Raw genomic sequence first — 72,089 nt, forward strand, 5'->3', positions numbered from 1 at the left:
GGGTGTCAGTGTATTTATAGTGGAGAACCAATAACCACTGTTGGAGTAGTTTCACCTTTTTAGGTGGATAACCGTCCCTTTATCTTAGGGAAGTTGAGATATGGCTCCTGGAAGTGGGTTGAAAGATTTTAGGAGCAGTTACTTAAGGGTTATCTGCCAGCTAATCTTCGATCCGACTTTCTTAGAGCAAGTTGGTGTAGGATCCGACTTCTTGCGAAAAGGTCGGTGTCGAGTGAAAGCTAATCTTTGAATTGAGCCTTTTATTTAGACTTGGACCTTAGTGTTGGGTCAAAGTATGAACAATATATATATATATATATATATATATATATATATATATATATATATATATATATATATATATATATATATATATCACAGAGATACGTGATGACATCATTTTCATAACAAATTTCATCATGAGTCACTCATTGAGATTGACTAGCTTTATTGCATTTGTTCCTGCAAAGCATTCTTTTCCATTATTAAAACAAGATTCGCATCAATAATTGTAGTATTAAAATGATTCAAACTCACTAAGCAAGCATTGCAGGAAATGGTGATCAGTCAAGAGTAAAACACTTATAAAAACGTTAATCAGAAAAAAAGGATACTACTGAAAAGATTTCGTATTAGATATGTGGTGGAATAAAATAATCAATTTTGCGTATGTAACATATGAGGTCTTTTGAATTTTGTGATACAGATTCTCTAACTCTTCACTTAGTATATGATATGTGGGAGTGAAATATTCTAATAGAGAAGGTGAAAGAAATTATCTATAAGTATAAAAAAAAAAAAAAAAAGAGATGAATATTCCCATTTTATGAAGTGATTTATTCTATACTCATTGCCAGATAGATAAAAAAACAATACCTACCTTTATTGTATTTCCCATTCTTAGAATTCAAATTTTATTAGGTAATTATATTATTATATTGTTATACAAAAGGTATTTATTTTATTTTATATAAGTATTATAGTCCACATTAACTTAGAGAGTTCCAAATAAAATTTCTCATCACCAAAATGAAGATATTTCTGTGTAAGTAAACAAGTGTTTAAGAACATATTTTCCTAAAGATAAAAAGTTACTCTTTTGTTCTCTAAATTTTTTATTTTGTACCTTTAAATTCTCTCTTTTGTACAAAAAATGTAAAAAAAAAAAAAAAAGAAAAAAACCTCTCCCTCTCAAAATAGTAGTAAAATACTAATCCTGTTCTAGAACAATAGCAGAAGCTTCTTGAACAGTTGATTAAACCCCACACACTAATTCACAACTCCTCGCTAAAACTCCGATCTGTCCGAGGGGCCGCCAAACAGCCCTTAACAGGGAATAACATTTCACGTGGATATATTCCAATATTTTAAATGAGTTTAAGAGAAAAAGGGAATGAAAAAAACAGAAATTACTAAGACTACAGTACACCTGTCAGGTTTCACCCGCAGACATCGCCAAATAAAAAAGTAGCAGGTAAAAAATCAAAATGTTGAAAGAAAACTGCAGTTAACAGAGCTCAGATTATTGATTATTGAACAAATATAGCGAGAGATATTGCACGTACTATTTAAATGCATAATAGTATTTTGATTTTTGTACCTAAAAACAAATGGAGAGTTTCATCAATAAACATTATTCGTTACGAATTCCTACACTTAATAAAATAAGACGATCATCCGCTATATAACATGTATGTGTTGTTCATCAATATCTGAGACTACCTATTCCACAGTCCCCTAAGTGTAAATTATATAATACTTGCTTGGGGATTTAATATTCTACTAATCTATCATAACATAAAAATACATAAATAACAAAGAAAAGAACAAGACAGCGGTCAAGAAAATCATTTCCTCTCAAGGATACATGTAAGCCTTCACCGTCAGTGCCCCAAAATTCCGCGAAGGCCGCAAAAGTATGGTTCATCCTAATTCTAGAATTTAACATATCAAACAATACGGATGCCAGAATCAAGACAGATGAACAACCAAAAACAATCACCAGACATCTCTAAGATAACGTCCATCCATCTGGAGTTTTTTCACTATAGCTTCTGCCTTTGATGGATCCACATTTTCCTGAAATTAAATAAAGAAATATGGTTATATTTTATACAACAGTGTCGTCCAATCAGTCCGTCAGTTAGTTAAACAGATATCCCATAATTTGATTACGCCAGAAGGAAAACACAGCATTCTAAATTTGCAAAAAGAATTGAAATATATATATATATATATATATATATATATATATATATATATATATATATATAATTCAAAGGTCAAAATTAGCTTCGGGTAAGAGTTCCTAGTGAAGACACTGAAACAATTATTTGCAGATGAGGTCGTAGAATTATAATTTGCTTCAAAGGAATTCAAGAAAAATCTTTTTTCCCCCCCCCATCTCCCAACATAGTAGCTTTTTAAAACAAAAATAGGAGCACTTGTTCATTTTGATTTTTCCTGACCACTCCTGATTTAAGCTCTACACCGCTAGATCAAGTGAACAAATTATTGTCATATTTGAATCACACACAAAATACATGTTTGGATGGGCACACGTATAAAAAGAATAAAAGAAATGCTGCCATATCTGAAATATGTACAGCCCCCAACAGCTGACAGAAAAGAAAAGAATATTGAACATAACATTTCTCAGCACAAAAGCTAAAAAGAGCCTTGCTCCTACTAGAAAATAGAAATATAAGGGGAAAAGAATAGTATAAAAGTTTTCACCAACAGATGGCAACTTCCATATCTTTAATCTATAAAAAAAGAAGCCTAACAATCAGTCAATTATGTACAATCCCATAAATCAATATTATTTGGAAGCATGTGCAAATAAATACTCTTTGTGCATGTAAAGATCAGGAGAAGTTAACACTATCAAGCATTTCACAAAGGGATGGATGATGAAAGACAATAAGCACCTGCTGCTGGACAATGGTATGAAGAGTGCGATGAACATCCCTGGCCATACCCTTGGCATCACCACAGACATAAAGGTAGCCTCCCTGAGAAATCAGACTCCACAGCTGTTCTGCCTGCACATCAGAAAATTAAAGCAATAAGTAATTTATCTGGCAACATTTATTCCCTACTAGGCTGTGCTATCCACACTCACTTTATCCATCATCTTGTGTTGAACATACTCCTTTTGAGGCCCCTCTCGAGAGAATGCAACTATTAACTCTGACATGGCACCTTGTTCAACAAAGTTCTTTAGCTCATCCTCATAAATAAAATCCTACACAACATAATTGAAAAGATCACACCTTGATCCAAGAATCCACTGAGATTGAAAGCGCAAGTGCAACTAGTTTACCATTTGACGGTTCCTACATCCAAAGAACAGCAATGCAGGACCAAGATGAACACCATCTTCTTTGAGAGCATATCTTTCCTGGGTGAATCAAAGACAAGAAAGAGTTAAGAACAAGCAGATACTTATAATCTTTTATTTCACCAAATTAATTGATGAAAGTGATTTATGTTACTGGCAAGTTTTTTGGGTGATAAGAAAATATTGAGGAAAGAAAATTGACGTTTCAGAATTTGGGAAACAAAATTACCCATTTAGGTAAGACAGGTTTTCCAATAAGCTAGCAGCTTGTATTCCAGTACTGTATAGCTTTTGCGTGAAAAACATTACTTCTATTAAAGAAACATTATCGAAAGACATGGGAATTGTGCTTCCACTTTGGTCACCATGGAGAGGCACCAAATCCATGTCTTTCAATGACACCTGATTCCTATGTATGTCGTCGCTTGGAAGGACTTTGTCTGGGGATAAAATCACTTGAAAGTCCTTAGACAAACATTGCACATATGTATCTAATTCCAATGTTCCTCTCCTATCCTATGTTGCAGATATGGTTAATGAGCAACACTACTGCTAGTGGCATGGGTACAGGGGATGAAGAGGCTTGAGAACTGATGGAATGAAAGAGTGGTTTGTTTTACTTAAATGATTTAATAGCAAGAGAAATGGTTTAGCTGTAAAAGTTGGATTGTTTCATTTAAATGATTCAATAGAAAGAAAAACATTTAGGGTTTAGGGTTTAGCTGTAAAAGTTGGTTTGTTTCATTTAAATGATTCAATAGAAAGAAAAACAGTTTAGTTGTGAAAGTTTATTTATATGGATGTATCTATGTGAGGCTCATTGCAATACCACAAGATGTCTCCTTTTTTTGGCCATTCCCCAAATTTTAAAACTAGAAAACTGTACATATCCAGATACCTGCAAAAATCCCCTGAAAGGTGCCAATCCAGTACCAGGTCCAACCATAATAATAGGAGTCGAATGATCAGCTGGAAGCTTGAAATTTGATGGCCTAATAAAAATAGGAGCCCAGCTACAGTCACGACTTTTCTCCAAGGGAATAGCATTCTGGTCATGTGAGATGTAAAGTTAATTATGACAGCATGATTGGGTATTGCATCCAATAGGGGAGGGACATCCAAAATACAAAAAGGGGATGCAGGATGTTGAGAGAGGGAGCATATGATTGCATGATAGTCAAATTGCTACCTTCATCCAGGTAGAACATACTCCTTTGTGAATTCTTCCAGTGGGAGTTGGACCATGCACCAAGGCACAAGTTACATGTACCCTTTGAGGGGCAAATCTGGCAATAGAAAATAATGCAACATCAGTTCTAGTTCTTGGTCCTCTATCTTGTGCATTTTTATTCTGGTGATGGCAAGATAACCCACCTAGGAGAGGACGAAATGGAATAATAGCGAGGCTGCAAGCGAGGTGCTATAGCAGCAAAAAACACACCAAGCGGAGGTTTTGCAGATGGAAATTCAGCCATCACCTCAAGGAGACTTCTCTGGCTTCCAACCACCCATTTGGAGTACTCATCCTAAAAGCCAAAAGTTGTAACATCATCAAGAGAAATGGGGAAGAGGTTATGCTAGAAAACAACAGAGAAAATCAGGGTTAGCAAATGTGTTCACCTTCCCTTCCGGAGATGTGAGGAACTTCAATCTCTCTGTTTCACTAGGTTCAGAAGCATGAGCGGCTAATGCAACTAAAGCGGACTGAAAGAGAAGCATAAGTAAATATTTCTTCTTTTCTTGAGAAAAAGTGGGATATCAAAAGAAAACACAAATATAGGAGAACAATAGATAACTTGAGAACAAGAGGCACATGAAAATAAGAACATGTAAAACCTTTCTCGGGGGGTTTAAGAGATCTGCATAACGTGCTAATGCAGCATGTAGTGTGCAAGGACCAGGGAAAGGAGGTTGCAGAGAACCTCCCAACGCAGTACCATCCTCACTATCAACATGAAGAGAAAACAGCAAATCTAAACTTTGACCCAACAGTTTCCCAGCTTCTACAACAGTGTCATCACAATTATCAGCATAAACACCCACATGATCTCCGGTTTCATAACTGAGAAAGATCAGACAGAAGATGACAACAGATTAATCATGAGTATACAACCAAATAATGAGGACAAGAAACACCTAGTCCAGCTTACTTTATGCTGGTCCCTGATATATCAAACTCCAAATGTATGCAGGAGCGGTCAGATGCAGGTTTGTGAAGCTCCCTTTGAACAGCAACATTAACCCTTCGAGAAAATAGCCAATGGATTTGTTTTGGTATGGTTTACAGAATGAAAAAAATTAGAAAAATGGTCATAAAATTAGAATGCACAACTCCAAGAACCTGCATGGATGATGAATGTCAAATACAGCACTCCCATTTGCCATATTCAGGTTATTATTATCATAAGCTGAAGTGATGGCAGGATCATGAATCACTACTCGGTATTCAGGAATAGCAGCTGTATAAGGAGTAGAAACAGTGTTAACATCATCCTCATCCCGTAGCAACTGATCCAACTCGGGCCATAGAGATTCTTTCCTATAAAGCAAAAGTAAATCATGGCATTTGACAAGCTTTAATGAATGACATAGTGCATATCAATCTTAATTTCAGCAACTATATATTTGAGCCATAGATCGGAGTATGTTTACCAGGCAGAAAAATCATCCTCTATAGATTGATCATCATCACCTAGCCCAAGTGGAACAAGACGCTTTGCACCTGTAGCAAAATAACGTGAGAAGATATCTAATCTGAACTACCTTGCATCATTAACTTGAGTCTAGCGTCAAATATTAGATGCATGCCGTTACTTGCTCAACCTCTAACTTCAGATCATTAAATCTCCATACATGTAAAGTTTAACATGAAAGTCAACATCCCGGGTTTTAAATAAAGTGGGATTATCAACGGCACGATGTGAGTACAGGGTATGTGTCAACCGTCATGTTTGAACAAGAATTCACTTATCTGATTACTCAACTAACAAATTACAATGAGGCAATAACCTTGTTCATCCCTAGCCAACCAAGGCATCCCTCACTACTACTATAAGAATTTTTAGCATTTTGACAATACAATCGGAAATTTCAATCTCTGTCTAGAATTTACTATATGAAAACAATTCTTTTAAGACAACTTGATCTTTTTCCATGGGCTTGTTCAAAAACTCCCTAAGCAAATGAAAAAATGAAGTTTCACAAGTACGTTAACTTTTCAGATGAAGCGCAAAAATGAACAAAAACAATGAGAATTGAGAGACCTATCTCTAAAATTTTAATCAACGATGATAATGATGGCATTGTGAAAATATCAATCGAGCAGATATTCCAATTTCAATACCGTTGAAATGTGGGTTACATACCTTGCTCAATAAGATCCTCATCAAGAACCTTTCCTATCTGTTTTGAAAGGAAAAAAAAATCAGATTATGCTCTTTTTTACTGTTCTTTTTCAAATATAAAAATAAAAACATCTGAGTTGTACCTTGTTAAAATGTTCATATTGCCTGTTACCTAGGCCAAAAACTCCATATGTAAGATGCTGAAGCCAGGTTCCTCTCTCCTCTTTCCCCTAAAATTTAGGCACCCCAAAACTTAGAAGTTAGAAAGTATAAGAGAGAATGGATCATGAGAAAGTATAAGAGAGAAATCATAAATCAAGGATTTCTTTAAAAATTTAAATGACTACCAACCTCGGTAAACCATTTGTAGAATCTTGCAGCATTGTCAGTTGGCTCTCCATCTCCATAACTGCCATATCAAGTCCAATACATCAAATCAAACCAAACACAGCAGCTGAACAGCATACACTTTTAAAAAAGCACTAGATGCATTTCATTGATTTTTACATGCGAACTTACGTTGCTACCATGAAAAATGCAAGAGTCTCTTTCTTTAGCTTCTCTTCATATTGATCATCATCAATTGCATAGTCATCCTGGTGCAAATTAAATACACTAGACAGCTAAGTCAAAGCTATCTTACAGATTGAAGTTTCATTAGAATAATAGCAGATGCTTCCAAAGCTTGCCCAAAGAAAATTCACAACATCTAAAAGATTACTATTAAGTCCCAAATATACAATCAAAACGGAGAAATTCCAGGCCTGTTCAACTTACCAGGTCAACAACTTTTACAGCTGCTTTTTCATATCTTGCCTTGACCTCTTCTGCTAGAGCCTATGATAACCAAAGAAAAAGGCACATTAGTTATATCAAATTGGCTGTGAATTAAAGACAAGATTTTTAGCTAAATTATATAAATTGGCTGTGAATTTCAAAGCACTAGAGTAATTAACTGTTTTGAATTAATTTCACATAATCATCAACTACTCAAGCATAACATTTGTAGTAAAAATAAAACATTAGAACTTTCAACATACAACACTGGATAAAGTACTCATTGTTATGAGCCCAAAGACCGATAACATTTTAACGTTCCAACCATTTACCCCATCCACTACCACAATTATCAAGTCAGATGACTGATTCCCCCCCCCCCCCCCGAAAGACACGGGAGATCCAACCTTACGGAAAAGGAACAGTCTCGACTGCCATTACCAAACCTCAGTGTGCAAGTCAAGCCTTATGACATCTTTGATTACAATGACTCATTTTTACATGACACCAATAGTCTGCATTCTTTGGTGTTTCCAAGATCCAAATAGGGGGTAGCATAAAAAGAAGAAGACATCAGTTTGCCATAAGTAATTAAGGGGCTAGACATTAAAGCGCTGTTATTACCTAATTCAGTTTGCCATAAATATTATTGTTGTAATCCAACAAAAGTAACAGCAAATGCTGAGCATAAAGACATTGCTGATCCATTTCTAGTGCAAAATCTATTTGTCATTTTCTTGTATTGGACCGTCTCTATTCTTCCCCTTTGTTTACGCCCCAAAAAATTTGAAGAACAAAAGAAGAAGAAGAATGAGAAGAATGCCAACAGATAAAAGTAACAGCTAAGCAACTCCTAAATTTCAGCGTAAGCACGCTGCACACATGCAGCTTCATCGTTCATCAATCTAAATTTCAGTCACCAAAAAGCATAGTACTATTTGGTACTACAAAAAGCACATATTCTCAAAAAAGGAGTTCATGTCCCCATCTCAATCGCAGTTTAGCATCACTGTCTAATCACAGCATTACTTTAGCACACAAAGGTGGTGTTCCATTAGCATTAACAAGGATCCAAAATCAACGAAAATGGAGCAAAGCTACAACCCGCGCTACAATAAAAACAGCATATTCTCAACCCAACGAACTGAAAATTACATCAAGTCACCAAAAAACACAGAATTCAGAAATTAAAAAAAATAAAAGAAAGAAAAAGAGGAATATACCTTCGCAAAGCCCTCAGCTGTACCAGTTTGAGTACCAAAGAAGATAGTGACCTTGGTCTTCCCTGAACCAACGTCGACGTCGTCATCCTCGTCCTTCACCAACGGCTTCGGCACGATCACCGGCCTCACCTCCCGGCTCCGATCCGACGATTTCTTCCAGAAGAAGATCAGCAGCCCAATTATCAGTGCCGCCGAGGTCGTCGCGATCAGGACCACCGAATCCGAGATAGAATCGCCGAGCGACACGCCTAGCACCGACTCAATTGTACGCACCAAATCGGAGCTTGAAGACATCGCGAACGAGTGCGAGTGAGTTGGATCGGAGAAGGACCGAGTCAACTACTGAGTCAAAATTGAGGAACACGCTCCGATTCGGTCTTCTGCACTTCCCTCTCGCCGAACCCTAGGTGGTGGCTGCGGTGAAGAGAGAGAAAGAGGGAAGTGAGAAGAAGAAGCAGAAGAAGCAGAAGAATATTCACGAGAGAAGTTAGACCAGAAAATTAGGGACACTTCCCCATTTGATTTGGATTTATATGAATATCATTTTCAGGGTATTAAGATTTTCATTTACGAGTATCTACCTTGCAAGTTGCAGCTTGTGAGCGAGAAAGACGAGGCAGCCCGATCGCCGTTGACAACTTTACCCCGAGATCTTTGTCCAAAAAGATAGCTTTTGTGTTTCCCATTGGTTATTATTACATCTTTTCCATCCCTACTTTTTTTTTTTAAATAATTAATTAAAGGAGTTAGCTAACATAGACACATGAAACGCTTATCATTACTCCATTAGTCAAAAATTTTAAATGTTTTCATTTATTTTATGAATGTAAAACAAATGTATTAGATATTTAAATTTTTTATATTTTTTAATAAAAATTTTTTTAATTTATAAATTTAATATGTACACTTAAAGTACAAAATAGATAAATCTTTTAACATGTATACTTCATTAAATTTTCGTATATATTTTAGACATAATATTTATCTTTAATTTGTAACAATATCTTAATAAAATATATAAATTACTTTTTAAGACACGTTTAAACATATTAAATATCATCGTATTTTACTTTTATTCTTAACATATATTTTTAAAATAAATTTAAAAATAATATATTATTATATTTATTAATAAAAAAATTATTTTAAATATTTTATATAATTAAAAATACATAAAAACAATTAAAATATTATTACAAATTATTTTTAAAATATTTTATAATTTACATATATATCGTATTTCCATATTCTATAAAAATGTTAAAATTTATGTATCTGTGTGTCTCAAATTCGTATTAGTATCTATATTTGGTAGAAAAAAATCATTGCCAAGTATAATTTAAATAAATAAATTATGGAACTAAGAAATGGCTTTGAAAGAAAATAAATAGAATTTTAGTCTTTTTAAATATGATTTAAATATGACAAAGTATACCATAAATGATAAACGTATAGGAAGAGTTTTAAATATATCAAAAATATCGGTATTCTAATTGTTTTAACTGTTAATCTAAATTATAAAAAATATATATAATATATATTAATTGAAATCAACTGTTAAAACAATATGAACACCGGTATTTCTGATGCACTTAAAATTTTTCCAAACGTATAATGCATTTGATTCTATTTTTGTGAAAATTTATTTATATAATTATTTAGAAGATACATATAAACAAAATTGAGCCAAAAAGATGTTATTTTTGGATTTTTTATTTTTTTAATTTTTGTCACTCACTTAAAAAAATTACTTAGGGCAAATTACCAAATTTAGAATATGAAAATATCTTTTCTTAAGTAAATATACAAATATTGTGTCGAAATTTAATTTTAAAATTATTTTAAATACAAAAATACCGGATATTTAAATCTTTTTACCAACTAAGTAGAATTAAGTTGTTAAAAATAAAAATCTACTCATGCGTCACTCTCTTTCTTTTATTACATTCATTCTTTCTCTTCTTTAACAAATAACAACTTACTCTCGGCCCCTTATTCTTTCTTCTCTTTCGATTTTTCACTGCATTGTGCTGAATTTTTTGTGCATTTTCTTTAGAATTTTATATTAGTTAGATGTTGTTTTAGAATTTTTCAATATACAACGCAGTATTTGTGAAATTAGATTTGACTTTTTGTTAAATACGCAAATTTTCGTTAACAATGAAAAATTATAGTTTAAATGAACTAAATCAGTGTGAATTGGATTTTTTTTTTATATTGAACGTAATTGAAAAGATACAAATGACTTTTGTAGTGATTCTGATAAATTACTTGTGTTATTGTTCTATGTTCGATATTTATGAGCTATTTGTGTGTGTATATATATATATATATATATATATATATATAGATTCTGATTATTTATGCTGATATTAGCTTTTGTTACTTGAGTTGTTCTATAACAAATTAGTGTTGTTCTATGATTCTGGTTTTTGTTCTATATATATAAATTTCTATGATATGCTAATTAAATATGTGCTACTTATAAATATTTTTGTACTGTAACAAATTAAAACTTATTTTTTATGTGATTTTTACTATGGCTATTTTAAGATCAATTTTTGTATGATGCTGATTATCAGTATATACCAACAGTTGGGATGATTTTTCACACTCTTGAAGAAGTTGAAAATTTATGTGAATATTATGCTAAATATGCAGTTTTTTCTACTAAAATAAAAAACTCAAATAGGAGAAAAAATGAAATAAAATCCAATTCATTACATGTAGTAGAGAGAAAAATAGCAAATATGGTATACCGCATGCTGTGAAGATAAATCCGACTTTGGATTGCAAGGTATCCTGCAAAATCTATATGAATATGGTGAAAGATACTAGTATTTGAGTTATTTCAAAGGTTATTCTGACCCATCCACATTCATGGTATCCTGATCAAGCTGAAATACTTAAACAACACAGGGAGCTTAGCCTACATGTTCACCGGATAATCGAGAATAATGATAAAACTTGTATCAGATCAAGTAAAGCATAACAAGCACTTGTTGCAGTGGTTGGTGATCATCGTGAATTAAATGTTATCGAAAATGATGTTAAAAATTATATTAGTAGGGAGATTTGTAATGTTTTTGAAGTAGATGATGCAAAAGAGTTGAAAAAATACATTTTGAGAGAGCAAAATCAGAATTTTTTTATGAGCTTGAACTTGATATTGATAAGTCAACTACAAATATATTTTAGGCTAATGTAAAAGCAAGACTGCATTTGAGTATTTTGGTAATGTAGTTTTATTTGATATTAAGCATAATTTCTGTGCTAAATATATGAATTTTTGTGTTATGTATATAAATTATTATGCTAAACTGAGATATAGTCTTATTTCTAAATTTTCGGGTAGGATTAGCCTTTTGCTTTCTTTGTTGGTGTGAATCACTATCGTCATTTTGTACTTTTTGGATGTGCTTTGATGAAGAATACGGACACTGGATAATTCAAGTATTTATTTGAATGTTAGTTTTATTGTATCAGTGAAAAAGTTCCAAAAGGTATTATTACTGATCAATATGCATCGATGCTAAGTGCTATTGAGATTTGCATGATAACTATAATTCATAGATAGTATAATTGGCACATTTTAAAAAAAGGTTTCACATAAATTAAATAGTTATAAGAGACATGTTGAAATTCAGCAAGAGATGAATTATATTGTTTAGGGCTCTCTTTCAAAAGAATAATTTAAAAACAGTTTGAGTAATTTTCTTATTAAGTATGATATAAGTAGAAATAAGTGGTTAATAGGTAATATTTTTGTACTACATGACTATATTTTTGTGTTTGAACATGTTATTTTTGTACTATTCTTAGATATTTCTTTACTTTGGTTTATTTAATTTGCTTACTTTTTACATTATTTTTTTATAGAACCGTTTGAAGATCGTGATCTATGGATTTCAGTACATCTTGATTGTTATGTTTAGGTTGAAATGAGAAGTATATAAATAAACGAGAACATACATGTTTTTCTTAACTAGTTTTTTACATAGAAGATCTAATTGATTTAATTTGTGAAATAATATGATAATTGTCTTAGCCGTAAAGAACAAAAAAAAAAATTTGATGCTACAGATTTTAATAGTGTTATACATTGTGCAACAAATTATCGGTAGAAGTTCAATTTCAACATATCTATACTCATGCAAAGTTTAAAGAAGTGTAAACATAATTTAGAGAAAAAGTAAATTGTACTACAAAATTAAAGCATCATCTTTTAAGCATTAAGGCATACAAAGTCTTAGAACAGGTTGTAAACTCCGTGGTTAATAGTTTTGAAGTTACATAGAATTAAGAGGTATATTATGTCGTTATTCTTTGTGTGTACTAAGTTTTAAACAAGTAAAATAAAGTGGATATATACTAAAATGTTGGAGTAAGAATTTAAAAAAAAAACATAAAGATATCAAGAGCAGTCATGATAAGCCATTATTAGAGGCTAGACGTAAGAAATTTGATGAACTAGTTTTTCATTCACATAATTTTTGTCAATTTGCATCAAAATGTCCAGAATTGACTACTATTTTATACTGTACATTTGACAATGTAATAGTTGAGATACAGGAATATAAATCTAAAGATAATAAAAGAACCATGTTATCATATGAGGATGATTATCTAAATGATGTTAATGAATTTCAAAATTCACCACATGTGAAAACAAGAGAACGTCCTAAAAAATAGTTGGGATCAAGTACCAAAAACATATTACAAATGCAAGAAAAAGAAAAAAAAAAAAAAAAAGCTCTACTTGAGGTAATTTTGATATGCCATTTTATATTATGATTTGTTTAACGTGTTTTTAATTCTCTTAATTTAATTTTTTTTAAGATTTGAATTTAGTAGATCATAAATTAATAATGGAGCAATATTCAAGTCTTTATTATGGATAAAGTATGAACTCTTAATTTAAAGATTGAATGGAATCAAACATAAATTTGTAAATAAAAAAATAAAGATATTTATAATTTTGTCATGGATGAAATATTTGGATTGCTTTTTCATTATTTTAATTAGATAGTACATGGATTTGGTACATGTTAAAATAAAACAGAAAATGAGTATGAGTTTAATATATATCATAATTGTTGTACTCAAAAGAAAAATTATTGGTTTATGTTTTAAATTTGGGTGTTAGCCATTACAATTTTTGTGCTATATAATAAAAGTAACAACCAAACAAGAGATTTAAGACAATCTTCATTTTTAGTGTTGACACAAATTTTGTGTGCTATGCTTCATAATTTTTATACTAGTCATAATAGTTTTTGTGCTATGTAATAAAGACAACAATAAAACGACAAATTTAAAGCAATTCTTATTTTTTGTGCCGAACAAAAATATTTTATGTGCTATGCTACACAATTTTTATGCTAGGGTATAAATTTTTTATTAAAAGGAGTAAATTTATACAATAAATTTTTAAATAAATTCCTAAAAAATTTTATAGTAAGCAAAAACAAATATTTGTGTTCTTGATAATAAAATAGAGAATTAATATTCTAAATATAAATTTACAGATAAAAATTTTATTTATTGACTAAATCAGTTGATGTTGGTTGATAAAATAGACTTTGCAACGCAGCAAAAGATTTAGGTATATTTATGTTTTCTTATTTTTCACTTGCTTCATCTGGATATTTATTTAACTCACTGAAGAAAACTATAGAAATATACTGCCTTCTAAATCTTTGAAGATCATTTTGCAATTGAGAAATAACATGTTAACATTTTATCAAATTAGATTTAGAAAATCAACTAGATTTAAGATATTTAATTTATTTCATTTTATTTTGGCATCATTATTATTTATTATTTTAAAACATAAAGTAAGTAATAAAAAGTCATACTTATTTTTTTGCTATGGAATGTTATATATTTTATTGGTTACTCAATTTATTTTTTTCTTCTTTTAATAATTTAAGATATGTTAACATTTCATTTATGATTATATTTTAAAAGTCATAAATTGAAAAATATATTAATATAGAATAAGAACAGGCACAACGTATAAAGATACAGATAAATAATAAAAAAATAAAAAATTTATAATAAATTTGTGTATGTTATCTCTTTCAGAGCTTGAAATTTTTTTGTGCAAAGAGTGGAGCACATAAAATTTATTATGCTCAATATGCAAAACATATAACCTAGGTGGTGGTTATTGCAGTGGGAGAGAGTACGTCAGAGAGGATTGATTGTGGGATCTAAATTCTTCCATATCACTACGAAAATTGATTCGTTCATTTTTTTTACGGACTAATTCATTCATCTCATTGCAGGAATTTATTGGACCAATTTACAACCCATGAATACTTGACGGTCATACGTGTGAATTAATGTTCTATGTCGGTAACTAAGGCCGCATTTATTTACAGGAATGAAATATTGAGATAGAGACACAAAATTGTATTTGACAGATGAGATATGAATAGAGACGTTGTATTCAGAAATATTAAATTAGTGTATTTTGTGTCCATCCTAACAGAAATAACACAGAAATACTAAAAAGTGACACAACTTATTTTTTATTTTTTTTATTATTCTTGTTAATTTTTTATAATTATATTTTTTATTGTTATATTTTTCTTTTCAAAATTTTTAGATGAAAAAAAGTGAATAAATTGAATTTTCATAGTTTGTTCTAATTTTTTACTAAACAAAATACAAAATGCAAAATTTTATATCTTATTAGTATCTTATCTTATTTTATTCTCAACAACAAACACAGCCTAATAAAATAACTCAGACAAAGACTGATTTGACTGGTTGAGTTAAGCCTTACAAATTACTTTATGTATATTTAAAATTTATAAAACTAAAATGTTTGTTTAAAAAATTTTAAAAAGTAATTTGAGTAATTACTTTAGTTTAAAATTGTAATTTTCAGTGTTACAATAATTAGAAAAGAAAACTGAATCTAAAACAAAAGTATTATAGCGAAATTGGTGGATAAATTTTTTCTTTTTTTTTAATGAGATCAAAATAAAAATATTCAAATTTTATAGGAATTAAAAATAATTTAGCAAATATGTATTTTAAGAATACAATTTATAAAATTTTAAAAGCTTTTTATAGAAAAATATAAAGTTGATGAATTTTTAGTGTATTCATTAAATACAAATTTAAAAATTTATATTAATAATAATTTTAACATATATTTTTAAAATATATTATAATTAAATTAAATATTTTATTTTTTTATTTTTTATTTTAAACAAGTGCTAACAGGTGGCATAATGTGTGAAGAAGTCGTGGACTCGTGGTTGAGTTACGATCATATATCAAAAGTCAAACGAGGAAAAAAGTCAATAATTAAATTCAATGGTTGAAAAATTATTTCTTGTGAAAGGTGCTTCGTATTAAAAAACCGTCGCATTAACTATGAATTAAATTGACGTTCGAATTAGATATAAACTATGCAAATAGTTGCCGATGAATAGTAATTTAAATGGCATAATTTTTTTATATTCATCTAAAAAATTATGGATTCGAGTTTTTTAATTTTTAATAAAAAAACACTATACAAATTGTTTTTAATTTTCTTTTCAGTTTTAGTTATTTTAGTTAAAATTTGTAATTTTTTAAATAAAATAAAACAGGTTTTGCTAACATATATTTTGAGAATATTATAAAAAAATATTTAAGTATAATATTTATGTTTTTTGAACATTGAAAATTTTGAATCATTATATATATATATATATATATATTTACCGTCTATTTTAGCTAAACTCGTAAAAGTTGCGGAAAATAAATGTTCAAACATAAATTTTAGGGTTAAGTACTTTTTTTATTCCTAAGGTCTTGAGTCAAAATCAAAATCTTTTCCGACTTTTTTTGTTATTAAAATCATCCTCAACATTACAAAACGTTATAAAATCATCATTTTATCCATAAACAATATTTTTTGATGATTTTACCCTTAAAAAAAACGATTCTCCTCACCACTAACCCCCACCCCCCCTTCTTCATCATCACCGAGTCTCTCTCTCTCTTTTTCTCCCAGACTTCTACTCTTCCTCATCACTAACCCTCCTTCATCATCATCACCGAAGCTCTTTCTCTTTCTCTTTGTCCCAAACTCTAACTCTTCCTCACTACTAACCCCACTCATATTTTCATCACCATCACCATCATCATCACCATTATCATAAAAACAAAGATTGAATCACACACAAATTAAAGAATCACAAAATAAAGGGACTTCATCCAATAGAAGCTTTTTCAAGAGCTTGAACCATAAGCGGTTATTGCTGCTGTCGGAGGAGGAGCCACAACAGATAGTGGCGGTGCTGCGAACGACGCGGTGGAGGAGGGAGACGTCAACGACGAAGCTGATGCAGTCTTCACTCTGCCCAAAGATGCAGTAGTCGTCGAAGAGAGTTCTACAGCGAAATTGAATGACAAATTGGAAGCGCTTCTTGAGAAGAAGGTTACGGGATTGAGAAATGAGGGAACGACGGGGAGGGGGCTGTTGTGAACAGAAAAGGGATGCCAACAAAAGAAAAAATAAAAGGATTTTGACTAAGGTATGGTGCTGTTCTGGATTTTAATTTGTTTTTCATTCTTTTATTTTTTCTAATTTTCTTTTTTGTATATTTTTTTATTTACTTTCTCTTTGTGTCTGTTGTTGTTGTTGATTTTGGGTAGAGTTAAGGTTAAACTTGTGATGGTTTTGTTGCAGTAAGAGAAGAAAGGGTCAAGGTAATGGTATGATGGAAGTGGGAGGAGTGTTGAAGGTAGGGAGTAAATGACAGAGGCAGAAATGGAAGGAACATACACTGCGATTTCAATTTTCTTCCCTTGCTCTCTTTCTCTGTTCTTTGTTCTTCCTTTTTTTTTCTTTTTGAAGAACATATAGTGAGTTCTTCCTTTTTAATTTTTTTAATTTATGATGTTGCTAATTTTGTGATTATTTCTATTGTGATTTTTGCTGAATTGTTGATTTATTTTGTTGTTATTGTTGCTGAATTGTTAATTTATTTTGTGGTTAGGGGTCAAAGAAGATTAAGAATCTGGAGAGAGAGAGGCTCAGTGATGATGAAAAAGGTGGGTTGAGGGTTAGTGGTGAGGGGAAGAGTTTTTTTAAGGGCAAAATCGTCAAAAAAATATTGTTTATGGACAAAAGAATGATTTTATAACGTTTTGTAACGTTAAGGATGATTTTAATAACAAAAAAAGTCAGGGACGATTTTGATTTTTGACCCAAGACCTTAGGGACGAAAAAAAGTACTTAACCCTAAATTTTAAATGGAATGCAAGTTGAATTTTCTTGTTAAATTAAATATAAATGTTAAACTTCCATTCGTACATGTCTATAGGACTGCGTTTGTTTATTGTAAATCCCGTTAAAATCGGTAAATAATTAGTTAATAAATTGAATTTTAATTAGGAAAGCTAAAAATGCAAAACTAATATCAAAAGAGGATAGAGCTCATCGAAATGAAAATTTTGATACCAATTTCGAAAATTTGGCCCAAAATCGACTCGGAATGACCGAACCGATTGAACCGGGACTCAAACCGGGCCCGTGGGTCCAACCGGACCCATAATATAAAAGAAGCATCAGCTTCTTCTCCTTCACTTTACACCAACGAAGCAAACAGAATTGGGAAAGAAGGAGAATCCCCAAACCCTCACCAATCTTTGTTCCACCGTAACTTCCTCGTTTGAGCTCCGATCGCCGCACCGTTTGCGGCCACGCATCCATCGCATCGAGCTCTACCTTCCTATAGGATCAATTTCACTGGTAAGTCTCATTTTTTATTCAGAATATCTATTCTCCTTTCTTTGGTGAAATTGAAATCCTATAGTGAAATCTTGTCCAATTTTGTGTTTTAGGTTCAAGTTAGCTTCCGGGGCTTAATGGGATCGAGCTATTGAGCATATGGGTACGGTAAGGACACCCTAACCCTAGCTCAATCTTGCATTTATAGAGGGAAAACTGAATTTGGAACATGTATATGAATTAGGTGTAGATTAAGTGGGTATATATGCATTAGAATTGAATTGGGAGTACTTAGAGGCTTATTGGTGAACAAGACTTGGTTTGTGGCTATTTTATTTGAGCTTGGAGGGGCTGTGTTTTGCTTTGTGAGGCTGCCTTGGGTGAAACAAAGTGATCGGCCAAGGTATGGTTTAAATTTTGCACGTTTAATATTTACGGTGTTGTGAAAACTTAGGTTAGAAGAACCATAGGATAAGTTGAATTAGTCGATTGCATTTAATGATTAGTCTTGTAATGTTGTTGGAATAAATTGTTGGTGAGTATGTATTGAAATTATGAGGTGTTGAAGTTATTAATTGTATGCTCTTGGATTTATTTATGATGGGTTGTGTTGATGTTGGTATATATTGATGGAATATGGTTGATGTTTGTTAAGAAAGAGTTGTTATATGAGTTGATGGATTAATATATAAAGGATTGATAAATGTGTTAATGGAATAATGTGCGTGAAAAGTTGATAATTGTATTAATGGAATGTTATATGTGAAGGGTTGTTCATATATGTATATATGATATATGCTAATGCAAAGTTGTGGTTATGGCTCTTTGGATTGGTTAAGGGTAGCTTGAAGTGGTTGTTGAATAGTTGGGATTGGATATGTTAGCAATATGCAGATTTTATAGGTAAAGATTTATGAATGTGGTGAAAATGAGGTTTGGAAGTGTTTTGGTAAAAAGTGATTTTTGTGAACTTTGAAGGTCCATAATTTACTCCACAAATTTCGGATTGAGTTGTGATTTGTTGCAACTGAAAGATGGTTTTATGAGCTTTTGATTGATATCAATTTTGTGAAAAACGAAATTTTGTAGAGAAAGTTATGGACGTTGAAAATTTGGTGTATAAATCTGTGTTGCAGGATGGCTAAAACTGGTTGCACCAAGCTTTCTGGGCATTCTGCCCATTTTTGAAAAAAAACGCCCATCCACGCGTACGCGTGGCGTGGAATTTTGGTGATGCATGCGTACGCGTGTGTGCGTATTTACGCGTACGCATGACTCACGCGTACGCATGACTTGTTGTATGCTCCACGCGTGCGCGTGGATACTGCCTGCTGCAAAAACTAGTTTTTGACTGTTGTAAACCAAATTTCCACTTCTACACCTCCTTTTTCTCCTCTTTAAGGCTTAAAGGATGGTACCAGGTCCAATAGATAAATGAAGCTAGGAAAATAAGATAACTTGAGGGTGAAGTAAGATGTAAGTGGTGGTTCTTATGAAGAAAATAAAAATGTTAACGAAGTTTAACGCTAAGGCTTAATAATTGATGATGTATTGATAATGAAATTGAAATGGCTTATGAATAATGATATCTGATATACGAGTTTTCCTGGGTAAAAACCGTGGCTCGCCACCACGTATTCCAAGTTGAATCTCGATACTCTGTTGACCCTACGTCGTAAGGGTGACCGGACACGTATAAATTCCCAGGTATAGATAGCCCCCATTGAGCGATTACTTGATGTTGAATGTGAAATATATGCATAGGCTCTTGGGGATGCGCGACGGGAGACAGTCTAAGGTTTTCGGACTTGTCGGGTTGGCTGGATAACCGACAGATGAGCCTCATCAGCCATAGGACAGGCATGCATCATATGCATTTGTTTGTTTTGATTGCTATGCATTTCTTGGGTTTGCCTAATTGATATATATCACCTGCTATCTGTTGTACTTGCTACTTGCACTATCTGCTCATTACTTGTGCGTGAACTTGTTTGGTTTTTGTTTTTGCTGCATTATGGATGATGGAGGGATGGAGGAAAGGGTGAAGTGGTTTGGTGTTGTATTAGGTTTGAAATTGAGTAAGTTAGACAGATTTAGAATACCTACCCCTTTTATGGCTTCTGTTTAGTAATTAAGTTGGATAACTGAATGACGGAGTTCTAGGATTGCCTATGGCATTCTCAGGACCTTATTTATTATACGCGTGGCACTTTTACCATGCTGAGAACCTCTGGTTCTCATTCTATATTGTGTTGCTATTTTTTTCAGATGCAGGTCGAGAGGCTCCTCGCTAGGCGTCTGGATCCTTGAAGCGAAGTAGTTCTTGGGTGTATTTTGGTTTTCTGTTTGTATATATGTATATATGTATTTAGCTTACTCTCCAAGTAACTTGGGTATGCTGCTCCTCTTAGAGGTTGAGGGAGAGTTAGGAGTTTATTTTGGTGATACTTATGTATGTTTATATGTATATATATATCCTCTGGCCAGCCTTAGCTTCGCAGGCTGAGTTAGGGGCTAGTTATGCTGATTTCTTGGCTTTCCTTTACTCTCTGGTTTACCTTTATCATTTTCCTATTAGGTTCCTTAGCACACAAGTAATCCTATTCCTTGAGCGTTGCCGTTTTTTATTTTTTGCAATTTTGTTTTAACCGTTTTTCAAGACTCTTAGAATATTGTCCTTTCCACTATTACATATATATTTTACTATTGAGAAGTCTGTAACACCACACTACTACTGTTCTACGACTTAAGCGTAAAACTATGTGTAGTAGGGTGTTACATTTATAGACATGGCACATCAAGATAGAGATACAAAGACACAAAATTGTATTTAACAAACAAGATATGAATAGAAATATTATGTTCAAAAACACTGAATTAGTATATTTTATGTCAATTCCAAAAAAAAAACATAAAAAAAAGACTAACAAGAAACACAATTTATTTTTTTATTATTTTATTATTTTTGTTAATTTCTTATAATTATATTTTTCTTCTCAAATTTTTTGAATAAAAAAATAAAAATAAATTAGATTTTTATACTTTGTTCTAATTTATCATCCAGCAAAATATAAAAATAATATTTTTATGTGTCTGTTCTTTGTGTCTTGTTCTCAATATCTTATCTTATCCTATTATCAGAACCAAACAAAGTCTAGATGTATATTACTAGAAACAGATTTATGTATTAGGGTGTGGAAGTCGTAAGTGTCTCCGCTACAATTTAAAAATTTTCTTAGTAGTATATAACAATATTAAGTATTTGCTCCATTAAATTAATTAATTTGACCCATTAAAAATTTTTATATTCAACTTTTAACACTTGATAGTAAACTTGAGATTTTATTTTAGATTTGCGTTTCACGATCAATTCTCGAACTTAAATAAATTGGTATTTTTTTATTAGAAATTGGTTGAGACTTGAAAGAATATTGTTTATCCATGACCGTTTCTTTTTTTAAAGTTGTCTTTAATTTTGTCATAGCAATTATAACCGCTGAAAGAATTTTTTAAGTTATGAATATTATAAAGAGTTATTTTTATGATCCTAAATGAGATGAATTTTTAAATAATTATTTAATAATATATTTATAAAGAGATACATTTGATTATATTGATAATGAAAAAATTATTCAAGTTTTTTTAAGTACGAAACTTAGAATAATCAAATTTTAAAGTATATGTTATTATTTAAATTACTATTTTAGTATTTTAATTTGTTAATTAGATCATTTTAAAACTAATCATATTTTAAAATATATTAATAAAATATAATTATAAAAATTAAGTTTAATTATTCTATTAGTTTTTATAATTTTATTAAATTTTTATTTAAATTTTTATAATTTATAAATTTGTAATTATATTTAATCCTTATATTAGATAAAAAGCTTCAATTAAGCTCTTGTTAACTTTTTTTTTAACATTTATTTTTACATTTAATGTAGGATGAATTTTAAAATATTTTAAAAACAACATATTTTAAGATTAGTATATTTTCTAAAAGATGACAACTACACGGTCTACAAGAATCTAATTAAATTTTTTTTATCTAATATAATAATTTAATTATAAACTCTTGACTATAAGTACTTAACTAAAAAATTAATAGAGTATAAGAACTAATAAAGTACTTAAACCAAAAAATTTATTATTTTATATATTTATTTTCACTGTTAAAATTTTTTGAATTTGTCACTATATATTGCATAGTATTTAAGAGAGTATTTGTTTCATATACGAGTTTATAGGAGCATACACACATGTACACATAAATATTGTTTGATTGTTGAGACGCAGATTTTGAAAGACACAGTGACATATAAACATACATAAAATACATGTATGTTGGTATCCTTAAAAAAAGATGAGATACTGAGATATATTAAATGATATATAAATTTTTATTCTTTATCTCTGATTATTTTTTAAAATACCACTTTTATTCCGAATTCTAACTCCTCTTTTTCTTATTCTTGTTATTCATTATTCGTTCTCAGATGTTCCATCTTTCTCCTCCTTCTCTTCTCTCTTTCTTTCTCCCTATTTCTGTTGCCACTTTCTTTCTCTCCACCACTCCTATTACTGTCGCTGCTACGCCTTTTCCTCTTCATCTTTCTCTTCTAACTCTCCACCACTCGTTTAGATCTGCCGCCTCTACTCTACCTTGGTCCATATCTGTCACGCCTCATCCTTCTTTGTCCAAATCTCTCTCTCTCTCTCTCTCTCTCTCTCTCTCTCTCTCTCTCTCTCTCTCTCTCTCTCTCTCTCTCTCTCTCTCTCTCTCTCTCTCTCTCTCTCTCTCTCTCTCTCTCTCTCTCTCTCTCTCTCTCTCTGGGGCTCGCACTATTAACTCTCTCCTTTTTCCTCTTCAGTCTGTCATTATTGTTCTTTTTTATCTTACTCTCTCTATCTATTATTTCTTTTTCCTGCCTCTTTCTTTTTTTCTAAAACAAAATTTAATTTTTTTTTATTATTCATCTCTGTTTTTTTTAATATTATTGAATTTGTTGTTTAAATTATTAGAATTTTTTTATATCTGAATAATTTATTTTTGATTATATGAATGGTGATAGAGGAGAAAAATAGGTGGTAGTAGATTAAAAGTTTGCATGGTGATGGTGGTAAAAATAGAACATGGGAGTATTATAGACTTTTTAATATTTTGTGTATTTTATGTATTTATTTTGTCAAACATAAAATATATATACATATAATTTGTATCTTTGTCTTTTTAATATATGTCTCAGTGTTTATATCTATGTCTAAGATATAAGCAAATAGAGCCTAAATGTCGTGTGTTGTGTCGTGAAAAGTGATCACGTATCCACAACGGTGAATGTTGAACAAAACAATGTTACTCCCATAAAAATAGAGTAAATAGCTATTTCTTATTATAAAATATTGAAATGCTCATAAAATTGACCATAAATAATTTAAATATGCATTGTGTCCATAAATAATTATATCTGATTGACGGTTCTAACCAAACATTAATTTGGTGAGAGAGATTATTAGTTCTGATCTTATGTGGCATAAAGTTCTTATAGGTGACAAATGGTGTTAGTGATGTCATCTAAATTTTTTTCCTCTACGAATGCTCTCATTCTTTCTGTCATTTTCTTAACCAAATTGAAATCCTAATCCCCAATTTATGAAGTTGGAACAAGACAAATTTAAAAAGAGACCATAGATAACTTCAAAGAGAGAATGTCAAGATGCCGAATGATAAACTCGTCTGCATCAAATATAAGTTTTAGTATCGCCAGAAATTCAATTGCAAAGAGAAAGGAGAAGAAACATATTTTTAAAAAGAGAAAGTCTAATAGGTCAACACTTTTATTAAAATTTGGTAAGCACTTAACTAGTAAAAGAAAAGTGAGTAATCCCCCACCATTGGATGAAATTTCAAATCTCAGATTTCTCCTTTCTCCTTTCTCTCTGCTTTCTCCTTCTTCATTTACGTTCTTCAGATTTTTCATTGTGCGTTTATCCATTTTTTTATATCAAGCTGTGAAATCGTTTTTGAAGATAATGGATGATTCAACTTCAAATTGTCAGCTGAACCAGAGCGAAGTGGATTTTAAAACTGAATCCAATGAAGTTCTTGAGGTGTGATTTAGTTTTAGTTAGTAATTAAATCTGAATTTGAATCCTATTAGTAGTTTTTGATTGTGTAGCTGAATAATGCGTGAACCTTGCCTGTGATATTTGCTGTTTATTCTTCCTTGTTTGAATTGAATCTAATGTACTAGTTCTCATTAGATTTAAAATAATTTTGTCCATTTTATATCAGACATTCGGGTGTAGATCAGTAATAATTGGGTGTATTTCAGAAAAGTTTGGGTATATTTACAGTTTATGACTTTTCATCTGACGGAGGGTAAATTGTCTTATTATTTTAGTTGAATTGTTTTAGTTTTTGTTTAGTTATGATTCATGAATCTAGTTTTGTTATTTTTGATGATGGTTTTATAGTTGTATGTGCATTCTATAATTTATGCTTGTTTTAATATGGTGTATTTTGAGTGTATTTTGCAGACCTTCTGTAGTGTTGATGACCAGTTTGCCCCCAAGGTTTGGATGACTTTTAATACCCTTGAAGATGCTGCAAAATTCTACAAGGATTATTCAAAGGTTGCAGGTTTTTCTACAAGAGTTTGGAGCACAAATAAGAAGGGAAACGAAATTAAGAATCAATTGATTACATGTAGCAGAGAGGAAAAATGGAAATAAAAATATCTCCGACTGAGAAGACAAATCCCTCACCTGGTTTAAATTGTCCTGCAAGAATTTATATACACGTATTGAAGGATGTTGGTGTTTAGATCATTTCGAAGGTCGTGTTGCATCATTCACATCCTTACTGTCTAGATCAAGCATAGATACTCAGACAGCACAGGGAACTAAGCATGTCCGTGCATCGTACAATAGAGAATAATGAGGAAGTCGGTATCAGACCTAGCAAAACTTTCCAATCACTTGTTGCAGCAGCCGGGGGTCACCGCGAGTTAAATTTTATCGAAAAAGACGTGAGAAATTACATCACTAGAGAAGTGCGCAATGTTTTGGAACAAGAGGATGCAAAAGAATTCGGAAAATACTTATTAAGAATGAAAAAGAAGAATAAGAATTTCTATTTTGAGCTCAAACTCGAGGACGATCAGTCCATTAAGCTTGCTTTTTGGGAGGATGAAAGGAGCAGAGCTGTCTGTGAGTATTTCGGAGATGTTATTTCATTTGACACCACCTGCAATATAAACAGGTAATATGTTGTTCTGGTTTATAATGCTGAATTAATGTTGTTTTATGAATCTGCTGCAGAGGTGTATATTGGAGGTTTTTGGGTGTATAAGATAATTATTTGGGTGTATTTTGTTGGTTTTAATTCTGTTTGTCGTAATATGTTTCAGGTATAATTTGGTTTGTGGTTCTTTTGTCGGGGTGAATCACCACGGTCAATCAACACTTCTTGGATGCGCTTTGATGAAAAACGAAGATATTAAATCATTCAAATAGTTATTTCAATGTTGGCTTCATTGCATGGGAGGAAATGCTTTGAAAGAGATTCTCATCGATCAATGTGCATCGATGCAAAGGGCTATTGAGGTTTGTATGCCCACAATAATTCACCGTTGGTGTATTTGGCACATCATGAAGAAGATTCCAGGCAAATTAAATGGGTACAAGGGACACATAGAAATCGAACAAGAAATGAGCCATGTTGTTTGGAACTCTCATACCAAAGAATCATTTGATAGGAATTGGGATGATTTTTTGCTGAAGTATGGTCTTGTGGACAACAAGTGGGTTTCAGGTAATGACGTTTAAAATCTGTAGCAGAGGTGTAAAATAAATGTTTTTGGGTGTATTATAGTCTGATTTGGGTGTATTTTGCAGATTTTTATGAAGACCGTCATATATGGGTTCCAATTTATCTGGATCACCACTTCTGAGCCGAGATGAGAAGCACACAAAGGAGCGAGAGCATGCATTCATTTTTTAACAAGTTCATTACCCGGAATAGCTCACTTATCCAATTTGTCAAACAATACAATAATTACCTCGGAAGCAGGGATCAAACAGAGAGAGAATCGGATGCTGCAGATTTTCACACGGTCATACCATGTGCAACAAAATCCTCCATAGAAGCTCAGTTTCAACATGTGTACACTCACCAAAAGTTTAGGGAAGTCCAAGCACAATTCAGAGGGAAGGTGAATTGCATCACAAGATTAATGAACTCCGCTTTAGGCTTTTCAATATACGAAGTTGGAGAACAAGTTTTCACCTCAATATTCAACAAGTTTGCGGTTACTTACGACTCAGTAGCAGCCCAAGTGAAATGCCAGTGCTTATTATTCGAGTCAAGAGGGATATTGTGCCATCACGCCCTAAGCATGTTAAACTTTGAACGAGTAACCCAAGTTTCACCGAGATATATATTGGAACGATGGAGTAAGAAGGTAAAGAGGCGACACACACACATCAAAAGCAGCCACGACGAGCCACTATTGGAGCCAATAAGCAAGAGGTTTGACGAATTGGTATTTCGTTCGCAAAATATATGTGAATTTGCATCAAAATCTGAGGAGCTGACTGCCATTCTACACCGTGCCTACGATAACATCATGGTTGAGATGGAAGAACTGAAAGCCAAAAGGAATGGGACATGTTCGTTATCTCAAGAAGATGCCAACTTGGAATCCGTTAACGAGCTTCAAAGCCCTCCAAGGGTTCGAACAAGAAGACGTCCAAAAAATATGCTAGTTCAAAGTTGGACAAATAGATTGCAAATGCCTCAAAGAAGAAGAAAACGAAAGTTCTAAGTGAGGTAAAAGTGATGTTCTTTAAATAGGTGGTAATTGAGTTTAATTGTTTTGTTAATAGTTTTGCTAATATGTGAGTTTATTATTTCCAGTTAAATCTTTTTGATGCTGCATCAGTGGTGCAAGCAAATTCCAGCCAATATCACGGACATGTTATGAATTATCAGTTCAGGGATCCAGCAACAGTTGATAAGTTTTTGGGTGTATAGTTACAGGATATTGGTGTAACGCTCAGTTTTTTAGGTGTATTTCTGAATTCCCTTGTATTTGACATTTTAATTTTATATTTTTCAGATGCTGCTGTTTATGTTAGAAATTAGTGTTTTGTTTAGTTTTTAGGGTTTAGGGTTTAGGGTTTAGGGGTTTATGGCTTAGGGTTTAGGGCTTAGGGTTTAGGGTTCAGGGTTTAGGGTTTAGGGTTTTAGGATTTAGGGTTTAGGGTTTAAGGGTTTAGGGTTTTAGGGTATATATTTGGGTGTATACGGGTTATATTTGGGTGAATAATTAAAGTAATTGTGCGTATTAATTTGTTTGGTGTTGCTTTCCTTTATTTTTCTGTACCTGTAATTTACAGCTTTTGAATATAGCACAGACAATTTATTTATGCAAACAAATTTTATAATACAATTGCATTAAATATTCACAAAATTTACAAAAAGTGTTCAAACTATTTCAAGACTAGATAACACTGAAATTAATCACTGTCACTGTCAATATCATATGAATCTACTTGTCAATATGGACTCAACAACACTGCAGATGGCTTGGACAATCTCATTGCTTCACTTTCCCTGAAATCGATGTATCTCTGTCACGATTCATCTCATGAAAAAGAATTCGGGAAGCAAATTCAACTCTAAAGTGGTCCACCTCCACCTACAGTTTAAAAGAATATTCTTTGAATCAACTCTGTTAATTTAGAAAAGTAATAGAGAGTTATATAGTTTTAAACACAATTACCCGAGTCCAATTGTCCCACTCATACTTCCCCCTTTTAACGTTTTGAGGCTGAATTATTTCAAGCCATTTCATTACATAAACAGCATAATCAAAGCTGAAAACTAAAAATAATTTAGCAAATTAAAATAGGACAGCAAGAGAAAACACAATTTTCAAAGTGAAAGATTTATACGGTGTTTGTTGGCTTGAAATGTCAATGTATGGAGGTTCAATTTCATGATCTTTTTTCTTGAGAGGTGCCCCTAGCATATACCCTAATTCTCGAAATCACGTACCTCTAAAAATAAAAAACAAAGCAAAATATAAGAAAGAATAAATCTAATAAATGAATACACCCAAAGAATCACAATGTACACCTTACTTTGAATTGAAATACACCCAAATTTTAAAACGCAAAAAACATAATCAACTTACAACAAATTTATTTAGATTCATTCTGGGTTTAGAGGGACACTCCTTGTGATACGGGTTAAGTATATAAAATTTTTTCTTTCTTACGTTAGCCACCCATATCCACCAATGCTCTGAATAGCAAACAGGTACAAAAATCTGAAGCATGTCCACATTGAACAGTGTTTTAGTTTAATTCGCACATAACCAAAGAATTGTGATAAGAAGTTTTAGAAATGAAAACTTACATATGGATGTGATGCTAATTTTTTCAGGTCCAAAAAGGGTATAAACATTGGGTAATCTTCGACCATAAATGGCTTTTTGGATTTCGGCTGTAAGAACTCCCCACCTGCATGATTTCCAATGGCCATGTTCTGCAGCATTTGTGAAACACCAATAAAAATCTTTTAATACACCCAAAAGATTATACAAATACACCCAAATTTTATTACATTACACCTTACCACAATATTAGGCGGGAGACAGTAAATTTCTTCCTGAAATCTTTTAAAATTTTCTTGGTTCAGGATTAGGCACATAGCAGTGACAATCTACAAAAATAAAATACCCAAATTAATTACATCAATGTATATTGCAGTCACATGTCATAATATAATCATTAATATTATTCTAATCTTACGTCAGCTTCAATATATAAAGTAGCTTTTAGAGATGCAAAGTGGACTCTTGACAACACCAATGGTTGTTGGGTATTGAGTGTGCAATCAGGATCATACTCATCAGTACTTCCATCCCCATATGTCCTTATACGTGTGGCCCAGAAGTAGCATTTTTTTTCATTTTGGCTAACATTAAATTGCTTCTTGCAGGAGTTTCAAACTTGTCAAAATTTTGGCCCATAGTCTGCTTTTCAATTGGGGGACTTTTACCCACTGCAAAATCTAGTGCTGTCTTTTCTCCACTACTCTTTGCAATTTTTTCACCAGCTCATCTAATTCTTCTATTAGTACTGTGGTTTTCGGACTTTTTCCCACCTAAGGTTCTGGTTGCCCCTCCCCTTCTTGGGTCTGTATTTCTTCTTGGCTTGAATCAGTGAAGCCAATGCTGAATGATGGCAACAAAAATTCTCTAGGTACGTAGGATGCTGTCCGAGCCATCATCAATAGTGCAGCAGCAGTGGCTTCAGGGGCTGGATCACTGCGTGTTGACATATATCATACTATGAGAATGAGAATAGACGAATGATATCGAAAACCAAGTTCTATTGTGCTGAACTTACATTTTAAATGGAGCTGGTGGCACCGTCGGTGTGCTTTCATCAACTTTCTGGGGTTGTGGAGTGCTGCAGGGTTAGAAAAAACGAATCAAATTATAAAAAAAATAAACTACAGCTCAATTTTCAAGATATACACCCAAATAAGAAAATAATACACCCAAACAATAACTAAATACACCCGAATATTATTCCTCACCTCTCTGTTGGAGGGATGGTTCAAATGGTGGCACAGGGCTTGCTGATGTTGTCTGGGATGAAGGCATGCATAGTTGAATTGAAACTCTAAATAAGACAAAAATAAAACGTTAAGAAAGTCCTTTAAAATAGATGATTAGAAGGTTGAAATTTAGTTGTAAAACTTACATATTAAGCGGTTCGGAGGGCGGTTGAAAAATGATCATCTGTTATTGAGCTGGGTCACTCACTGATTCTTCTTCCCGACTCAACCTGAAATCCACCAAAATAAGAAAATAATACACCCAAATAATAACCAAATACACCCGAAAAGGCTCTTTTTTTTTAAAAAACTTACGTAGTTGCAGATTTTTATTTTTTTTTCCTGCCTTTTTTTTTCTTGAACAAAATATTAAAGGGCTCTTTGTTCTAAAAAATATGTATACAGAATTAGAAGAATATGGTAAAAAAAATTTTAAAAATGATATAAGAAAAAGAAATTACATGCAATTCGAAGGTTTGTTTACACTGCTTTGATCCGTTTGTCCTTCAAAACAAAGGGTCAGTCTCATTTGCTAAGTTCACCTCCGGCATTCTAAGTATAGAATAAATATCATTCAGTAAAAATACTATCTAGTTAAATTAGGATATCAAAATTCTATCAAATAAAGCAAGAATAATAATCAGCAACCAAAATACCTTAAAAATGGTAATATACACCCAAATTCAACATACCCCTGTGCAACAGCCTCTTTATTTGTTTTCTTCTTTTTTGATTGTCTTAAAAATTCTTCTATTATTTCAGTTCCAATTTCAGTTCTGACAGTACATTCAAAAGTACATGTTAACAAAATATAGTTTTGATTATAGTGTAAGATAGCTTTAGAAAGTATCTTACATGTCATAGGAATGAATTTCTTCTTCTGAAGACAAATCCTCAATTATGTGCTTTCTTTTTTTGGATTGCATCCTGGAAATAAAAAATTTTAAATCAGACAAATACAACAATATTAATGATAAAATACTCTCGAAAGCAGTGCATACTTTTTGGTAGGAGTGTGAATTTTTTTCTTTGTTTTTTGTTTTTTAATTGGCAACGATTCTTCACTCCTGAAAATAAATGAGAAACTCTCTATTAATACATTAAATTTTGATAGAAACAGGAAAGAAATGGATGATAATTTCATAATCTTACTCATCATTGGATTCACTTTTGCTTTCTGAACTAGAATCCTCTAAAATCTGCTTCCTCTTTCTGGATTCCATTCTGGAAAGCAAACAATCATTAGAAAAAAACACCCTAAAACTATATCCAAAAATATTACTTACTTGTTGGCCGTCCTTTTGGGTTGTTTTCTTTTAGGTTCCTCTGAGTCTTCTTTAGACTCAGACTCAGAAAAAAAATCAACTTCAGTCTCTGATGGATCACTCTCAGATGTTAAACTTGCCTTCTTTTTTTTTTCTTTTCTTCTTTTTTTCTTTTTTTTTCATTTTTTTCAGTTTCTTTTTTATTTCTGCCATTTTGACGATGCCCTGAAACAGTAGAAATGTTAGTTTACAGCATCTACATAAATAAAATACATCCAAATTAGAGAAAGTATGCTGTTCTCTTACCATATGACCATCTATCTCTACTCTCATCCTTGCAACCAGCTGCTCTCTATTCTAGTTGCTAACCCAGGGCAGTCCAGGGTTTTCTTCTCCTTTCTTGTCCTTGTTTTTTGCTAGATGGAAATATATTATCATCAAGGCATAGAGGCATCCGTCGATTAATTTTTTCCTTTTTAGACGATAATTTGTAATGCCTTTGATGATGAAATTCAGCACATGGGTGCCCCAATTGCCTTCCGTTATTTTCTCCATCTCAAAAATTGGTGCTATGTGCACGGAAGATACTTTGTTTATTGTAGTTGGCAACAAGAACGCCATCTGAATATAGAGGATGAAAATCCTCTTGAACATCAGGCGATCTTGTTCGTTTTTAACACCGATACTCATCATGTCATCGGTAAGATTCTTTAGAGTGTTCCCCTGGAACCTTCTAAAAATCAGTTTGTTCTCTTCAGAAAGTTTCTTATAACTCACTTTATTAGGAAATATATCTCCTACAAAAAAGAAAAAAATTATTACTTGAAATACACCTAAATATCACTCATATTCACCCAGATATCACTCATATACACCTAAATTTATTACTTGATTACATGATATCAGAATAAGATATTACGAAGAATATATTACAGAGAATGAAAGTATAGAGATTTTCTGTAATCAGTTACTTGATGCATTGAGGTCAAGGGCAGCCCCTATTGTTTTGGGTTTAACTTTAAAGGAACCATAGCTTGTTTCCAGTGTGTTTTTTCCCAATTTAAAGGAGTTAGCCAACTCCTTTAATAGTTTGTGAGGCACATTCATTGGTGGAATGTCCATGAGTCCACCAAAACCTAATTCATGAATGATTGCTTTCTTTGGCTCGGTCATCTTTTTAATTTTTTTACTCAATAGTCTGGTGGCACACTTCAAGTCTTTGGTTTGCTGTAAACAAAGCAAAATTAGAGTCATTTAAATAACCTATATTTGTATTAGGAAAAATTGACTTGTTCTAAGATATATATATATATATATATATATATATATATATATATATATATATATATATATATATATATATCGGGGGGAAGAACTGGTAAGAGACATAAAACCATCCATTCCGGATTTATATTTGTTCGGATAAAATGTTTAGCTAATTCTATACGTCGAACCAAAAAATTTTTTCTTCTTCCAACTTTTCGAGCCTCCCATTCATTTTCATTGCCCGTGGATCCCCCTTCTCCTAATTCTTTCCACTCTACTAATGAAGAATTTATAAGAATTGTCAAATCCAGATCGCCTAGTTGTTCTCGAATAGCACCCGCTCCACTAGAAATTTCTCTATTTCGAAATGTATCGAAACCCTGTATAGTAAAAAAAAGTGGTATGCTGTATTTCCAGGATTGGATTTCATATTCGAATAAACCTCGTAATCGTAAGAAAGTAGGCTTTTTAACGACGGGTCTAGCAAACGAAAAAATTGGATAGGATCCAACCAATGGATCAAGGGGGATATATATGCGCTTACATTGTATTTTTTCTACCTTAGTTTTTGGTTGTCATTTTTACTGCAAGGATAAAGAAATAATGTCAATAGATAAAAAATATACCCAAATATCATAGAGATACACCCAAATATCAGTCACGTACACCCAAATACCAGCCACATACACCCAAATCCAGTCCTATACACATTTTGTTTTTTCAGTTAAACGAAATTAAATGAGTTCAAAATCATATTCAACTCAACCAAACATGTATAAAATGACACTACAAGGTCAAGCACAATTAGAGCAGCACCAGTTACACTTCAATACTCTTAATATATATATATCAGTCCCATACATCTTTACTTTTTTTTGGATTACATGACATTATATGAGTTCAGAATGATATTTAAGTTCAAAATGCCACTAGAAGCACCAGTCACATTCAAAGTCCGACATATACACCCAGGAATCCGCCATACAGAGTTTATATGTATACAAACCTACTTAAAAAATATGCAATATGCACAAAACAAAATTTATATGTATACACCCAAAAATCATTTCACTTGAAATTCAATACACGTTAAACCATTCACTACAAGTACGTAAAACAGCGTAAACGACTTGAACAGTTTCATCAGAACAGTAATATGAGATCTAAACCAAGAACAGTGAAACAGAGAGAGAAATACAACGATATAGTGCTTTGATTTCGAAATCAGAAACAGAAATGTGAAAAACCTAGAAGAAAAATGAAACAGTACCTTGAATAATGTTTGTTCGTTCTTTTTGGTGTTTTTTGATGGAGATTTGTATGTTTTCTTCTTGATTTCTTCTGCTTTTCGCGAGGAGTTGGACGGTTTCTTAAGAGCTTTGTTTGGTTTTGAACGTGGCTTGAATCTCGAAGGTTTGGGTATTGATTGAGGAAGAAGAGGAAGAGTCTTTCATAATGAGTGCGCTTTTGAAAAACGAAACGGTTGAGTAACGCACGTGATTTTTACGCTCGAGTGTGGAGAGTGTGGTGCGCGTGGTTTTTGTTGGGTTTGAGCTAACTTGTAGAACTTGTAAGTCAAAAAGGCTTGTATGTGTAGCAGACCTGAAACATAATATTTCAGTTTCCCAATTTTTATCTTTTAATTTCAATCTTTCTTCCATACTATGATTTTATCACAAAATTAAAAAAAAAAAAATTGAACTTTTAAATCACTCTATGATGAATTGATGACTATAATAATTTATGATGCAATTATAATTTTAGATTAGATTAAAATAAAAAAAAATTAAATTTACTAATGTAAACTCCAATCTACAACTAAATAAATAAAATTAAAATATATAAAATTAAATATTTTAATTCTTAAAAATATAAATTATTAACTATTAAATAATTTTTAAATTTTTCATATCACGAATATTTAGAACAAGAAATCACCTACTTCCTCTTGTATATCCCCATCATCAATATAAACAAAGTAATACAAGTATTAAAACATATGGAAACAATTACATGCATGATATATGCTTTTTATTGCTGGCAGAGATAATAAGGAGTTAAGGATGATAATGGAATACTAGCTGGAAAATATATGAAAAACAATCCACGTAAACATAAACCCAGTTACCCTTTTGGAATATCAAAATATAACTAACATGAACTAGTGTCTTAATTATCTCAAACAATACCCCATTCTGCTCCTAGCTTATTTTTCAGCTGGTAGAGTTCTTTCACAGGGAGGGAAACGGTTACAATCCTTCCATTATTACCACCATCTTCACTATCCTCTTTTGATGGGGATGGAAATACCAAAACTACCCCTTGATCACCTACTCCACGGAAGCTACAATTTGCCACAATTGGTTTGTGCCCATTCAGCTTCACCCCAAACAAATCAGCTTCTTCCAAATCCACAAATGTCAAGTTTGCACCATACACAAAAAAGTCCTCTTTCCCTTCATCTTTTTCCACCAACTTTTTCAATATATGGTTCTCAACCATCTTTTTCTCCGCAATGATCCTAGCCAATTCTGAAATATCAGATTGCCCAGATGCCAAATAAGGTTCAATTTTGCTCAACACCAAACCATTATTATTGGTGGGGATATCATTTTCTCCACGTTTGGAACCATTACAACTTTTTGTACATATTGTCACAGCCTTAGGTCCAACATTCCCCCTAATATGTGTAACACATTTCCATATTAGCGCTGAAATTATTTCAAAATATTTATTCATTAGGACATTATTATTATTATTATTATTATTATTATTATTATTATTATTATTATTATTATTATTATTAGATGTGGCTTTGACCAAATGGTGAAGTTGTTTAGAAGTGATATGGAAAGAGTGAGTGGCGACGTGGCTGACATTGGAAGCAAGCCAGTATTCCCCAACAATTGTGGCCCTTTTGATGGAAGCAGGATTCTCAGAAACAAGGAGGGAATTATTATTTGGTTGAATGATTATTTCTTCGTCAGGCGCAATGAGATTATTTGGGATCCGAAGAGATTTTGGTGGCACTGGCACGTGACCGGCAAGGATGTTACTCCACTTGGTTATGAAGTCCAAAGCTGAAAATGCATCGCCAAGCACGTGAGCCCAGCTCAGGCCCACGGAGAGTCCTCCACATTTGAACCACGTGAACTAAATGCAAAAGCAAATAAAACGTATTAGTGTTTTGTTATTTTTCCTTTATATGGATGACAATAAAATTTAAATTTAATTAAAATTAAAAAGTCTCATGGATTAACATTTTTGTTAAAATTTAGTCAGCATTTAATCATAAAAAAGTATATAATTTTATACTATTAAATATAATTTTATATCATTAAAAATATTAATAATAATTAATTAATAACTACAAATTACTAAATATATTGACCCTCTAATAGTACTATTATCAAAATTTTTTATCCTTAAAAACCTATTTAAAATTTTTAAACTACTCCTCTTAATCTAACCTAATTCAAATTTTCAACTATAATATAATAATATAATTCTATTATTATAATATTAATTTTATTTTTTCGTTAATAAATTTATTAATGTTTGAATTTTTTATAGTCAGATATAATTTTTTACTCTAACTTAAATATATCTATATTTGGCATATTTTAAATTTGGTTTTGCACTTTTATCCTTACTAATAAATAGTAAATACTTAGGTTGTTGTTGTTATTATTAGAAAAAATATTAAGAACTAATTTTTAGTTAACAAATATTAGTTAACTCTAAAGCTATAATTTAGAAGTTAAGATTAACCGTTTATGATTTGAATACTAGAATTTAAAATAAATAAAATAATTTTAAAGAATAGTTAATATTAACTGAAAAAAAATTAGTAGTAGCTCAACAAATTAATATGATCGTTTTTTTCATTTTTAGATATTAATATATTTATTAAATTAAATATTAAAATTATTACTGAAAATATATTTTTTATTTTCTATTATTTAGTATTTAGTAAAATTAACAAGATGAACTTTCTTATAAAAAAGAATTAAATTAACTAGTTATATTGTAAAAAAAAAAGCAAATGAAAGAAAAAAATATTAACAAAACACAAACGCTCTTATTAAAAAAAAAATAGATTGGAATTTGTATGAAATTGTGATTCAAAATTTTGTAATTATAAATTCAACTACTTGAATACTCAGAAAGACATACATATTAAAAAATGTAAGTATTTTAAAAAAACACAAATTACTAAAAAGTCAATTTAACTGATCTCATTTAGTAAAAGAATTCCAGTTTTATTATCCCGAAACGAAATGATACTGTTTTTGTAAAATAATTTGATGAGTATTTACACTTTCAGCAATATTATATAACTAAATTATTTTAGTAATTAAATTAGTCTAATAATTTATTAGATAATCAGAATATCTAGTTAAAAAAAAAATACATGTAAAAAAGTTTAGTTTAATTTAATTATAAAAATAATTAATTCACCTAATAATATTTTTTATTCCGCCTTTGCCGCACAATTACTAGGTATAATCATCATATAAATCCAAGCACATCAATAATATTAGCTAAAGACATGAAAATAAATGGATTTTTCTTTCCTTTTTATTTTCTCTAAATTTTACTTGTGAAAAATATAAAAAAATAGGATATAAATGTAAGAAGCTTTAAAATTTTTTCTTAAAACAAAAAATCATATTAACAAACACAAATTATATAATTACTACACGTCCTTACCAACTAATAACAAAGGCAAGATTGCATTATCTTGATTAAAAGAATAAAATATTAAAATAATATTAGAAAGTTTATACTATTAAAAAAATAATTTAAAAAATATAAAATATGATAAAAATAATAAAAGTTTATATTTTTATAAACTACAAATAGTTAAATAATGTTTCTTTGATCTAAAATTTTGTAAAAATATTTAAATATCACATATAAGAAATCTGAGTTTATCTCTAATTTTTCAGTTTTTAAGAAAATTTCGCATTTGTTAAAAAAAACTCACTTCATTTAAAAATATTAAAATTTGTGAATAAAAATATTTTATTTTCTAATAATATTTGTAAAAATTTATATCAAAATATAATTTTTAAATTTTTAATATATATTTAATATTTAATTATTTTTGTCAATATTTATAAATATTTAATAAATTATTTATTATTTTTATTTTATAAAATTATTTTTATTAAAGATATAAATTATCTGAAAATAATAATTTTACTTTTATTTTTAATATATAATACCACTTCATATATAGTTATATGCTTATTTTTGCCCTGTGTATTTGCATAAATTTGTAAAAAAAGTATCGTGCATTAAATTCTGTTCTGCATGGACATCATTGCTATCGATCATACTGATTTGATAGCAACAAAACACGTCCTCTTTTAGCACCTTTTACCATGCGTCTTAACTAATGTCTTCATGGGGTTTTATACAATTTTGTTTTCTCGTGAGATTTACTTATTTTTTTAGAGAAATAATAATTATTTTTATAATTAATTTTTAAAAATATTTTTTATTATTAAAGAAAATTTATTATTTTATAAGATTTAATTTTTATATAAAATTTTAAAAAGTTAATTTTTTTTTGAATAAATAATTTGAGGTTTGACAATAATGATAGTAATTAGCAATATTATGGATACAAAAAAAATTATTATTATATACAAATGTATATTTAATATTTATAAAAAATTATTATATTATTCGAAAACAAATTATTATCATGATTATTAATTAAAAGAATGAATACATACATATGTATAAAATGAATATAACAATTTTTTTACGTTTATCAATTATCTTCTACATATATAGTGTCATCTTCAATTATTCTTCTTTAAAAACACTAAATGAAATTGTATCTGTATTTATCTCTGAGAACAATCCAAAAGAAACTTTATTTATATTAGGCTATAATATATTAATTAAATATATAAAATTGGACAAGATAATAAATGTTTAATATTTTAGTTATAAAAATTTATATTTAAATTTTATGAATACAAAAAATTATTTTTATTATATGTATAATAAAAAATAATTTAAAACAAAAAACTTTAATTTAAACTTTTTTAAATATTCATTATATAGTAATAATTAAAAATATTAAAAAAATATTTTTATTAATATTAACTAACATTTTATATTTATACTATTAAAATTTATGATATAAAATTTAAAATTTAGAATTGGTGCTTAGAACTGTTTAAGTATTATGCAAAAAAAAAGTGAAAACTCGGACGTAATTAACTTCATGTGAAGTTGATAATCGAAAACTGTTAGATAAAAATTTAGTTAAATCAGTCAAATTATCTAACGATGAAGTTGATAATCGAAAACTGTTAGATAAAAATTTAGTTAAATCAGTCAAATTATCTAACGATTCTCAACTATATGTGAAGTGGACTCCACTTGATTTTCCATAAAAAAGAAATGTAGCATTGTAGCATCGTTCTAATAGTAGTAGTAGTAGAAGACTAAACCTTAACGAAAACCAGAGGGGAGAAACCAAGGTCAGGGCCAAGCACGTGGTCATGGACGAGCCCATCATCAACCTCGCGCAAGCACCCATTATTCTCATCGAACCACTCCCTGAGCGTGACGTCACGGTGCGACTCAGCGATACGCACACCGGCGTCGTTGCACTTCACGAACGGCCTTCCAGATTCGGATCTTCGAATCCGACCCGAAACATGTGAACACGTGTCAAGAAGTGGGAACATTGGCGTCTTGAGGTCCGAGATGGTGAGGCCTTGTACGGACTCAGAAGCGAAGAAGAATACGGGTCGGATGTAGTGGAGCTTCATGAGGAGGTCCATGTAGCTGAGCTGATACGCACCGTTTTCGTCACCTCGCGGGGTGGCGGGAACCACCGTTGAGATTCTTGAAGTCAGGAGCGGTGGTGCTTCGAGGTTGCCCAGTGAACCCATATTTGACCTTTTGGCAATGTGAAGGTGAAACGGTGCGTTTTGGGGGTGACTGTGTGAGGGATAAAGTGTTGCTTGTATGGGCTGGTATTTATATTGGAAGAAAGTATAGGAAGCTAATGGTCTAAGCGTACAATGTGTACAATGGAGGTTTAGAAAATATTAGAGATATGACTATTAATATTATATTGTCTTATCAAGTTACGTTTTTGGGATGAGTGATTTCATGACATGGTATTAGAATTCTAGATCCGAAAGGTCAAGAATTTGATTTTTAGTGAACTCCAAAATTAGCTTAAGTTTTTGGGATGAATGATTTTATGACGTGAGATGTTTATTATTCCTGATATCCGGATGGTTATTCTAGATAGTATGTGTGATGTTTATTTTATTCATGGATCAAAATTTAGTCAATTATACACATTATACGCTTAGGCCATCGACTCCCTAATAGTACTCTATTGTTGGTTATGCGTTGAGAAAAAGTTGAGTAATGTGTGTACTCTAAATTTATTTACAAGGGATGGTTGGGGTAATGGTAGATGAGGAAATGGGATGGACCTACATTCTGACACGGTTTTAATCAAATCAATCAAAGGATCCAAACAACTTAATGAAATTGCATAAGGATTTTGATTGCAAGTTCCAAATTCTCCCAGGTTCAAATTTTGTGGTCCATTCAAATATAATAAATAAATAATATAAATATATAGAGTTTAATTATCTTGGTAATTGAATTGGTGGAAAAGAGTTCTATAGTGTTATTCAATTAAAAGAATTATATTTGTATGGGTAATAATCTATACTTAGTGCTTGTTATGAAGTAAGTCTCATACTCTCATTTATGAAATGTAAGTTGTAACTTGTAACTTTGAATGAATTCATATTAACCACAGTCCATACCAAATTGTTCCAATTTGTGTGTTATAAGTTTGTCGAATTGTTATAGACCACAGGGTAAACCTAAAACCAAGTCTTCAGTCTCTGCCTCTATGCTATAAGGCTATAACTAACTATGCTTGCCCGGTTGTCAATACTCGGGTCTGACAATTTTTTAACAAAATATTTGTACTTTTTAAAAGAAAATTTTTATTTTATGTTTTTTTTTTTTTACGAAAGATGAAAACTATGTCATTTGAGCTATTACTCATTGGCTTTTCAAATTTTGAAAAGATATTTTATGTTTGATAAATAAAAAAAAGTGGATATTATCATAAAAATTTTATAATTATCTTTATATATAGATGTTTTTTTTTTTTACCGTTAGATTAAGTCTAACAAACTGAAAATAAAATAAAAACTTTATCATGATTAAGCCTAACAAACTAAAAATGAAATAATCAGCTACGTCCGTAGAAGTATGGAACCTTTATTCAAACTATTCAATCAACCCCACAATTCACCAGTGTGACTGGCTGATATTTATACATTGTTTTTATATTATTTTTTTAACTTTGGATTGAGAATTACATCTTTTAATGTGTAAATCACTCAAATAAATAAGACTCAACATATTAGGGTTTTTTATTTTAATAAATAAATAAATTATAATAATTACAAAAATAAATAATTTAAAAAATATTTATCAAAATAAATATTTTTTTTATTTCGTTTACACTATAAACGAGATAATTTTGTATGTATCTCGTTTAAATATTTTGTTTACACTGTAAACGAGATACATGTATTTAAAAAATTTTTTGAAAATAATAAAAAATATTAATAATATCAATAATCCAAACTTTATGAGCTATAACTCAAATGACATAGTCTCTCCATACTCAATTAAGAGGTTGTGGGTTCGAGTCTCCTATCTTTGATTTAAAAAAAAATAGTACATAAAAAGGTTGATAGAAAAGATTAAAATAGATATGTTTGATTAATTAGTACTAAAAAAGAGTAAATAAAAGATTTTAGATTAGCCAATGAGTAATAGCTCAAATGGCATACACTCCTTATGCTCAATTAAGAAGTTGTGGGTTTGAGTATCGTATCTTTCCAAATTATATTATTAATATTTTTTTATTATTTTAAATATTATATTTAATTATTTATAAATACATATATCTCGTTTACAGTGTAAACGAAATATAAATGAGATATATAAAAATTAAAAAAAAAACACACATATCTGATTTATATATTATAAACGAAATACATACAAAATTATCTCGTTTACATTGTAAACAAAATAAGAAATAAATATTTATTTAAATAAATATTTTTTAAATTATTTATTTCGATAATTATTACATTTATTTAATTTATAAAAATAAAAAATCCCAACATATTATTGTCCTAAATTGACTTCTATTAATTATATATAAGAAACGTTCTAACATAACGTGTTACGACTACATGTTAACAAATCGCTGTCACTATGAAAAGAAAATAAAATCCCTCTAGGTATGATTTATTATGATAGTGGCGGTATAATTTGTTCTAGGTTAAAACGAGCGATTTAGCCTTACACATATATACCACACATCTTGGTTTTATCTATAAAGACTAACTATACTAACACTTATCACAATCTTTATAAAACTAGTAAAAAAACCTATACTATTAATATAAAAACAAATTTTATTTACTAACTTTTTCATTTATATATCCAATAATATAAGTAATTAATGTTATCTAATGAGTTAAACCCCAAAATAGTTCCTGAGATTCACAAAATACATCGATTTAATTTTTGACTTTTCAATTACACTAATTACGTCTTCCAAATTACAAAAAATGCATCAACGTGGTCCCTCTCGAATTTTCCATTCATATGTCTTGCTGGCAGAAGTGACGTGGCGAATGATTGCCACGTTGGAGGATGGGAAACGTTGTCGTATTGGGTTTTGGCGCTAAACCCATAACTAGACGATGCCGTTTTAACTAGGAAGTATTAACAAAACGTTCAAACCCCCCTCCCAATATTCAAAGAGATCACTTCATCTTCTGCAAACTGAAAGCGCCAAACCCTGGCATTCGAGAGTCCTGGCGAGGCTTTTCGGACTAAAACAATTTGGAGTTCAGAGGAACCTGGTCATCGTTGGCTTAAGATTGGTGAAGGAAGGAGCAAAGATTCTGTGTGAAATCCTCTGTGACAGAGGTAAGCATGCAGTATATTAGATAGTCTTGTTCAGTTTTCCATAGTGGTAAGGTATCCATCATTATGGATTTTACTTGGGAATTTGGTGTAGATTGATGGAAAATCATGGATGCTATGTTAGTAGGTATGGTTTTTTGCACCAGGTGGTGTGGGTAAGGGTTTTCGGAATGCTTTGTTTTCAAACCGAAAATATGGGCATTTCTATAATGGCATAGTCATTGAAGTAGTTGTTAGTAAGCAATTTTGGAATATGATCTGTTGTTGTTTGCTGATTCCATATGTTAGATAAAATGTTGTATTTTTTTGATACAGATGGAAAAGTTGCTAGATATCATGTTCCATCATGGTGGAACGTTTAAGAAGAATGTTGATAAAAGATTGGTTTACTCACCTGACAATAGAACTTGCTTAAGAGATTTAGATGAGGATACACTTGATGTCTTCTTCGTCAGGAACTATTTCAAGGAGTTGGGATATGACAAGGTAGTTGAGTGCTGGTGGCTGGTTCCGGATAGGAGCTCGGAGGTTAGATTGAGAGCTCTGACCACTGATGATGAATTAAGAGATATGTGCTTCCATGCACAGAGGAATGATGGAGTAGTCGATGTTTATTTCGAACATGGAGTTTCCACGCCTGAACTGATGGAGGGGAAAGAAGTTGTTCCGTGTCTGGATTATGTTCCACAAGAGGAGCCTGGTGGTGACTTAAACAAGAACACCCCTGAGGATACCTTAAATGAAATTCCAGATGACAAATCAACTCCTGACCCAGTTCCTCCTACTCCAATTTCCATCCCAAACAGTCCAATTGCAATCCCAAATCCTGCTAACACCCCCACCACAAGACTTATCCATGATGACACCAAGTCCATGGCTGATTATGAGAACCCCAAACTTCATCATATATCCAACCCAAAACCCACTAGAAAGCCCAATACAACCCCAATTGTCAAGCAGAATCAGAAACCCAAGCAGAACCAGAAGCCCAAGAAAACTCAACCAAAGCCCAAGCCCAAGTTTACTTCGAAGCCCAAGCCCAAATTTAACCCACCTAAAAGAATCACAAGATCTCAGGTAAAGGGATATTGGAGTGCTAACAAAGGAAAGCAAACTGTTCATGTGGATTTACTACAAACGAATCAACCAATGATGAGGGGAGTTCAGAGGATGACTCTTATGTCCCTGTGCAGGAGGCCAGCTCTAGTAGTGATGATGAATTGGTTACACAACCAATTAGGAAAGAGGTCAAGAAGGTTTAGAAGGCCTCAGCCATGGCCAAAGAAAAGGAAAAGATGTATAAAGACACCATTATGCAAGATGATGATGCAATTGTTGCAGACTTATCTGATGTAGAGGTGGACCTTGGTTTTCTGGAAAGTCCAGGAGACGGACTGTTGTATGATGCTCTTGACTCGAGTATAGAATCTGATGGTGCCAACTCGTGGCACTCGAAGGAGATGAAGACTCCTCCTAATTCTGAAGATGAATTAGAATCGGATGAATTTTCCATCTTCCAAGAGGGCCAGAGATTTGGTGAGCTGCACTTCAAGTGGGCATGAAGTTTAATACTAAACAAGAGTTCAGGGATGCTGTGTGAGAGTTTACCATTCAGGAGGGTAGGAGGAATAAGTTTGTAAAGAATGACAATGTGAGGTGTAGGGTAGTGTGCCGAGTGGAAGAGTGCTCATAGATTGTTTACGGCTCAAGGGATCATGAGGACTCTTGCTGGAAAATCAAGACTTTTTATGACGATCATACATATCCAAGAGAAAATTCTGATAGGACTACAAACAGAGCTTGGCTGCCTAGTAAGTTGGTCAAAAAAGTTAGAAAGATGTAGGTGTTACAAACACTCTTCCACCACCAGTGGCTGCATCGTAAGCTGAAGAGGTTGAATTATCCTAACCAAGCTATGGTGAAACACAAGATGAGGTATAAAATGTCCCAAAATATTTGTTGTTTACTTCCTAGATTTAACTTCCCTTTTCACACTAACTCATACTAATTCTCACACTTAACTCAGGCACTACCACCAACAACAAAAATGCCACATAAATTACCAACCAAACGGAGAAACTCACCACAACTAGTAACTACTTCTGTCGATTCCATGCAAGGAGCAAGTGCAGCCAGATCTTCAAGGTTGGAAAATTTCATGAAGTTTGTTCTAACACCACAGTTCAAGGCACCAAGGAAGAAAAATTCTTGATTTTGGATGTTCTAGCTGCTGATTTCAGAATATATATGGGATTTAGGCAGTGGTTATTTTTTGGGTTTTTTGTTATTTCCCTACAAGAATAGCTCTTAGCCAGACTGTATGGTTTATTTTAATTTTCTGGTAGTAAATACTTTAACAGAGTTTAAACTTGAAGGTCTTCTTGTTTCAAAATTGGTGGCTGTTTCATTTTGTTTATCTTTATGTGGTCAATTGATAGTGTGTTACATTGACAATGTCTTGTTTATAATCAACAACTACTATTATCATTTTACCTCTCTGTTCATTCAGTTTGGATTTCATTTTGTAAAATCTATCTACAAAGAACACACAAATAAACTAAAGAGTTCCCATACATTCATTAACATATGCTTTCAAACACAGTTCTTATATTTTTACCATCACAACTAAAACAATAACTAATAGAGAAAAAAACAGCAATCCTAACATTTGTATCATATATTTCTGGGTCCTTAACTCAGCCTCCAAATTGCCAATCCTCAAAGCAAGACTAATGCTCAATTCTTCATTGTTGTATGCCGCAGTGTCTTCCAAATTTTCTTTATCATCTTCTACAATGTCTGCCCATCGAAAGAACCCACACCATCTTCTTCCACTACTCTGTGAACACGAAATTTAATAGTTACCATCAAAATAGTCAACAACAAATCTTCAGGAAATACTCACGTTGTAATTCGAGCATCCAAAGAAGGGCTTATTTGGGTGGATTTCTGTTCTAGACCATCAGAGCACAGGACATTTCCCACACCCACACCGCTCTGGTACTCGCGAGCCTCTGCTCTGACTTGGCCTCCTTGTGGTTGATCGCATAGAACTTCCCTCTCCTTCATCTGCACGTCCAACCATCATCCAACCAGCAGAGCAACGACTACGAGAATAAGCAGGGAAGAAGAAGATGATGAAGACGAAGAAGTGGTGCGCTACTTCTGAGTTAGGGTTTAAAAAGGGATCAGGGACCAAATTGGGTCATAGACTTTCATTTGCCACATCATGCAACCGTTAGATACTCTAGCGTGGCAATCATTCGCCACGTCACTCCCGTCGGCAAGACATATGAATGGAAAATTCGAGAGGGACCACGTTGATGTATTTTTTGCAATCTGGAGTATGTAATTAGGGCAATTGAAAAGTCAGAGACTAAATCGGTGCATTTTGTGAATCTCAGGGACCACTTTGGGATTTAACTCGTCATCTAATCTATAAAGACAATCTTTATTATCCACCGTACCACATAGTACTTTTTGATGTTTGTATCTCATCACTCAACAATTGAAGCTAAATGAAATAAAGACAACCCAATGCGATTCTAGTCTCTCTTTCCCACTAAATCGTTGGGACTCAAACCGATTTATATAGACCAATGAATCCTAGTAAATCGTTCTGCCTAAATTGATTTATCCGCACTCCTTCTAGCACACTAAATTGTTGTGGCTCTTAGCATTTCATATAAGTGTGTGTACAAGACACGATCATTCTAACCTATAATGAATTACATAGCCACTTCGTTCATGGTAAATTCTCACCTAGGACTTTTAATAAGATTTTTTCTTGTGGTAAATCATTTTTATGTTAAAACTATATAACATTTAGAGATTAAATCTACATAAATACAATTTTCTGAAACAAGTTACATTCATGTCCTGATTTAACTTTATGTAAATTGCGGTAGCCTACCACAGTTTACGATTCTCATGTAATCCGCTGCACCCTATTGCGGATTACGAGTAACACTCACTTAAATTTAATCTGCTATATTCTGTCAGTTTATGATTCTCACATAAAGTATAAATTGCTACGTCCCTACCACGATTTATGCTCAACTAAATCGAAGCATAAATTGCTAAGGGCAGTTTATGAACAAGTAGAATAAAGTAGTAAACCGTATCACGAAACATAAGTTTATGAAAAAAATAGATAAAAAACTTACAATTAGAACACCATTAGTCAGACATTTTTTAAACATTGTAGCAATTTATTCAGTTTTATTCTGTTTGTTCATAAACCGCTACACTCTGTAGCAATTTATGCTTCAATTTCGTTGAGCATAAATCGTGATAGGGGTGTAGCGGTTTATACTTTGTGTGAGTGCAAACGTAAATCGCGGCAAGATATAGCGGATTAAACTTAAGTGGGTGTTGCTCGTAATCTGTGATAGAGTGCAACAAATTACATGAGAATTATAAATCGTGGTAAATTGTTGCGATTTACATAAAGTTAAATTAGGACATGAATGTAACCTGTTTTTAAAAAATTGTATTTATGTAAATTGCATATATATATATATATATAAATAATGGAGTAGTTTTATTTATTTGAGGAATTTATCCTCTTAATTTTATTTTTTGCTAAAAAGTAACTTTAACATACTTGTTAAAAAGGGTAAAAATAACCTTTTCAATTTTTTTTATTAAAATTGTGGGAGCCTTAAAAAGCCTAGTTTTTTATTATTAAAATATAATTGTCTACATTAAATATCCTTAACAAATATACTAAAATTATTCATTTATAAAAAATTATATTTTAGAGATTTAAAGAGAGAACGTGATCAATTTTTCTCAAAATATTGAATACATTAAAAATTTTAATATTTTAAATAAGGTTATTTGGATAATAAATATCTCATAAATTCATAGCAAATTTAGACTTTTTTTGTTTGTCAACCTTATAGTAAAAGAAAAAGAAAATCAGAAGAGCAAAAGATTGAAATGTACAATCATATGATATGAGAGTAAAAAATAGTGCCTCGACAGCCCCATTACCCATTAGAGTGGTTGGGAAAAACTAGCTGAGTTCGATCTTTACGCCACATTCATGAAGTGTACAAAATATTTACTTGGGGACAAAATATTTGGTTTAGCGTCAGAGTATGATTACGGACAAAACTTATTATGGTTTTTGCTCAAGCCCATACCTTTAGACTATAGTAGAGTTCTATAGAATTATAACGTGTTAGTCAATTGATACAAATTGAGTCCATACAAGCTGGGAGTCATTCAAAAACCAAAATTTGAAAAATGGATAATATGACGAGACACGTAAAGCAATTCTCACAAAAAGAGTTGGTAGCAATTTTGACTATTGAGACTTGCCAGCCCCATAAATGCTAGTCTTGCATATGCTATTTTTTAACAAATTTGAGTTGGTTCGATATCTATGATCTAGGAGTAAAATCTATTTTTCTTTTTACGAGTATCAATTTTATCATGCGTCATGTAACATCATACTACACAAAATTTTACGTTTAAATCGTAAATCAAAGATAGTTAGACATTACGACACCTAAAAAAATATATAATATAGATATAGAAGAATAACATCATAACTAAGAACCCGTGAAGAAATTAAAACTTCGAATGACCGATACTCACATACGAAAAACATTAATACGAGTGAATGTCATATGTTAAAGCAGAATATATATATAAAAGTTTGGATAGAATACATAATAATTATTAGTCTTGACCCGCGAAAACAAGGCCAGCTAGAAAATATTATAAAACCAGATGTACAAAATACAATTCTGTTTCTCTAAAATAAAATCTCAAAGAAAAAAGTAAACTAATACATGTTCAATAGTGGAGAAATATGCTAAGTACAAAATAAACTTCAAAAGTAAAGTCTTCTTCACTTCACCAACGAGTCCCACATTTTCAGCAAAATGCGTCACGTCCTGTTATCTGAAAAATCAACAATTTTCACAATGGGTGAGAACTCAAAGGTAGTAGTTCCAAATAGAGATTGTGTAAAACTATATGAACCCGTTGGACAATCCTACTCTCCAAACTCGTAAGGTTCAAACCTCGGGTTCTTTCTAATCTAAACAGAGTTAAGTTACTAAATTTCAATTCCATATCTATATCTAATTTCAATCATTTTCAATATATTACTATCCAAATTCCAATACTACAATTGTTCGGTCCATCATTTAGTTCAGTAATTTTAATCACAAACATTAATCAATACGGGTTTAATTCGCTATGCTTAGCATTTTCTGATCTATCATCGATCTCATTCATTCCCATAGTCATAATCATCATTAATCCCAAGTTTCATGTCTCAACAATAAAATCATATACAAACAATAAACAATACAAAGCAAACACAAGTAGAGAACAAGTATGGCAAGTATTTCAATTAGTAATTAAACAGAAATATACAGTTTGGTAAATCCAGATAAATATGCACACTCAAACAATAGCAAACAAATGCACATGATGCATGTCTGTCCTACTGGCCATGAACTCACGTGTCTATTAAACTAACATAACCCGAGACATCCCATAACTAACTTGGACATTGTCTCTCAATTGCGCATCTTCAGGAGGAAAAACCTATTCCGGACTATAGCAAGCCGGTCTCAGAGGGAGAGTGCCCTGTCACCTTATCACTGGAGGTATCACTCTATCGAGTGTCATGTCACTTGTCTCAAAGGGAGAGTGCCCTGTTACCTTGCAATAAGAGAGAACGTGGACAAAACAACCCACCACATTCCTCAAGAGAAACATTCCAAGCTTATTATAAGCTAGTCTCAGAGGAAGAGTACCTTGTCACCTTCTCTACGTCACACCGCAACCACAAAACAAGCGGGATGAAACCATCGTCCTTACCCGGTGCATGTGCCAAATCAATACGCAAGCGAGACGAACCTCCGACCTTGCCTCGCAAGCGGAACAAACCTCTCACCTTGCCTCTCAATAATCTTTGTCAATCTCAAACACGCAAGCGAGATGAGACCACCGTCCTTGCCAAATCGGTCATTCAGACCACAATCAGTCATAATCATTTACTATAATCAATTTTATAAGTTATTAGATTTCTTAACCCGAGTTCTTTATCAAATACTCAATTTTGTTCTATGGGTGAATGTGATAACACCATCGTCCTCACTATGGGCAAAACAAGGCTAACATTCCCACTTAACCTGGAACAAGTGAGACAAACCACAATCCTTATGTCTTATTCAGGTGCCTTAAATTTCAATTTAAACAAGTAGGACAAATCACAATCTTTACATTTTACTCAAAAAGTCAATCATTAATTATTAACTTTAATCAATTCTACAAATGATTAGATAATTTAACCTCAATTTATTATTAATTTCTCAAGTTTAGATTCATTAACCCCACAAATTTTATAGAAATATTTAGATAACTGTTTAAAAATACACATAAAAAAAGAAATAAAAATTTGACCTCTATATTTTTATTTTATTTTTTAAAAATATTATTCGTTATTGACACAAAAATTACCAAAAAATATATATTCAATAAAAAATTTTATCAAAATTTAATTTTTAAAATATTTTTTAAAAATATATATTTAATATTTTAATTATACTTTTAAATATTTAAAAATATTTTTATCGATAACAAAATTTAAATGTATTTTTGTGAACAATAAAATTAGTCCATTGGATTTTATTTCCGTTTACCGTTTTATAAACGGTGAGAAATAGGTTTTTTTTTTTTTTTGGACATTGGTGACAAATAGGTTAAAAAGCCACTGAAATGCTGAAGGAGAAAAGGCAGTGGCACTGGATGCGGATGGGCGTGAATCGTGATTGAGGGCTTTTATAAGATTGCATGATACGAAAGAAAGAAAGAGAGAAACGCAAACGCGTCCCATCCACGAAGCGGCGCAGATTCCGGCATTGGATTTGCCCACAGCCGCATCAGCACACAACACACGCACCAATTCTCTCTCTTCTCTCCACTTTCACAGTTTCACTCCCACAAACACAAACACACATTACACGCAGTCACGCAACACAAACCAAAACACTGATACTCATCACTCTTCAGTTTGAAACTACCCAATCACAGACTATCAACCCTCGTCTTCACCCATGCCCACTATGCCCACTAATGAAGACTTCCAAGGTACTCTCTCTCTCTCTCTCTCTCTCCCTCTCTCTCGTTTCTGTTAGATTGTCTCATTTATTTCTTGATTGGAGCTTTTTCTTTTCTTTTCTTTTCTTTTCTTTTTTCTATTTCCCCCTCTTTGTAATACTATCGACAAGATATCTACTTTAATTTTCATTCATCGGGATAAAGAAAAAGAAAGAAACTGGTTTTAGTTGTAACACTGTATTTACGGAGCAGAAGGTTGTTTTGTTTTGGATGCATATTTCTCGTTCTAATTAATTAGTACACTTTTTCCTTTTCCATTGTTTGGGGGGAAAATGTTAGGTGTTTCGAATTGCTATGTGTTCAAGAGCAGATTGCAGGAGTATGCACAGAAGGTGGGGCTTCCAACACCTGTGTATGAAACTATCAAGGAAGGGCCTTCTCATGAACCCTCCTTCAGGTCCACAGTGATAGTCAATGATGTCAGGTATGACTCTCTCGCCGGCTTCTTCAACCGCAAAGCGGCGGAGCAGTCAGCTGCTGAGGTTGCTTTGATGGAGCTGGCCAAGACTAATGAAGTTAACCAATCCATTAAACAACCTGTTGTGAGTAGTCTTTTACACTTTTAATCAGTATGAAACTTTTGTTGTTAATGTTAGGTCTCTTTGCTTTTAGAAAATTCTGTTGATTTTTATTCTGTTTTAACTTTAATTACACAAATGTCACATTGTTTTCATTTTGTTTCCCTTGGTTAATTGTTAACTTGCCTTCTTATATTACATGCTCTGCAGCTGGGTTGTGGTGCATTGCCTTAATGCCTTGTTTATTTGATTGCCCTTTTATTTTGTTAGGAAAAAAATACTTATCATGCTTATCACAAAACTCTTGCACTTGATTAATACAACTTCTATTGTCTACAAGAGATTCCTCTTAAATGCCCTTCTGATGATATTTCTGTCTAGCTTAATGGTATGATGCTCTTGTGAGTTAATTAGTACTATAGTCTATATGCAACCATGTAACTTTATACTAGTTAGGGGTCCTTGAATGGTTTCCTAATCTTGTGTCATTTATATTTTGATAAATAAAGCTTCCCTTTTATTGTTATATGTCATTCTTAATCTAGAAAAACACTCCGTTTTGTTGGTTGGAGACTTGTTTCTTTCTTGGTGAATGTTTTCTGACTAGGGTTTTGCTGAACTGCCAAAATTGTTGCATAACTGTGGTTGCGTAGGTTTAAGGTGTGCATGTGGGGGAACCTCACCGGGATGAAGTGGTTGGTTGTGTATGGTGGAGGTTGTTGGCAGAGTGACCTGTCTGTTGGCAGTGTTGAGTACTCTTCTATCACTGGAAAATCTAGTCTATCTGTTGGTGGAATTAGTGTCCTCTGCTTGATCTGGTAATCTTTGTATTTCTTGGTGTATGATATGTGGTGGCCTGGTGGCATGATGCCTTTTTCTTTTACAGTTGGGTTGCTGATAGGGATTGATCGGCCCCACTTTGTTTGTGAAGGTGTTAATACGGTGGCTTTTGGTTGTAGATAGTGTAGTGGAATCAATGTTAGTTTCATGAGATGTGCTGCACAACCCTACTCGATTCTTTTGTATGCAGTAGTCTCCCGCCTGCTGGAATTCTTCAATTGCAGTTCTCCGAGAAATGTAATATGACTATTTTGTATATACCTTCCCTTATTAGTAGTTAAAATGAAAGTTAAGAAGAGAGAATGTTAAAAGTTTATCTTTTAATGTGAGAGAAGGGAAGGCATACACTTATGGTCTACTAATTGGTGGTGCAAGTATCATGTTTCAGCAAAATACAGCTTTACAAGATACTCTCCATTAATTCATAACACAAGTTCCCCTTCTAAAGTCGTTCCCACTCATAATTTTCAATCCCATCAGTGGGTCAGATAATGTTCTTTAACAAGGTTTAGAACAGATCTTGACTGGCGAATAGCATTTTAAAAAGGGCCTTCTGTTTATACAATTCTCTATCTGCTTGCTAGGCTGTTAGCAGCTCTTGTTACTACTAGCAAAGATTGTTTCTAGGAATATGTCTGTGTGTGTGTGTTTTCTTTCTTTTTTTTTTTTTTGGGGGGGGGGGGGGTTAGGAAGATAAAATATGATTTTGATTGCTAGAAAATTGTCTGCCTGGGTATGAAGAGATTTTATTTCTGTACTATAAGAATTCAATGCAGTAATCATCTGGTAATTACCATAAGATTATGCACAAGGGAAATGATGTAGGAGGTGATTGGCTGAGACCCAAAACATTAATGTTTTGTTCCTGTTATGGCTTAACCTGAGTTTTTGATAACTCATTAATATGTAGTCCTCACTGTTGAAAGCCACTCTTTCTTTGTCCATTTTGACTATGGGCTGATATATTTGTTGAATAGCATATCTGTGCATGGAAATGTTTCATAGCCAATAATCATAAATGTTAACAGAATGAGTTGGATGTTTATTAAGTCTAACAACTGCCTGTGGTTCATATCTTCGTTTTATCTAAAGGCTGCCTAAATTTTTTCGAGATGTGTAGAATTGTTCTGTGTATTTCACCTGTCTCGGTTATTAATACCACTTATTTCTACTACTTCATCTGATGTAATATTTCAACAGCTTATAGCTTTGTTGCACGATGTAAGGGGTTCATGATTGTATTTTCTCCGAAAAATTTTTTTTTGCATTCTATTCTATTACAGCTTTTCTAGTTATTGTGTATGGTTGCCTCTGACCATGTTGATGCCACTTCTTCCAGCATGAAACTGGATTGTGCAAGAACTTACTTCAGGAGTATGCGCAGAAGATGAATTATGCAATGCCCATGTATCACAGCCAAAAGGATGAAACACCAAGTCGAGCACCCAGATTTACATGTACTGTTGACATTGGCGGTATTCTCTATATTGGGGGAGCGGCAAAAACAAAGAAAGAAGCAGAAATAAAAGCAGCTAGAACTGCTCTGCTAGCTATCCAATCAAGTGCATCTTCTTCCCAAAACCAGTTGGGTCATTCACAGTTGACAGTAATTCCATGCCGGAAACGGGCAGCAGAAACTGTTCCCCCTGTTGATGAGACTTCAAAACCCCCAAAGCCAAAGAAGCGATTTAGGAAGAAATCTTCAAAAAGGAAATTCTCTAAAGATAAGACTGGCCGTAATGCTGAAAATGCAGGCGCTGGAGCAAATATTAATCCTGGGGTAGAGTCACATGCAAATATCAGCAATGAGTCTGGCTTCAAGGAAACAAAATGTGATGGAGCATTCATTTCAGAAGCCATGAAGAGTTCTGAGAATGGGATATTGCTTAATTATTGCGAGAAAGAAGTATTGGTTAAGGAAGGTTCTCCGGTGATGAATGGCAATGGATCTGTTGAAATTGGGAACTCAACAAAATTGCTTTCCAAAGATCCAGAAGCTAGTGTGGAGATGAACAAGCAGCAAGATAATGGAGAAATCATAAACGAACTGTGACAAATACTGGTATGTGTTTTGGGGTGCCCCGCCCGGGTGTGGGAAGGGGTGGGTTTGGTGGTTATATAGGCTTCGAGTATTGATTGAATCATGACTACTATTCAAGAAAATATTCAAGTTGGAGTAGACTATTTATTAGTTACAAAACCTTGAGGATCCCAACGGTTTTTCTTTGTTGGCCGTCACTCATCTAGGGAGGTAGAAATATAGGCTATGAGATTATTCAAAGCAAGTTGATAATTTTTATCAGTTAACTCATGCCATTTGAGACTGGTTATTTATTGTATTGTATTGTTGCATATATATATATTTCAACTGTCTGCTCCCTTTTTGTCCACAAGATGGGACATGATTTGAGCTTTTGTTTCTGTTTTTTGGGTATAAATGTGGGGATTGACTATGCTACATGGATATGAAAATCAGCCACAAGTCAGCTTCCATTATAAAATACATGTTGTAATATAAATACATATTAAAAATAAATTAAACTACACATGTATTTATACACATGTTGGTGACTGATTTTAGTGACTAAATTTAGTGTACGAATAATATTTTTGAATATACATGTCTTTCTGCGTACATTTACATTAAAAACTAAAATCACTTTTCAGTAATTACTTCTCATTTTGCACTAGTTAGTTTTTATTTCTATTCTTAGGTAGTTGGGTTTTGTTAAATAGGGACATAGACAAGGTAAACTAGAAGATCTTTCCTATTTTATTTTTGGATTGCATTTCCGGTAGGAATATGGTAAAGGCTAAAGTGGCAAAGACGGTACCTTCATCATAGCAGAAAGTGAAAGTCATTTGATATCTCAGATCATATTCTCAGAAATCTAAGTAGCGTCCATCATAGTCAAATGATTATATTACATGTACACAAAAAATCTGTTATTCGTATAGAATAAATCTGTTATTTGTATAAAATATATGTTAGAATATAAATTACACGTTAAAAATGGGTTTAACAATGCATGTATTTATAACAAATATACAGAGACTGATTTTTAGTGCGTACATAATATTTTTATAGTCAATACGGTTTTGCATTTTGCACCTTTGACCAGTGATACAAGTGGTTGGGTTAAAAGTCAAAAGTTAAAACCATGATGGAGAAGGTCAGACACCTTGGGGTTAGCCCTTAAGTAGTTAATTTCTTGGTGTTATCCATGAATATAATGAAATGATATGTCTACTCACCTTGCAAAGCACGAGTTGATTTATATCTTTGCCTCTGTCTTAAGGTGAGACCACACCAAATGCAATGTTAGTGCAGGTGTGAGTTAACCCTCTTTATAATGCAATGCAAACTTGCCAAGTGAGATCCTCAAATGTTTGCTTGTCTTTGTGCTTTTAACTGAATGTTCTGCGGGCAACTTCATTCTTCATCTGATCTGCATAATCAACAAAATCTCACATCCTAAAATTTTCCATTTTTGTTATCTTAACATCTTTTTCATTCATAAATCATAACTGGTAATGATAACTGATAATCAAACTTCATTTTCCCCGTCGCAGAGCATCGTACACACGTAAACCTAAACATAAGCCCAAGAAACTGAGCGAAAAAATGGAGAACTCCGTCAATTTCAACGCTATACAATTTCAGATCTCTATATTCTGCAAACCCTCTTACAGATGTTTCAGTTCAATACATCAACCAGCGTTTTATTTTCGCACATAACATCCAATGATTAGTGCACATGTGATACTATTAAGCACCATTTTCGTACATAATTAAGAACCAAACTGCAGCATACAAATGAAATTATGAAGTTCTCTAAAATCTGAAAATTCAAATTCGTAATTAAGACACCAATTTCAAACACCTATGAAGAACTCAACCTCTTGAGCGCTTCCTCAGCCACACTAAGCTTCGGTTCCAATTCAAGAGCCTCTTTATAAGCCTTCTTCGCTTCGTCCTCCATTTCCTTCTCCTCATAGCATTGCCCTAACAGACACCATCCTCTCGCGTTCTTCGGGTTCAGCTTCACCGACTCGGTCAAATCGGCAACCGCCGAGTCAACTCGGCTTTCGCCTCGCTCGCTCACTGCCAACTTCAGCTCCGCTCGCTTAACCAGCGCGTCACCCCTCTCCTCCGCGGCGAGCGACTTTGCTGCCAGCGGCGACAGCGCCGCGTCGACTGCATCGAGCGCCGAGGTCCGGAACCCTTGCAGATCGAGGATCATTGCTTTGAGTAGGTACGAAGCTGCATCCCTTGGATTGAGCGCGATCGCTCGATCTGCTTCGGTTAGGGCTTCGTTTGCGAGCGAATTCAAGCTGGAGGATCGGCTCTTCTTGGCGGTTCGGGCTTCAGCGAGGAGCTGAGCGCTGCGGACGAAGTGGCGCTTGGCTCGGACGGAGCGTCCCCTTGGGAGGCGGAGCCAGGCGAGGAACCTCTGAGGGATGCCGTGCATGGCCAGGAACGTGACTACAAAGAAGAGGACCATGACGACTTGGAGCACGATGTCGCGGAACATTTGTTTCTGCTCAGTGTCTTCCATTGATTTTGACGGTGAACTTCTCTCTTCCGGCGAGGATCTGAGGATTTTTCCGGTGGCAGAGAGCTCGGAGTTAGATACTTATTTATGTCGATTATTTGTGGCTTTTTGTTGTGAAAGAATTTCAATTTCAGTGTTCGGAGACTTTAATCTGCAGCCGCCGTGTTTGATTGGGTTCTTAAGTCAACTCTTAACTTCTTTGTTTTTTTTTTTTTTTAAAGAAGAGTTTAACTAAATGTGTCTATGTACCATGTGTGTTAAAACTAAAAAACAAGTATATTAGGGAATGGATCCCTCAATTTTGAAGAAGTAGAAGTAAGATGTGTTTTCTAATTTTTTAATATTTTTTTATTTTTTTTCTTATCAATAAAATATATGATAAAAGATTACATTTTATTTTTTTCAAATGAAAAAAAATTAAGAAAGAAAGGAGAATGACGAATACAAACCTAAAAAGGAGAGAAAGATAAAAAACGAACCAAAAAGAGAGGTATGGAGAGAGAAGACACGACGATGAGAGGGAGGAGACACGATGTCGCCGCCACTGCTGAAGAAACCATTGTCGGAGGGTGGCAATTGCGAGTAGAGGTGACGATGGAGGCTCCTGCCGTTGCAGGAGCTCACCGTTGGTGCACTCGAAGCTACTTTAGCCCTTATTTTGCTCTACCGTAGTTGACCCCTGACCTCTCTGTTTTTATCGGAGTTACTAATGCCATTACCGGAGGAGAAGATCTGATGCCACCACTATTTTGCTTTATCAGTGCAGCTTTTATTGTTGCCGGAAAACACGTTGGAGCTTCCAAATTTGCTGATAACACTCATCGCCACTGTTTTTGTCTAGTTTTTTTCTTAGTCTGTTCCATTTTCACCATATCTCTGCCATCATTTTATTTTTCTGCCTTGCTCTTGTTTTGATTTATTTTTCTATCTTTGTTTTGTTTTGGATTTTCCAAAACTATATCTATATTTGTTTCTTTATTCGATTTGAATTTATTACATATACCTGGTGTTGTGTTCATTGTCGCTACTATGAGAATTAAAGTTGTTGCTATTGCCTCGGTCCAAATTCTGTGCTCTTCGTTCCATTCTACTTCAACTTTTCTCACTTTTTAATTTGGCACTCTGGGTTCGGTCCTAGGACCACGTTCTGAGTAGGTTTTACATTTATAATTATTTGGCTTTGCATCTATAATTATTTTGATATACGGTGCTTTGAAGTTATAATTATATTTACAAATATTACTATCAAAAGATTAATCAGAGAAAGAGTACGTACTCAAGGAGAATGAGAGAAGGAGAGAGCGGGGGCGAGCGGTTGAGGGTGAAACACGGTGAGGAAGATGGCCATGCCATCGGAAGAGATAAGGGGGAGAGCGTGGGTGGGTGTGTATCCGGTGTTAAGGAGGGTTCTTCTCGAGAGGGGTTAGAAAAGCCATCCAAGGTCTCTTTTAGAGATAAAGTCATTGGTGCAGAAAAGTCTAAGGCCTTTGCATTAGTAGGGTCTTTATCTGGGGATGGTATCGCGATGGTGACAGGTAAGCAGGGTGATTCTCGTCCACCAAGTGTCAGTTTTACCAAGGAGGCAAAGAGCTGTCTAGCTGAACCTTATAAGGAAGCCATCGTGATCAAGGTGCTAGATAAGCATTATGGCTACACGGCTCTCATGCATAAGCTTCGGATAGTATGGCGCATCAAAGGAGGGTTTGATTTGTTGGATGTGGGGTTTGGATATTTTTTTATTAAATTTGATATTGCTGTGGATCGTGAGAAAATCATTCTTGGTGGCCCGTGGTTGATAGACGGTCACTATGTTGCAGTAAAGCCATGGGATGTGGATTTTAGGCCATGCGAAAAATCCTTTGGATCAACGCTGGTATGGATTCGAGTCTCGGAACTTCCAATTTGGTGCTACCAGGAACAAGCAATGCTGCGAATTGCTTCTGCAATAGGAATTCTGGTGAAAGTAGATTTGGCTACTAAGCTTGCAGAAAGAGGAAAATATGCCCGAGCTTGTGTTCAAATTAATCTTGAGTTGCCTGTAATCAAACATATTATAGTGGAGGGTGTGACTTATGAAGTGGAATACGAGAGTTTACAGTTGATTTGTGCTACTTGTGCACGGTATGGACATGATAAATCGTTGTGCATGGAGAAGGAGTCCTTAGAAGGAAACGGAAATGCCTTTGGTGATGAAAAAAATAATGAAGTTCCGACATTAGTGCCACACAACAATCATGAGATTCAACAAGAGGCTGAATCAGAAGCTCGTGATTTGGGTGAGAATCCTCGTAATTTGGGTGAGAAATTAGGAGTTGTTAAAGGGAAGGATGTAGTTACGGGATCATTGGCTCCCCACGTGCCTGATGGTCATGTTAATGAGGCATGCATGGATGATGGAGAGGGCTGGCAACAAGTGCTGCGTAAGGGAAAATTCAAAATGGGCCAGTCATCAGGTTTGAAGGACCAAGATGGAAAGCAGCACAAGTTTGGTTCGAGAAGGGTTCTAAGGCCCAATTTGCATGGTGATGGAGGCAAATTAATTGGCATTAGGATGGGGAAGCGAGAAAAACATGAAATTGCGCCATCTCCATCGCGCAGAATGTAACACCCTACCATATAGAGTCTTATGCTTAAGTCATAATTCAGAGATGGCAAGGTATTACGACCTCTAAAACAAAAATTTAGTACGTATAGTAGTATGAATAATTGATTATAGCTAGGAGCCTTTGTAGAAAAAGGGGTAAACAAAAACCGTAACTCGAACGCGCAACACTCTGATCGATAACGTAACGAGCAAAGGATAAGCTAACGCAAGATCATATATATAAGGAGTGTCAAAAACGGGAATATCAAGACTCAAAATCCGACTGCGAAGATAACCGGTCCGAGCATAATAATATATACATATAATAAAAGAAGGAAACCCCAAAGGAAACCCAAAGGGACACAAATACATACAACCTATTCTCCAAAATCCCCTCTAGAAGGAGTCATCACAGTTTGTATTATTTAATGGAGATAAAAGTATCTAAACAAGATGTATAAACCAAACAGAGTCCCTAGAACAATGGATCTTCGCTAATCCAGAAGTCTCCAGCATGCCTCAACGAGAAGCCTCGCGTCCTGCATCTGAAAACCACAAAATCCGCATGGGTGAGAACCAGAGGTCCCCAGTACGGTAACAGCTTCCACATATATAATACATAATAATAGAGGAAAGCCGAAGGCAACCCTAGAACTTCCTCCAGGTAATATCAAAGCTTATAAACAAGCTAAACCGTAAGTGGCAACTGACTAAAGATCCTTCATTCTAACTAATACTTCCCTTTCCAATTCCTTCAGACCTCCCAACCACCAGCAGGAGTATAATATAGCAAACACAGTTATATCAGACAAGAGATTTACAAATAGGAACAGATAAGGCATTTAGGCAATTAGCAAGTAATATGCAGTCAATAGGCAATCTCAAACAATTCATGTAGTATGCTTATGATGCATGCCTGTCCCTAGTGGCTGATGATATCATCTGTCGGTTATAGAGCCAACCCGACAAGTCCTGGTAGCTAATCATTGGACTGTCCCTCTGTCGTGCATCCCCAACTCGAGTTATACTCATCATAAACTTGATCATAAACATGATCCATATCCATCACCCTCACTGGTGAATATTTACGGGGGCGAGCTCATCCGGGCCTTTCACAGTGCCCGGCCACACTTACGACATTGGGTTAACAGAGCTTCGAGTCTCAACCTGGAGCACATGGTGGCTAGCCATTGCTACTACCCAGGGAAACCCTCATCTCCAATGGTGGAAGTGCAAACATACACAATTCAATCAACAGCATATATGCATTTATACTTGGCCATAAACATGGCTCCGCCGTAACACGGCAATAATCTAGCCATCCGGCTCACGGTTAAATCCATAACCAGCCAATTCATTAACAATTATGGCCCTTCGGCCCATGGCATAACAAGCACTTCCACCGCCATTCTCCGCATCTCACATAATCATCTTTGATCCTCAATGATCATTCATTTTTCCCTTGCTTCACTCGCAAGTTACCACAGTCACTAGCCCTTTTTCTCATGCTAGGCATATCATAATGATTTAAGACATAAGTGGTGAGATCGGAGGCTTAGAAGTATGAAATTTGGCTTTTAAAACTCAAAAATCAACTTTGGGATGAAAACAGGGCCACGCGTACGCGCACTCCACGCGCACGCGCGGATGGCCTTATAACTCATCTACGCGCAAGCGTCATACGCGCGAACGCGCGAGTTAAAAATTAGCCAAACAACGCGCACGCGTCAGCCACGCGTACGCGTGGGTACTCTTGTGCCCCAGGCACAAAACTGGCACAACTCTGGCACAACTCTCTGGAAAATGGTTGGGCATTGGGTGCAGCACATTCGGCGCGCCCGCGCACATCACGCGCACGCGTGGATGGCGCTTCCTGGAAGAACGGCGCGTACGTGCCAAGTGCGCCTACGCGCGGGGGGTCATTCTGCTAAAAATTTTCTAAGTTAAAAACTGCAGAATTCACAGATTCAACCCCCAATCTTCCGACGGTCATAACTCTCTCATTTTAAATCATTTTTCACCCGTTCTTCAAACGACATGGACATCCCAGATCCAATTTCATTTCTAAACAGATTTGGCACAAATCAGAGATTCGTAGTCCAAGTTATGTCCCGTCAAAGTATGCCCAAAAACCATGTTTTCATTCAAAACCACAAAGTGCCATTTTCAAAACAAGCCACTTTCAACTCTTTTCAAAATCAATCAAAACATGCCAATTTCAACCCTTCTCTTTGAAATCATTCGAAATGTACCAAAATCAACAACAAGCCATCCTCAACTCACACATTGACATTTTACCAAAATTTCCAAAACTACCTCCAACCATTTTAACACTTCTTAATCAATGGCTAAAGGACAAACACAATCTCATGTCATACATCCTTCTCATCCCAATTTCCAATAATATTAATTTCCAAATCAACCATCATTATACATGATCAACATCATACTCACCATCAACATGGTACCACCCATCAATTCAACCTCAATCACCCATCAAGCATATATCACAACATGCATTTCTCATACATCACACAATCAAGGCATCAATATTCATAATCACATATATGAACACATCATATATCTCAACTATTCAACAACACCAACAATTCAATGCCTATCTTAGGGCCTCTAGCCTAAGTATTTCCTACCACATTACATATTAGATACGGAAAACCGAAACCATACCTTAGCCAATTTCCCAAGCTCAACCGAAGCACTTCCAAACCACTTGTCCACAAGCTCTCAAGGTATCAACACCTCCAAGAACAGATTTTATCACACAAAACCCTCTTCCAAGCTTTCCAAAATCACCAATCAAGCTCCAATATTCACATATACACAACCTAAGCCACAATCATCATACCCATACACAACATCTCAATGCCCAAACCTCATAGAACAACAAATTACACTAGGGTTGAGAATCTTACCACACCCAAGGTCCAAGGAGACAAGATTAACCTTCTCCTTCAAGAGAGTTGGGTCCTATAACATCAAAGAACCCAAAATCTCAACATTTTTGCTCATGAAACTCGAAATCAAGGGCTGGAATTTCGAACAGTAAAACGTGGCTTACCTCAAGATTAATTGTATGGGTTTTGTAGAGCTCTCCGCGGTGAACGCGTGGCCGCAAACGGAGCGGCAATCGGAGCTCTAGATCAAAAGTTATGGTGGTTTGAAGATCAAGTGAGAGATAGAACTTGAGAGAGTGTTCTTCCCTCCATGGCCTCTTTTTTTCAGCATGTATTAGTGTTGTGTGAGGAGAGAGAGTGCTGAAAACTAGGGTTTTGGTTTAGTTATGTTGGGCCAAGGGCCCACTTTGGGTCCGGTTGGACCGGTTTGGCCCATTTGGTCCAATCTTGGTCCGATTTCTATAAAATTGGTACCGAAATTCTCGTCTCAATCTCCTCTATCACATTTAGCCATAAAAATAACATTTTTGGCTTTCTAGAATAAATTCTCATTTATGGATTAATTAGCCGTTAATTAACTGGGTCTTACACAGAACTCCTGCACGTCGTGGAATCTCTCTACGGAAGCGTCCTCGGCCTTCCTCCTTACAGAACTCGCCAGTTGATAAAAATGGTGGCACAACGGAGGAAACCTTAGTAGATGGAAGCATGACAGGTGCAGTGTCAGGAGGTCCAAAGGTGGCAATTATTGAGGATCAGAGTGTGCCAGTACCGCAGGACAAACCACCTATTGAGGTTGGTGATTCTGTTTAGAGTTTATGTTCTTATTTATTCTGTCCCTATTATTTATGGATAGTTTAAATATGATTGTTTGGAATATTAGGGGTGCTTCTAATAAGTTAGCCCGGGTGCATTGTAAGGAACTTGTTAGGAAATTTAGACCTGTTTTCTTTATTGTGGTTGAAACTCACTCCCCTTTTCAGCATTTAAAATTATTTTGGGAAAGGTTGGGGTATCACTCTGTTGGTATAGTAGAAGCAGAGGGGCATAAGGGAGGTATTTGGTTTCTATCCTCTATGAAGGGTGTTTGTTGTAAGTTCATTGATGCTTTTGATCAGGGTATTACTGTTGAGGTTCACTTTGATAATTTAATTTGGAGGTGTAGTGGTATTTATGGCAGTCCTCAATTTAATAAAAGGGTTCTCCTTTGGGATTATCTTGTTGCACAATCCATGGTTTTTCAAGGACCTTGGATTGTTCTTGGTGATTTTAATGAAGTCAAATTTTCTCATGAATCTAAGGGCTGTCAATTTTCTCATCAAAGAGCCGACATGTTTGCTACTTCATTAGGGGATAGTGGTTTGTTTGATCTGAAGACTATTGGGAGGCGGTTTTCTTGGTACAGGAGGGTGAAAAATTATGTTGATGTGGCAAAAAAGCTTGATCGAGTCTGTATAAATAGTAGTTGGTTATCTATCTTTCCAGAGGCTTATGCAGAAGTTTTAAATAGGCTTCAGTCTGATCATTGCCCTATTCTGGTGCGTTGTAAAGGTCGTCCTCAGCCTAAAGGGAATCGACCTTTCCGATTTGTTGCTGCTTGGGCTACTCATCCTGGGTATAGGGATATTGTGAACCAGTCATGGTGGTCTGGTAATAGAGGAATTCATGGCAAGCTTTCGGAAGTACAGAAGAATTCACTAGAGTTTAACTCGAAGGTATTTGGTAACATTTTTGTTAAGAAATGTGAATTAGAGCAGCAGATTAATTATTTACAAAAGCGTTTAGAAGTGGTGGATAGTATTTATTTGCGTCAGAAAGAGCAACAGTTGCTTGATGATTATAATAATACTCTAGTGCAAGAAGAGCTCCTATGGTTCCAAAAGTCCAGAGAGCAGTGGGTAAAGTTCGGGGATAGGAATACAAGATTCTTTCATATTCAAACTCTTGCGCGACAGAAGCATAATAAGATTCATGGCCTTTTTCTCAAGGATGGAGTGTGGGAAACTGATCCAGAGGTTTTGAGTCAAGAAGCAGAGTCTTTCTATAAAAGCTTATTCTGTCATTTGGATGATGTTGATTTGGATTGCCTTGGTGATGTGCCTCTTCCTTCTCTGAATGAGGAAGCTTGCAATAACCTTACGGCACCAGTTACTATGGAGGAAGTCAAAGCAGCTGTTTTTCACATGAACTCTTTTAAAGCTCCGGGTCCTGATGGGTTTCAAGCTTTCTTCTTCAAAGAATATTGGGAGATCATTGGTCTTGATGTTTGGAAGATGGTTAAGCAGGCATTCTCCGGTGTTCCTCTTGATCCGAGAATGTTGGAGACTTTACTGGTTCTCATTCCAAAGGTTGAATCACCGGTATCTATGAAAGATTTCAGGCCGATTAGTCTCTGCAATGTAGTTTACAAGATCATCACGAAGGTCCTTGTTAATAGGCTTCGTCCTCATCTTGCGGAGATTGTTGGCCCGCTTCAAGGAGGATTTATTCCGGGACGAGGAACTCCTGACAACATCATTATTGCTCAAGAAGTCCTCCACTTTATGAAGAAGACTAAATCAAAGAAAGGCACACTGACCTTTAAGATTGATCTGGAGAAAGCTTATGACAGAGTTGACTGGAGGTTTTTAGCTCATACCCTTAAAAGCTTTGGTTTTCCTATTCCTACACTTAATTTGATTATGAATTGTGTCACTACTTCTTCCTTATCTATTCTTTGGAATGGGAATCGTTTGAATGGCTTTACTCCTAGCCGAGGTCTTAGACAAGGAGACCCTATGTCACCCTATCTTTTTGTATTGTGTATGGAGCGATTGGCATGCTTTATTAGTCATCAGGTTGATTTGGGCTTGTGGGAGCCGGTTGCTATTTCTAGAGGGGGACCAAGAATATCCCACTTAATGTTTGCGGATGACTTGCTTCTGTTCTGTAAAGCTACAAAGAGACAAGTGCAAAATGTGATGTTGGTTTTAGAGACTTTTTGCAAAGCATCTGGGATGAAGATTAATGTTGAGAAGTCTAAAGCGCTTTGCTCCAAGAATGTCTCTGCAACAAGGAAAGAGGTTTTTACTGGGGTATCCTCTATCAGATTTGTCCAGGACTTGGGCAAGTATCTTGGAGTTACCCTTAGCCATTCTAGGGTGACTCATTCAGCTTTCAATGGTGTCCTGGATAAGATTCGGAGTAGGCTAGCAAGCTGGAAAGGAAGTTTATTCAATCGGGCTGGTAGGCTCTGCTTGGTTAATTCTGTTGCTGCTGCTATTCCCACGTACCAGATGCAGGTCTCTATTTTTCCCAAAGGAATCATTAGTAAATTGGAGTCTATGATGAGGAATTTTCTTTGGAAAGGACAAGTTGATGGAAGAGGATTGAATCTTGTTAGTTGGAAGGTACTGGTTACTCCAAAAAAATATGGAGGTTTGGGGATTAGAGATCCTTATTGTGTAAATATTGCTCTTCTTGGGAAGCTAGTTTGGACTTTTTTCCAGCAGCCAAACAAGCTATGGGTCCAATTGTTGGATGCCAAATACCGATCATCTCTATATGACTGTTTTAGTTATCCTAAGAACAAGGACTCTCCCATTTGGAGGTGTCTTTGCAAGGCTTGGAAAGTGTTGAAGGATGGGTTTGCTTAGTGTATTGGAGATTTGAACCAGAATTTTTGGTTTTCTAGCTGGAGGAGAGAAGGACGGTTATCTAATGAGATGGATTATGTTCACATTTCTGATTCGAATCTCCGGATACAGGATATTTGGTCGGTTGGTAGGTGGCATTTGGATACTCTGTATTCTCCTTTATCTCAAAATCTGAAAGATAATATTCTCTCTTACAATCCAGATGAACAAGCAGGTCCGGAAGTGGGTTGGTATTGGAGTGGGTCTGCTGCCAAGGTCTATGACTCACGCAATGGTTACTTGTGGTTGTGTAAGCAGCTGTTTGGTTGGGAGGAGCGGGAGAATTGGCTTTGGCTTTGGCGTCAGCTTGTTCCGGAAAAGCATAAGTTTTTGGCTTGGTTGTGTCTTAAGGAGGCTCTTCCTACTGCAAGTTTTCGCTTTAGAAGAGGGATGTCGTCATCGGATAGGTGTCCAAGATGTCTTTCTAGCCAGGAATCGGTTTTACATTGTATTCGGGATTGTCCAAAAGCTCAGCTTGTCTGGCATAGGTTGGATATTTCTTGTCATCCTTTGGATTTGAAGAACTGGTTCTTGTATCATAGCAGAGAGCATCCGTTCAAGTTCTTTTCGGGACTTTGGTGGATATGGCGAGCAAGGAATAATGACATCTTTAATCCCCATGAAACTTGGCCTCCGGAAAAAGTGATTTGTCTGGCATTAACTTCAGAAAAGGAGCTTAGGAATATTTTTGAATTACAACGTATGTCCATTCCCTCTACTCTAAATGGTTTTTGGAATCCCCCATCTATTGGTACTTTTAAGATTAATTGTGATGCTAGTTATTTTGGTTCGGGTGATAGTGTTGGTTTTGCTTGTATTATTAGAGATTTTAATGGAAGCTGGCAAATGGGGTGTTTGGGAATGATTGAGAGTAATAGTATTCTTCAAGGAGAATTGTTTGCTATTTGGAGAGGATATCTCTTAGCTTGGGATGTGGGTCAACGAGATGTTATTTGTGAGACGGATTGTGTGGAAGCATTTAATCTTGTTACTCAAGATGGTTTTGGGTTTATTGATTCACTGGTGCTCAAAATAAGAGATATCATGCATTGGAATTGGCGGGTTGACTTTCGTTTGATTATGAGAGATGCAAATACGGTGGCAGATACTATGGCAAAGATGGTGATGAAGTTACAACTTTCGCATGTGGAGCTTCTTTCACCTTGGGAGGAGTTTAAGAGTAGTCTTGAACGGGACTGTCCCTCTATTTAGGCAGTTCCTGGTTTTGTTTGTTTTGTTTTTCTTTGTTTAATTTATTTCAGTCACCAAAAAAAAATTGGCTTGAATAATCGATTTATTAAAACTAAATACTTATCATTGTTAAGATCATTTTAATATGCACACGAGACTATGTGAATTTTTTTAGACTCTATGTATGTTTGATGAAGTTTTATATTATTTTAAAACATTTGATTTTACTCGAATATGTATTTTTGAAGCAATGAAGTATTTGTTGGTACTTACTTATTTTGAAATTGTAAAATATGTTTGAAATGCCTTAAGATTGAAAAAATATAATTGAAAATGATTTGCATGAGAAAGTATTATTTGATTTGATTTGCTATCTCATATATTGAAAGATTCAAGAATATGTAATATTTGAAATTATATGTTTTGAATTGGTTTGTGAGACTCGTATTAAAAATCGTAGTTAATGGCGGTCATGATATTAACTTAGATGCATCTGGCTCAAACCTCAGCTAGTAGAGGCGTTGCTAGCCTAACGTGTAGATCACACGTTAGATCTGTTATTCCGTACGGACACACGAGAGAAAATGGCTAATTCTTAGAGGTGGAGCCACACAAGTGTGGACTATTTGATTTGATTTCTGTACTGAGAACTTCCTTATTGATTCACTTATTCATGTAAATTATTATTTTCTAAATAAAATTATTTTTATGATAGTATTTATATAGTCTCATGTGAATTATAGGTGTATTGTTTAGTTATTGAGTTGCAAAACTCACTCCGTTAAAAAAGAAAATCAGAAACAATACTTGATTATGTGAATCTTCTATACAGGATAATGATCTGCAGTGGGTACCTATTCTTTGTTGAGTTTTTAGACGTTATCTGCGCCATATGTCACAGGCAAGATTCATCCATAATTACTCATTTTTCTTTTTTTTTTTTCAATATGTATTTATTCATTTTAGAAATCCTAAATTTATTCAAAATATTTGTAACCGTATTTATCTCATTTTCGAATCTGTTAAGCTTGTTAGGAGACTATTTTTCTAAGCGCCAATCATGACTCATTTTAGATCATGACATTCTGGACATGTGGTACGCTAAAAATTGTTATGGTGTACATCAAAATTTTTGTGCTATGCACAAAAAATTTAGTATTGTACACCGTTTATGTGATATGCATATTTTGTTAGTTGGATGTCAATATTTTGGGTATGTGGTATTTTAAAAGTTTGTGTTGGGTACCAAATTTTTTATAGTGTACACCAAAATTTCAATGTTGTATATCAATTTTTATACTATAGTTTTCTGAACATATATATGAGAAGATGACAACGATGATGATAATAAAAGAGAATGATGATGAAAAAAGAAACTTAAATAAGATGATGACGATGAAAAAGGAGGTAGTAGTGATGACGATGGCGATGGTAGCACCGACGATGAGAATGTTGAAGAAAAAAGCGCACGAAAAAAGATAATGAAGAAGGAAAAAAAGGAGGAGGAAGAAGGGAAAGAAGCAACAATAATGCGTATGTACATATTAACAAGAAAAAATATGCGACAAATTTAATTGAAGACTTAAAAACGCTTGGACAATGTTAATGGCATAAATGTTTGGTATTAAATAATACTACATTTGTACTCAATAAGAGTAATAACAACCACCACCATGGACCATGCCTTAGTTAGAAGCATACACAGATGGAAACAGAGAAATTGGAATGTTTATTTTGTTAATGAATAAATTAATATTTGTATCCATCAAAGATACAAACGCTGACAAATGTATCCATATAAGAATAAAACGACAATTGTATCCATGGAAGATAGTTTCCGTGTGCCAATAATACCCTAACGGACCAATTGTGTAACCAACATCTGGGTACTCTTGGCACACGGAAGTCATCTTCCGTGGTTATAATTATCGTTTTATTCTCATATGAATATATTTGTCAGCATTTGTATCTTTTATGGATACAAATAATAATTTATTCATTTGTTAATATCTACCGAAAAGACAATAGATGTACTGATTGTCTAACTCGAAAAAACATCGATCTAAATCAAGGATTTCACTTTTGGGATTTACCTCCTAGAGAGCATATCCAACTCCTAGCACATGATAGAAGGAGAACTTCTTTACCCCCGAGCAATTTGTACTTAGTTTTTTCTTTTTTGGACAATAATCCCGTTTTAATTCCAAAAAAAAAAAAACAACCACCACCATGAATTCTTTCATTAGTTTTTCTCTCTTCGTTTGTACCTTTATATCAGACAAATTAAAGGAAATATATATGGAATTCTTCCATTAAAATTTCCTATATTTTGATGAGAAAACATTTCAACCAGCTCCCTTAGGTATTAAAATGCAAATCGGAGTACAAACGATTACCATGGTGGAACAAATTTCACATTTCATGTTTAGGGAAAAAGGAACAAAAAAAATTAATACAACATTTGTGACTTAGAATGTAAACACTAAAAAAATTACATAAATCTCTGAGGCTGCAGTGTGCATAACATAGGTCCATTTTTATTTTTATTGTTTTTATTTAAGAGTAAGTAAAACCTATGCTTTTTTGCAGCAATCTTAACACTTGCTTGAATTCATTTTTAGACTTTTATTGCCCTTCTAAAACGGGTTAGCAAAAGGCAACTAATATACAGTTGCAAACAACCAAGAGTTCCCTCAATCCGGGGGAATGACCACAAGGGTCACGTTAGTTGTTACTGTTAGTTAACCTTTTTCCCATACATGGGCAACAAATTTCAGCCGCAAGAATCCGAATTATGGGCTACGTTAGACGTTAAGTTTCGCCCATTTTTATCATCTCTGCTGGAGACTTGAGCAGCTTCTTCAGCGAGACAACCATACTAGCAAAAGTTGGGCGTTTGGTGGGGTCACTGTCAGGTAAATTAAAGCAAGCATCAGAAGCAGAGCATTAGATCAATGCTTAAATTAGAGTTTAGCACAGAAAAAAGAGCTGCAAACATGAATAATTAACAAGCAACTAAGTAAAACTTATTATAATCCATGTGGGTTTAAAATGAGTAACTTGACTGTTTAAATCTTGGATTATCTTTAGTTCTTTACCCAATAATAACCTAAATTAAGATGCATTATTCAGTCCCATCTTATAAAACCACTAGAAACCTCAATTATGCATGTTGAGTAAAAACATATATCCACATCATTGGCAGGATTGATTAATATATGCCTCCAAAATTTTGAATTTCCGCTTCTTAACCTCTCCAAGAGTGTTTCGATTGAAAATTTCAAATAATTTTTATATCATGGAACTAGAACCATCCCATACACTAGCTCTATGAAAGTGCCCAGAGAACTACCAAGGTAATTTAGATCCAATTAATTTTAATATAACTGGACGAAACAAGACAAACTTACTCAGCCCAACAAGATTCCATGAGGGAGACCAATACTGGGGACACATTTGGAGGAATGGCAAGCTTCCTATTCTGGAAACCAACAGCTCCAACCACCTGGTAGTTCACCCGATAATGATTACTTCAGAAAATCTACTCATAAAATTTAGAAGTTCACTTGGCCAAGCAACATTGAGATATGCAAGTTTACATGTATACCTCTCCTCTCCATTATATGTCCTTTAAAATTAACAATTTCGTGCAAATGATCCCTACTACTGTATTAATAAACAAACACATTACATAAAAATAGCTGGCTTCAAATATTCTTTAATTGAGAGTTTGAGACCACAAATTAAATACTTCATAAGTTTACCTGGGCAGGGCCAAGTCCCATCCATGGTTGTTGCATGGTTACTAGCTCCCATAGGATAACTCCAAAACTGTATACATCAGATTTCTCATTTGAAGGTTCTCCACGGAGAAACTCTGGTGCCATCCATTCAGGCTAAAAAAAAGAATTAATAAAGTTAAACTCTAATTGGGGAGCAAGTCTCAATGGAGTAAAAGTTCAATCAACGAAATACTGATTGAATGATCATTTTCAATGTTGAAAATATTTTGCCTCCCTATCTAGGATAACAAGTCAAAATAATAAGTCAAGACTGTCCCCCCTTAAAGGACACTAGAAATGCATTCCATTCTTATAAGTGATAATCAATAATCAATTATCTCTCTAAAGCATGATTATAGATATATTGATCAAGGCACATTAACAGATAGCTTAACTACTTTATCTATTGGAATCTCTATATTTCCTAATTTAAAGTAATAATCCAAAAAATGCGAGAGAGACTTAACTGTTCCAGTAACAGACTTTGATGGTATGAATGTATTTGCCTTAAATCTAGACAACCCAAAATCGCAAACCTGTGAAATGAGAAAATAAGGAAAATAGAATTATCATCTGCTTGCACAAGATATTTAAGATCTCAAAAAAAATAAAATAGAAAACAGTTTCCATTCCACCTTCACGTTCCAGTTTTTGTCCACTAACAAGTTTGGAGATTTGAGATCCCAGTGCACGATAGGAGGTTTTAGACAATGAAGATAATTGATCCCTTTAGCCTGCAATCAAACACACTATATGTCACCTACAAGATAATTCAGCACCTAGCAGTGTAACAAAAACTAATACATGGTACAAACCACATCTAAAGCCATCCGTAATCTTCTCCTGCTATCCAAATGTTCACCAGCTGTTGGCTTATGTATCAGTCGGTATAAACTACCTCTGTCATACAAGTCACATACATACCAGGAATCAGTGACAGTGAGACATCCAAAGAACAGCAAATTTTATGGTAAAAGCACCGAAAGTTTATTCTCTTACCTCTGCAAATATTCTGTCACTATTGATAGATGGGGGCGTTTTGTAACAGCACCCATGAAGAGCACCACATTTGGATGGCGAACCCGTTTCATTATTGCAACCTAAAGCAATGCAAATAACAACTTCAACATAACCTGCTCCATTTTTGGTAAATATACAATACAGTTCACAAAGATAAGAAACAATAACAAAATAATAAACAGTAGGGTTTATTTTTCTCGTAGAAGTAAATTTGGTCATAAACAGGAAACGGTAAAGCATGATAGTCTA

General features: G+C 33.7%; 5 protein-coding genes across 7 annotated transcripts in view; 1 reads left to right on the plus strand and 4 right to left on the minus strand.

The window, feature by feature from the left end:
* Nucleotides 1-1,567: 1,567 nt before the first annotated feature.
* On the minus strand, nucleotides 1,568-9,467 carry ATR1 (P450 reductase 1). Its single transcript, XM_016308236.3, has 19 exons — nucleotides 9,269-9,467; nucleotides 8,688-9,101; nucleotides 7,465-7,524; nucleotides 7,207-7,283; nucleotides 7,039-7,096; nucleotides 6,831-6,917; nucleotides 6,709-6,745; nucleotides 5,996-6,065; nucleotides 5,685-5,882; nucleotides 5,494-5,586; nucleotides 5,180-5,405; nucleotides 4,964-5,047; nucleotides 4,718-4,869; nucleotides 4,533-4,629; nucleotides 4,242-4,391; nucleotides 3,326-3,403; nucleotides 3,125-3,247; nucleotides 2,931-3,044; nucleotides 1,568-2,079 (listed from the first exon to the last, which is right to left on the minus strand). The coding sequence occupies exons 2-19, from the start codon at nucleotides 8,979-8,981 to the stop codon at nucleotides 1,999-2,001; spliced, it is 2,079 nt and encodes a 692-aa protein (XP_016163722.1). The 5' UTR covers nucleotides 8,982-9,101; nucleotides 9,269-9,467; the 3' UTR covers nucleotides 1,568-1,998.
* A 25,045-nt stretch (nucleotides 9,468-34,512) lies between these two features.
* Nucleotides 34,513-39,563, minus strand: LOC107608475 (protein ECERIFERUM 2). The gene is made up of 2 exons (XM_016310254.3): nucleotides 39,069-39,563; nucleotides 34,513-35,745 (listed from the first exon to the last, which is right to left on the minus strand). Exons 1-2 carry the CDS (start codon nucleotides 39,513-39,515, stop codon nucleotides 34,771-34,773), a joined length of 1,422 nt encoding a protein of 473 aa, XP_016165740.2. The 5' UTR covers nucleotides 39,516-39,563; the 3' UTR covers nucleotides 34,513-34,770.
* Nucleotides 39,564-50,363: 10,800 nt separating this feature from the next.
* On the plus strand, nucleotides 50,364-54,511 carry LOC107606220 (double-stranded RNA-binding protein 1). 2 transcript variants are annotated; one of them, XM_016308237.3, is made up of 3 exons: nucleotides 50,364-50,730; nucleotides 51,040-51,302; nucleotides 53,458-54,511. In XM_016308237.3, exons 1-3 carry the CDS (start codon nucleotides 50,697-50,699, stop codon nucleotides 54,169-54,171), a joined length of 1,011 nt encoding a protein of 336 aa, XP_016163723.1. In that variant the 5' UTR covers nucleotides 50,364-50,696; the 3' UTR covers nucleotides 54,172-54,511. The 2 variants fall into 2 exon arrangements, with proteins under 2 accessions (XP_016163723.1, XP_088349742.1); XM_088493616.1 differs by having other exon boundaries at nucleotides 50,596-50,730; nucleotides 50,871-51,302.
* A 1,249-nt stretch (nucleotides 54,512-55,760) lies between these two features.
* On the minus strand, nucleotides 55,761-56,922 carry LOC107606221 (uncharacterized). Its single transcript, XM_016308239.3, has one exon. The coding sequence runs from the start codon at nucleotides 56,675-56,677 to the stop codon at nucleotides 56,003-56,005; it is 675 nt and encodes a 224-aa protein (XP_016163725.1). The 5' UTR covers nucleotides 56,678-56,922; the 3' UTR covers nucleotides 55,761-56,002.
* A 12,459-nt stretch (nucleotides 56,923-69,381) lies between these two features.
* LOC107606222 (serine/threonine-protein kinase CTR1) overlaps nucleotides 69,382-72,089 on the minus strand; it is a 7,658-nt gene continuing 4,950 nt past the window's right edge. The window contains exons 9-16 of one of the 2 annotated variants that reach the window (XR_001612639.3): nucleotides 71,820-71,920; nucleotides 71,636-71,720; nucleotides 71,456-71,554; nucleotides 71,288-71,356; nucleotides 70,803-70,934; nucleotides 70,646-70,704; nucleotides 70,449-70,543; nucleotides 69,382-69,946 (exon numbers count right to left, since the gene is read on the minus strand). Coding sequence is in view for 1 of the 2 variants with exons in the window: in XM_016308240.3 (XP_016163726.1) it covers nucleotides 69,850-69,946; nucleotides 70,449-70,543; nucleotides 70,803-70,934; nucleotides 71,288-71,356; nucleotides 71,456-71,554; nucleotides 71,636-71,720; nucleotides 71,820-71,920 (678 nt within the window). In the remaining variant the exon portion in view is untranslated. The remainder of the gene's footprint in view (nucleotides 69,947-70,448; nucleotides 70,544-70,645; nucleotides 70,705-70,802; nucleotides 70,935-71,287; nucleotides 71,357-71,455; nucleotides 71,555-71,635; nucleotides 71,721-71,819; nucleotides 71,921-72,089) is intronic. The other variant, XM_016308240.3, reaches the window with a different exon arrangement.

This window comes from Arachis ipaensis, chromosome B7, assembly GCF_059453495.1.
Source record: "Arachis ipaensis isolate K30076 ecotype BB chromosome B7, ASM5945349v1, whole genome shotgun sequence".
Classification (NCBI taxonomy): Eukaryota; Viridiplantae; Streptophyta; class Magnoliopsida; order Fabales; family Fabaceae; genus Arachis; species Arachis ipaensis.

Coding starts and splice junctions, on each gene's coding strand:
- ATR1 (XM_016308236.3), bottom strand. CDS start 8,981: ATGTCTTCAAGCTCCGATTTGGTGCGTACAATTGAGTCGGTGCTAGGC. Junction 4,392..4,532: donor TATGTTCTACCTGGATGAAG/GTAGCAATTTGA, acceptor TCACATGACCAG/AATGCTATTCCCTTGGAGAA. Junction 3,248..3,325: donor GATGTAGGAACCGTCAAATG/GTAAACTAGTTG, acceptor TATGTTGTGTAG/GATTTTATTTATGAGGATGA.
- LOC107608475 (XM_016310254.3), bottom strand. CDS start 39,515: ATGGGTTCACTGGGCAACCTCGAAGCACCACCGCTCCTGACTTCAAGA. Junction 35,746..39,068: donor CCCCTCTGGTTTTCGTTAAG/GTTTAGTCTTCT, acceptor TTTTGCATTTAG/TTCACGTGGTTCAAATGTGG.
- LOC107606220 (XM_016308237.3), top strand. CDS start 50,697: ATGCCCACTATGCCCACTAATGAAGACTTCCAAG. Junction 50,731..51,039: donor CACTAATGAAGACTTCCAAG/GTACTCTCTCTC, acceptor GGAAAATGTTAG/GTGTTTCGAATTGCTATGTG. Junction 51,303..53,457: donor AATCCATTAAACAACCTGTT/GTGAGTAGTCTT, acceptor CACTTCTTCCAG/CATGAAACTGGATTGTGCAA.
- LOC107606221 (XM_016308239.3), bottom strand. CDS start 56,677: ATGGAAGACACTGAGCAGAAACAAATGTTCCGCGACATCGTGCTCCAA.